Source organism: Parambassis ranga, chromosome 5, assembly GCF_900634625.1.
Source record: "Parambassis ranga chromosome 5, fParRan2.1, whole genome shotgun sequence".
In the NCBI taxonomy this organism is placed as follows: Eukaryota; Metazoa; Chordata; class Actinopteri; family Ambassidae; genus Parambassis; species Parambassis ranga.
The window spans coordinates 8,307,388-8,378,051 of NC_041026.1; the positions used below are offsets into that span (position 1 = coordinate 8,307,388).

Here is a 70,664-nt window from a genome sequence, read left to right on the forward strand (position 1 = left end):
TTACATAGCTTCCATCCATGGCGCCATGGATTCCACAACCTCATGATGGTTAGAGGATGGATTAAGTGCCTGGCAAGATTCATTTTCCTGGGAATAAGGGTCATCTGAAGGATTCGTTTCTTCAGTCACAAACCATGAGGCAAACTAAATGAGGCAATCCGAGCTGTGTTTGTCCATTGGACACTACACTTTGAGTGAATTTTGTTGTGCAAACTTCTCTGTGTTCTGCCACGCACAGCCTCCTTTGAATGCCTACCAGCGGGCAGGCTGACAGGAGAGTGGTGCATGGTGACATCCATCCAGAGCATCTGTTTATAATGATAAGATAACAGAGGCAGGGCGATGAGTTGATGGGGCCATGGGGGTACACTGTATCTGGGGATCAACACTTTGACAAATTTACTTGTGAGGCTCAGGTCGGCAGAGAGGTCAAAGTTCCAGAGTGCGCCGACAAGGTGATCAAGGAGATTGGCATATGGCAGTGATTATGACATAACTAGTGCAGGGTAGAAGTTATGGAACATACGTTTAAAGCAAGTATAAACACACACATCACACAAAGAGTTCCTAGTAACCATTGACCAGTCAAATACTGCCGTACTTGTTGCACTGCTTCACTAGTTTTAACAGACAATGATACCTGTTAACCTATTGGCTCCAAGTATGCAGAAAGTAGGGCAGCACATACAGTAGGTCACAGTCTTCAGCTGTATCTCTGATCACTCAGAGGTCAGATGTCTTTCTTCTTTTAAGGTGCGTCTGCACTCAAAACAAATAACATTGCAGACAATCAGCCATTCACAGTTAAAGCTGCTCTCAGTGTGCTCATGGCCCACTTACCCTCTGAACCCACTGACAAGCACACAGCAATCCTTACGTGTCTGAAGACAGATCGACATGTAAACATGTGAAATCTCTTATTAAAAGGATTGACTCATCATTGCACAGTCTAGGGATAGCTACCTGCAGTATCTTGACCCATGTAGTAAATACATTTCTTCCCTAAAACTGCAAATATATTCCAAGTTTTGGTTATTATTTCAGGTCATAAAGTCTATCTATGAAATGACTTCTTTGTTAAGTGGCAGTTTTGTGACACCCCAGGCTGTCTGCGACTCTCTGTGACTCTAATATTATCAGTGTGCTGTACCCAGTAAAACCTACATCAGCAGCTTTTTGGCAGATAACGCAGGTTTCATTTAATTACCCTGATTGGCTTTTCAGTTTTGTAAACCTGTGCACAAAAACATATACATACATATACATTATACTGTAGTTATGGTGGCCGACTTGACAACAAATGCCCCCCCACCTTGACTATGTCCTCCCAGGAAAATAAATCTGCCCCATCCATGCATGCAGACAGTTAAATATTGCCACATCGGGGCTGCAGCTGTATTGTTCTACATACCGTACATTTAATTCCTGCTTCTAACCAACAACTCACCACTAACATGCACACAACCTCTCTCTCGGTCTCCGTACATAAACTCTCGTGCACACTCACCCCCTCCCAGGTGCAAGCACACACAGACACACTGCCCAGTTTCTTAAAGACATGCCACTCTAATAACATCTGTTTCATTAACATAGACTATATCAATGACCAAAGCGCAAAACCTCTCATCTGAAAAATGCACTTTCTTAAGAGAAAGTACAAAATCTTTTTTTGCAGAATACTATATATTAAGTATAGCCAATACTTGTCCAACCTGGACAATGTACAGCCTGCTGTCAAGGACCAGACCCCCTGGCCTTTTAATGGAGCCCACAAAGGAAAATACAAGAACCTCTCTCTCTCCATGTGCAGTCAGCACATTTCCCTCCTGTGCCTTCAGGTCAAGTTCTGTTAAAATGCACATTTGTGGCCTGCCTTTCAGATATTTTGGGATCTTTGTTTTTCATTAGTTTTAACACTAATAATTGTCAGTAGTAAAGTTATTACATCACATGTCCCGTCCGCTCTCTGTACTGAGTGTACTGCACTGAGTGGGGATGTGCACGTGCCCATGGCAGGGAGAGGAGAGAAGTAAAAGTGGATAAGATACCTTAGTATTGGTAGTATCCAATTTATAGGAAAGATGATAGGAAACAAATGAAAAATCAGTGACTCTTTGCTTTTGTTATGGAAGTCAAAGTGACCCCCGTGAAAGTAATAACTGCAATCCTCACCACGAAAATGTAACATGATTTCAATATTTCAGTTCTTGAGAGCAGAAGCTATATTTCATTGGCCGGATCTCTACTTGTTAATAGGGTTGCGATGGTACCCAAAAATGGCAGCTGAGCTATGGGAGCTATGTGTGTATACAATACATCCATATGCTCCGTTTGTACAAACGTAACCACCTGTCACATCTGGCAGATGTAATATCAACCTAACGGGGCATTTTTTTGGCCTGCAGTGAGGTCTAGAGCTGTTGAGAGTCCACAACATTTGTAATATATAAATTGAAGTTAAGAGTAAATAAATAGACATAGAAAATACAGAACACAGAAATATAAGGATCAACAACAGCCAGAAAAGCTCAAAACGTTTGGTGATCTTTAACAATTTATATATAAATGTAGTGGAGAAAATGTCTCATGAGTGAATGTTACAAAAGAAATCTTGTTATACTTTTTGCACCGTTTACTCTGACTAAGAGAAGGCAGTTTTATTAGAAGAATTACACACTTCAGAAGGAACATTGAGTGTGAACCATTAACCACAACAAAGATGTGCATCGTGGTGCTGAACTGTTAAAACTCTTTTACCACTCAACCTTGCACCCAGCGCTATCAAAAACAAAACACAATTGCCACAATAATGAACAAAATGACATCAAACTGGCACAGTCATGTCACTCTCAAGCACTTGCTCTGCATTATTGGCTTTTATAGTGTTAAAGTGTGAGAGCTGCCTTGATACTCTCTTTAGAACTGTAGTCCAGAGTTGAGTACCTGCTTGATGGTTTTTGTCCTTTAAGCCGGTGATGACATTTATCAACACTACACAATATTTTTTCATTACAGAGATTGAGTCAGACATGCTGTTCTGTGGAGTGTAAGCACGAGTTTCCCAGGACGTTGTCTTGACAGAGGTTTGCCGACTGTACGCTCTCGGTGACCTCTGCATCTCTGGATCACTAGCAGCAGTTCACCTCACTCACCCCCCTGCCTCAACGGCCTTGTTTCAAGATGAGTGATACAGTAGTAAAAATCACGCACTGCTCTTCCCATGAGCATTTTGCAGAAAACATTTAACTGTAGTAGTTCTTTGACCCCACACATGGCTTTTGTTGTTGCGCAACTGACATTTCAGTCTGAGCTTCACTTGTAGCCTCACTTTTCATTCCTTGTTGGTGTCGGAGAGCATAGGGAGGTGGGTCCTCCTCCATCCAGGGAATCCTGACCCAGATTCTATAAGACTGAACGCAGCTAGGAGGCAACAGCAGCCTCGATGTAGGTCAGTAAGTTCACGGAGAGCTCCAGCCCTTCCCCATCATCTCTATCAATAGGAATGACCTACTTTCTGGATGAAGCCAATAATCTATAGACCTGTGTGATAAAATGGAACAAAGAGTCTGTCACTCTCACACATCTGGCAGTTCCATGACGAGTATTGGAATGCTAAATCAAAGCCACAGATGCATCACAAACTTAACAACACAATCTTTTTACGCCATTTAGGAACATCTCTGTGAGCTTGATGTGGAGCAAAACACACTGCCCATAGGGAGGAGGATGTAAATATTTTCAGTCTTAGTGTACGGGTGGGCTTTGAGTAAGGGGGCACCTCACATTCTAGGTCACTGCTGTTACATGACCACTTATGCCATTGATGTGACTGTATGAAGCATTTCCATCTCCAGCATGGATCCCAGCTAATCTCCTCAACTCTGGAATTATTTTTTTTTTCCAAGGCAGTCACACGTGAACGTGTCATTTGATGCATCTTTGTGTTGCATGCATAACTGCATGTCCCTCTTTTGCATGATGTGTCTGCACCCCACGTTAACAGTAGCCTCCATTTCTAAACCCACTCACTGAACTCACTGACCTGTCAGTCAATCTGGACATGAGCAACTTTTTGAGTCATCAGGTTTGCCTGCCCTGAGTGCTGATGACTCCACTGCTGCCTCAGAAGGTCAGCTGCCCCCTATCTCAGTTCATCACTTATCTCTATCTGCCTGCTGATGTCCCTGCTACAAAGACCTCGCTGATTTCACTGTAAGAAACAGGGGAGATTGAGTCGGATTGTATTCAAAGTGATATCTAATCTTAAAGGTGAGCGCTGAGTGGACAGTGGGTTAAATCAAGACTTCAACAGAAAATACATTGACACTACAGATGTGAAACTAACCAGCACTTCCCTTGATTGCTGTTGGTTGTGCTTGATACTCTCTTTTCTGTAAAGCACAAAAAAGCCGATCGATTTTTTTGTTCCTGTATTACACGGGTCAATTCAATAGAAAAAAAAAAGTGACAAAAACAAAATAAATGAGCTAAAACACCCTGATTCACACATAACGTTTTCTGAAGAATCACAGAAGCATTCAAGTGGTGCCTTCATTTCAGCTGATAGACTATAATGGTCCTCAGTGGTACAGAAACAAACTCTCTATGACAGATTTATTGCAACAAAAACTTCAGTCTCTAGGGTCACAGAGGAGGGTGTTGCGTAGTTCTGTTTGCCTACACAGGACACCACTAGAAAACATGTTTTTTTTCCTCTATAACTGGCAAGTGCGCAGTGCCAGCTGTCTGCCAGTACACCAGTACCGACAAGAGCACTGTGAGGTTGAAGTTCTTGCTCAACAGTCGGTAAAATGCTTTTTTGCAGGTTGGGTAATAATGGCATCACAGTTTTATATTTCTAAAATATTTTAAGTCAGACATTTTAACATGGTTGTCTATGAGGATTGGATGGTGTCCAAACTTTTATTAGATGTTTCTTTTTGTCCTATAATGTTGAGCTAAGCACAAAAGATACACGCAAGATAGATGCATCTATCTTGATGTTAATAATACATTTACAACATAAACAAATGATCTGATATCATGTGACAACATGCCAGCCAGCTTGAATCTGAATCTGACAGAGCAAATGAACACCGTGTGCATGCAGGTGCGTGGGTGGTAGAGGTTTTTTCCCCTTGTTTTTTGGGAGGGGGGGGGGGGTGATTGATGTGCGTGTGCTACACCTGGAGAGACTTTGGTTCGCTCACCCAGTATGCTGCAAACATCAGATGGAGTTCAAGGTTGTTCTGATGCCACCTGAGAGTCTGTGAATGAGCACTTTTACAGGGTAACAACACGGGGCCCCAGCACATGTTATTTAAGTCATGCCAGCTCCAAGGGGCCGATGTGTGTGTGTGTGTGTGTAGTTGTACTTGGTTAGTCTATCTTTATGAGGACCAATTTGAGTTATAGATCTTGAAAGGGGAGGACTATTTAAGCCAATCCTCATTTTGGGGCTTGTGTCTAAAAGGGCTGTTTGAAGGTTAAGACTTGGTTTTAATGTCAAGGTGATTGGGTGAGACAGTGGGGTTACTGCACTATCCGTGATGGTTCTCACAAAGTTAGAAATACAAATGTGTGTAAAGGGATGAAAGAAAGATTTTCTAAATTTCACATTTAGTTCAAACTGACCTAGAACTCAGTGAATTAATGAAAACATCAAGTATTCAACACTCAATTTCAAATGTTTAAAGATATAATAAGTGTTAAAAAAGGGGGACACACACACACAGCCTACACACGCACGCACACAAAAACACAAAAAAGCAAACAGACAAACTGCAATCGGTCAAATATTTGCCCGGTGCAGAAGTGTCGCAGTAGTATTTGCTTTGCCAGAGTTTCGGTTCCCTCCAATCGCGGGTCGCTGTGAAACACGGTTCAAGCGAACCGCGTCACCTCCGCTGCGGCTTGTGTGTTTATTTATAAAGGGGAGGGGGGGGGGCAAGGGCACTTCCTCCGTCTATCTGAGGTCATACGATCCTCTCAACGTGGATCCATAAATGAATGGTGGGCCACACCATGCAGGGCTGGCCCCTGATTGGCTCGGTGCACCGCAGGAATAAACACTCTCAGGGTATATATATTGTGGTAAGGTGTGACACTTCCAAGAAACGAATCCCAAGAACCACTATAAACACATCAGATCATTGTGATCACTACTGGAAAGAAAGAAAGAGAAAAAAAAAGCTGAAGATGAGAGCGCAGATCCAAAAAGTTCCTCAGATTGTTGAGCTGCTGAAGAAGAAGTCTGTGGGGCTGCAGCACTTCAAGCCAACATCCTCAGTGTGCGTCCTGGAGGAGAAGGATGCTGTGGAGGCTGCGCGCTGCCCTCACGCTGCCTCCAGAGCGCACAGTTTAGACGCGATCCCAGGACCCACCAACTGGCCTCTGGTCGGCAGTTTGATCGAACTCCTGCGGAAAGGAGGTCTGACCAGACAACACGAGGCTCTGGTAGGCATAAAAACTACTTCTACACATTTTAGATTTTAGTTAGTTTAGTTTTTAAAGGAAAACACAAGCTACCAATGTATTTAGATTTTTTTTTTTTGTAATTTATCCAGACAAATTAATAACCATTTACTCATTTTTAGGTTGATTATCACAAGAAATTCGGGAAGATTTTCCGGATGAAGCTGGGCTCTTTTGAGTCGGTGCACATTGGCGCACCTTGCTTACTGGAGGCGCTCTATAGGAAGGAGGGAAATTACCCTCAGAGGCTGGAGATCAAACCCTGGAAAGCTTACAGAGACCTGAGGGACGAGGCTTACGGGCTGCTTATCCTGTAAGTAAAGTCTTTCGATCCTCCCTATAACTCGAAGCAAGCAAGTAAAAAAAAAATGTGTACAATATTTTTATTGTAAAGCGCGCTGAATTGAAAGCGTTGGTTCGCAGGGAAGGGAAAGACTGGCAGAGAGTGAGGAGCGCGTTCCAGCAGAAACTTATGAAACCCACAGAGGTGGTGAAACTTGACGGCAAAATAAACGAGGTAAGGCTGTGAGAAGTGAAACATGTGCGATGTTTTTGTGTGTCCGTTTTGGTGCTCAGTGACACCTTGTGTTTGTGAAAACAGGTGTTGCTGGATTTTGTTGGCAGAATTGGAAACATTAACGTCAATGGGAAGATTGAGGACTTGTACTTCGAACTGAACAAATGGTCCTTTGAGAGTAAGTACATCTGTTTTTTAAAGCGGTTCATAAAGATATTTATCTTTAAAGTCAAATTATTTTTCATCCACATTAGTTTTATTATCTGTCAGGATGAATACATGAATTATTCAATATTCTGTAATGATGCTTATATGCTTTTTTTGTGGCCCTAAGTTAAAAAGAAAATTATAAAATACATAAACAATAGGGTTCGACTCTTAATCTTTGCACTTTTTTGTCCCTTAGCCATCTGTCTTGTTCTTTATGACAAGAGGTTTGGTCTGCTGCAAGAGAAAGTCAATGAGGAAGCCATGAACTTCATCACAGCAGTTAAAACAGTGAGTACACTTGTTACGGTTTCTCTCATGGCAGTAGTGTGAACTGTAAGAGAGGACACTTGTGATGATGTGTAAGACAGCAAGGCCGACTTTTACTGAAACATAACAGTTCATCTAGGTTCACTTCAGCCAGAGTCAGCTGAGCTGCTGCAGTCACTGATGCAGCAGCTCAGACACTCTCACTGCATTTGCTGGGATTTCCTGGGGCAAACTAATATCATCCACAGTCAGGAGATAATAAGGAGGTGGAGGCTCACAAAGGTCTCACAGTGCAGCGGGTGCAAGAGAAAGAGAGTGATGGTGGTGGCAATGAGTACATCTAACTCCTAATTCTTTTTGTTTCTCTGCAGATGATGAGCACATTTGGCATGATGATGGTCACACCGGTGGAGCTCCACAAGAGTCTCAACACTAAAACATGGCAGGACCACACCGCAGCATGGGATCGCATTTTCAGCACAGGTAAAAAACAAAAAAATTAAGCTTCCCCCCTGCCTGCACTGATTCATTCTCATTCCACAAAGCTCGGGTACAGTTTGTCTCCACTCCCCTCTGTGACGTAAACTATTTTGAACTCATTTCCAGTCAGATCATAGACAGCACAGAGGGAGGGCGGGAGTCCGAACCGGGTGCCTCAGTGATTTGTGTACTTGGCACTCCGAGTAGGAGAGTTATAGTAAACCACATGACCCAAGAGTGGGAGTAAGAGGCTGATGCTACTTACAACCTGAATTAGATGATGCACATCAACAATGGGAATCAGGGGTCAAACAAGTGCAGTTGTGGAACTGTAAGACATTTTTCAATCTAACAAATCAGATCAGGAAGGAATCAAGAAAGAATAAAACACTGTACCTGCACATAGTACAGCATTTAGATTTCATTACACACATTGTGTGCATGGAGTGCTACACAAAAGACAATGAGGATGATGAAGAAAGGGAAAGGGTTAAAAAAGCACATTCTTCTTTATATTCTTTACAGTGGTGTAAAGCAGAGTAGCTATATTTGTGTTAATCACTGTGTGTAAATCAATCAATCAATATTTCTTTTGCCTCAGCTCAACTTTTAAAGGAGGTCTTACAGCCTTTGATAACATCCACAGCAGACGTTCTGTGGCTGGACATACACTGACAGTTATTGATTTATCAATCAAGCAAACTAAAAAAAATAAACAGCACAGATCTTAGAATAGTCAACTTTTATGGACCTATATGTATATAAACTGTGTGTTGTGTTTTCACAGCCAAAGTGTACATTGACAAGAAGCTAAAGGGGACCGCTGTCAGAGCTCCTGATGATTTAATCGGTGACATCTTGGACCACAGCTGCCTCTCCAAAAAGGAGCTGTATGCAGCCATCACCGAGCTGCAGATCGGAGGAGTTGAGACAGTGAGTAGCATTTTGTAATGTGTAATTGTCTAATATATCTTTACCCAAGAAAGCAAAGAAACATCCAACATGTTTTAGCTTTTTGTTTCTTTGCTCTTAGAGAAAAAAAATCATGTGGTTGCGTCCCATTTGTGCACAAGTTAACTTTAAATGTTTTACCTTTCGCCTATTTTCCTTCAAATGGGAGAGAAAAAAAAACTGTCCAACCTCTAAAACAAACAGGTGCTGCACTTACAGTGCTTCAAAAGTGGAAAATGAATGTGGTGTGGATGTAACTGAGGAGCCTTTGAGGAACCCCAAACATTCCTGAGCTCCTTTCAGAACCCCACAGAGGAATGTACTTAGAGTAGCTGCCTCACTAAGTGACATTTCCTCTCTGCCTCCTTCCTTCTGTTTCTCACTCTCTCTCTCTCTCTTTCTCAACGTGTTTATGTTTCTTAGACCGCCAATAGTATGCTGTGGTTTATTTTCAACCTGTCACGTAACCCTGACGCCCAGAGGAGACTGCTGCAGGAGATCAGAGAAGTGGTGCCTACCGACCAGGACCCATGTGGAGAGCATATCAAGAGCATGCCCTACCTCAAGGCCTGCCTCAAGGAGTCTATGAGGTACAGTACAACAGAGGCATTATCACAAAGCTACACTATGAGCAAAACTCACTACTCTTACTGTCCCTACTACTAGGACAGTAATGAGCTACTCCTGGGTGCATCACAGGCGCCACACAGGCTGCCCTACCTTATTGCTAAAGCCTGGTGTGGCTGTTTACAGCGTGAAAGGAAAGCTTGCAGACAGTATGGTTAATATTTTTCCAAAAAGACGCCAGAACTGAACACAAGTCAGAGATAACACAGTAAAGCACAATAGTCATTGCAGTTCAGATCAAAACACACGTAAAGATTCCACCAAAATAAACAAGTACTTCACGAGAATGAGCATTTTTACACTAGTAAAAGCACAAAGTTAAAAATAGCTGTTCATGACATAACATCAAAAGAGGAACATGGATTATCTAAACAGTCATCAGCTTCAAATCAGACTCACTGGCTGCATAATGATTTTACCCAGTACCACGGAGATTAAGAGGGAAAACACACACATGACTGACTCAAAAACAAGCTTCATGAGATGTGGTGGCATGACCAGTTACAACCAGTAGTCCCACTTTAAATTCAGCATGGGGATCACGTTCAAATCATTTCCTAACCTTTACACGGTCCACTTTCTCCCGCCTTTCATGTAGTCACAAGTTGTCCAACATGTTACTTAAGGCCAGCATACCCATAACCACATCACTCATGGAATGCACGTACAGTGACCTCTAACTTGAGATTATATCTCACCTCATCTGGTACTTTGGAAAACACTGGAGTATGTTTAGCTCCTGTTAAACTGCTTACACGTGCCTGTCACTATAGCTTCAATTAGGCCATATTCTCAAGTGTTTTCTTTTTCTAATTCCCACAGGTTATCACCATCAGTCCCATTCACCAGCAGGACCCTGGACAAAGACACTGTGTTGGGAGATTATGCCATTCCCAAAGGAGTAAGTGGATTAGTTCTTAGTTAACATACACCTGACATGAGCAGACTACATTCTTGTGTTAATGTACATTAGACGGACATGTAAGAACTCATACAAACTACTACTCGTAGCCACTCCAGTTACATGTATAATTGAGCAACATAATAATCTACAGCACTGGTATATATTCATGTTATTTTCCTCCACTCCATAGACAGTGCTGATGATTAACAGCCATGCACTGGGATCCAATGAGGAATACTTCGATGACGGCAAACAGTTCAAACCTGAGCGCTGGCTGAGGGAGAAGAGCACCATCAATCCCTTTGCCCACGTTCCCTTTGGTATCGGAAAGAGGATGTGCATCGGCCGGCGACTGGCGGAGCTGCAGCTGCAGTTGGCCATGTGCTGGGTATGTTCACTACCAAGTCACATCCAACCACAGTTAAACTGCCTGGACCTCAACTGGCGCCCTGTACTGAACTAAAATTGATGTTTATTTGTCTTTCTTACAGTTGGTCAGAGACTATGAAATTGTGGCAACAGATAATGAGCCACTTGACGTGATCCACTCAGGGCTTTTGGTTCCCAACAGAGAACTGCCAGTCGCCTTCATCAAGAGATAAGGTGAGAAGATAACGAACATCATAACTCTCTAACTTGTATGGTAAATATGAAGCTGCAGAAAATGTGCATAGTGCTAGTTAGCTCAGCATAACTGCTAAAAAGTGGGGTCCAGCTCTCCTGCTATGTATGCCGCTACAGATATATCTTGTGTAGTTAGCATACTAATCAGTTAGTGCCATCCTGTGTCATATTGTAATTCCTTACCTGCTGTCAGAAGGTTTATTAATAATTCCGTCTTCTTTCCTCTCAGGCTCTGTACACTTTCGAACGTAGTGAGAGGAAGATGATACCTCTGTTTCCATGGTCCCAATGGCCCAGTGACTCCCTGCATTGCTGCTCTGTAAATAAAAAAATATTATACATATAATCATGACATAAATACCTCATGTTTATTTAAAACTATTACTTATGTTAATGACTGACCAAACTACCAGTTGTTATGTACAAATTGAATGTTGTACCGAGGCAGCTGTTCTCAAATCTTCAATCTCTGATGTGTTTATGTAGAACTATAACTTTATGTTTGTTTAATAACCTGTACATATGTCGTGGATATGTTTATTTTTCATTATGTATATAAAGTGCAATTATAATACTGTATTATTGTACATTGTTTTATGTAGAGACATATTTTATTCACTCATACTATGTGTTAATAAATGTATCAAAAGTCAACAACCCATGTTTGTTTGTACTCAAACTGTATAATTTAAATTATTAAGTACAATATGTAAGCATTAGAGGGAAAATAAAAAACCACTTGTATGTTTAGGAAAATACATTAAACTTTAATACAATACTTTAATTGCTTATAAGTCTGTTATTTGACTCATTTATGAATCATTATTTTGTTTATTAAAAAAGGCTCAGTGTGCAACTAAAGGAAAAGAACTTATTGAAGGCACCAGCAATCACACTTTATCTAATCTGTTACTCTTTGGCAAAAATGAGTATGTGTTTAACAATACTCACCTAGTTCTACTAGTCTTAAAACCATGTTACACAAAAATCAAGTTTTGGATGTTGTTTCAGAAATGTAGTCTAAACATGATAATAATCAAACGAATGTCTCCCTGTTACCATTGTGATTTAATTCCTAACCTTGTGTAAATGACCAAACTTCATCTTTAACTGCCGCTCAGCAGTGACCTTAGCATAAGGACAACCAATGCTCCTTCAAAGACAAAATTTGGACAGAGCTGATGTCAATGATTTCAACTTCTCTGCTTTGCTGTCCTATCACCCTTCCCATGCCACTTAATCATCAGGTGACTGCTTGATTCATGTAACTCTGACATCTCCCACATGACTGCCATGTGACCTAAATGCTCACATGTGACCTCACGTGAACCAAAAGAGGTTAAATGCCTTCGCTTAAGTAGCTGTAAGTACAATGAACTGCGATACTCTCTTAAAAATAAATACTCAGCTAGAACAGACAACATTACTGGAAAGACCTGGGCTGTTATAAAATCTATGAGCCCCAAATTCAAATGTAAAATAGTAAGTGTTCTGTATTTATATAGCAATGGTACAACCACTGTGAACAACTTGGGGTTAAGGGTCTAGGAGTAGGGACCACGAACCACCAACCTTACAGTTAGTGGACAACCTCTCTACCGCCTTAGTCACAGCTGCCCATGTGATATAACTACTTTAGGTGAAGGATTCGGCATGTCTCATCATGTTCTTCCACACTTTCTATTTTGAGTGTTTAAAACAACTTGCGACCTCCAGGGAGAGAAACAAAACCAATGCAAAAGCTTTATAAAACTCCCGTTCCCATTGAAGCCCAGTGGCCTCTGGAAAGCCTCTGGCAACAGTTTATGCCTCCAACATGGACTTAAAACAGCTCTTCAGATGCATTACAGAAGGTTTGTCTATATTCTGAAGACCATTTTTGACACTTCTGGGCTTAATTTCTCAGCTATGGAGGCTGTCGCTTGGCTGTGGGAGTAACCCCCTTTTTGAAAGGGCTAAGAAAATCAATCAATTTCCATACCTTTGGGAGACCCTGTATCAATGACATATTCACGGAAGGAATATCTAGTACATCACCACAAATACAGCACAAGTGCACAAATTTAATGTAAACAATATCCAAAAAACAACAACTATATGGGCATGTCAAGATACCAGAAGAGGGACAATAGGTTTTCCAAAGGTAAGTGAAATGGCCCTTTAAATTAGTACTTGGTTTAGGGCTGCAGTTGTACAATACTGCCACCCAGTGTCTAAATGCTGCATGCATGAGCTACAAAAACAAAGTGTTTGTATAAACTCTATAAGCACATTATGGGACACTATTACAAAATCCTATACAACATTACCGCCACACGGGTCACAAGGTATAGTAGACTTAAAACCTTTTTGTTCAGTAAAGTGTACAGTTATCCTCAAACAAAGTGTGTAGGGCTGATAGGTATAGTAGGTATAGTTACAGTCACTTATTGACATACAGCCACAGGTAGAACAGGCTGACTAACAGTCTTTAATCTTTATCATAGCGATGCTGCTATAGGCCTACGCTGCCAGGGGGGGACAAACATCATCCACCGAGCAGTTCCCCGACCTCCTCTTCTCTTCTTCCTGTCCCCTGGCCGACTTATGATCCATTATTTTACGTCTTCCTCGTAGTTTTGCATTTCTCTCTCTCTCTCTTTCTCCTTCATCCTCGCTGTCCTGTCTACCTCTTCTTCTCTTCTTTTACCCAGCCAACTATGAGCAGGAAGGTCCTCCCTTGTAAGACGGTTCCTGCTCAAGGTTTCTGAAAAGGGAGTTTTTACTGACACTGTCTGTTGGGTTGTGGGTTCAGGCTCTGGGTTTCTTAAAAGCACCTAGAGACAATGTTGATTCTAAAAAGTGCTATATAAAACATTTAATTGAAAACTGAATTAAATTAAATAAGCTTCTAAAAACATATTAATACTAATATTGACATCTTTTTTCGTTGACATATACACACACACACACACACACACACACACATATTTATGTGTGTGTGTGTGTGTGTATCATGTAACAATCAGCCTTCAAACACAAACAGGAAGAGAGGGCCTGTGTGTGGCGGTAATGTAAATTGCGTGCGCATACACACACACGCAAGCGGCAGGTCCGCACCTCCTGTCTGCTTGTCATCATCAGCAGTGACAGGAAGCGTCTGACGCCGCTCGCTTTTTCATGTTGCGTCGTTGAAGGGTTTATTTGAGCAGCTGCCAATGTATTAAACGCAACTAAGAAAAGCTGAAACTTCCGTCCGTCTCTGTGGCAAATTATTCAGCATATATGCGTACAAGTTAATTAAGTTTGAAGGCTTTAACAGAAGATACGCCCATCGAGAGAAAATCTAGATATTGAGAGCTGGAAATGACATCTGGAGGTTTGGGGCTTCCCGAGGGCCTGGGGCACGATATCAGCCAGGCAGAGCTGGACTTTACAGACCTGTTTCTGTACAATACACCTGGGGAAGATTTCCCTGTTGGCTCTGATAATGGTAGGTAGTTTTCTCCTCAATATATCTCCCAAACTAAATATATAACCTGTGATGTTTTTATGAAGCGTTACATCAATTGTCATTTTTCTCATACTGAGCTGAGAATTTGGCTGTAATGAAGACGAGCGGGAGATATGTCATCATCCTTTTATTGTTACTGAGGAAAAGAAATTCACTGGCCTTTTTTAGTAACTAAACAGTGTTTAGATGTTTTTGCTACAATGATCTGGTGAACTGTACTCAACTCTCATACTTTTGAGGAAAGTTCATAGGCGTTTCAACATGTAACTTAAATCAGAGGAAGTGGAAACATCTTACACACCATACGTGCATCGACCATTTGAATAATCTGGCATATCTCCATGTATTCTCCATAGTAGTGCGTTTAAATTTAAGAATTTAGAGCTGAGAGTAAGGCAATTACAGTGTGTGCTCATATAAATGCTTTCTTTGCTCAGTGACAGATGACCCTGGTTCTCTCCTTCACAATGGCCACCCGCCTCCAGTGCTGGTGGTCGATCGACACACTGCGTACATCTCCACCTCAAACCAACCACCTCCCAGCCAGAACGTCTCCTCTCACAGCCCCACCACAGACAACCTGTCAGTGGGTGTGTTTGAATCCCTGGGGCTGACATCAAGACCAGGCAACATCCCTGCTCCCAGTCCCCGGATTGAGATCACTCCATCAGGCGACTCTCTCAGCTCTCAGACCCTGGAGCCGAGCCCTGGCTCCAAAGCTCTGGGGGCCTACAGGGAATGTGTCAGCCCTGCCAGCAGTAACTCCTCTACAGGTTGGACAGCAGAGGGATACTCCCCCTCTGGTTCGCCGTGTGTCTCCCCTTCTAATGTAGTGGGATGTGGCATGGGGTTGTCTGCCCTGGACCTCTGCCCAAGTTTGCAGGCCATCCACACTTCTTCTACCCACTCCTCTCCAGGAGCCTCCCCGCGCAACAGCATTCCTGATGAAACCTTTCTCCTGCCAAAAGATCAGCGGGCTACATCACCCCTTCCCCATCAGCGTTCCCGCTCCCCCTCACCGCACGGAAAGCGTTCCTATGACCAGGCCCACTCCTATCAAGGTAGTACTCCTGTGAAGCAGCGATCTCGGAGCCCCAGCCCTATCCCATCACCTCATGATCATCAGGGTTCTTACTACCTTCACCAATACCAAGCTGAGTACCAGACCCAAACTCAGACCTCAACCATGGGCCTGGAGGAGATGCTGAGCAGCCTCAGCTCAGGGCTGCCCAGAGCAGTGCCCTCTGCAGGGGTGGGAGGTGCACACAGGCAGGCCCAGAGGCAGGACTGTGGGTATGGAGAGGGGTACAACAATGCCACTGAGCTGGAGAGGTTGAGCAGGGTTGGACCTGAGGTCAAACCTGAAGCCTTCTACATGTTCCCAAGTGTGTGGCCTGTCACTCATTCAGTCGTTCATGGTGGACAGGCCAGAATCAGGTGCTTTGTTTGTCTCAATTTGTGTCATTCTAATAAGCTAAACTGTAAGAAACAATAAGCTAATTATTTGGAAACTTGTCCTCTCCATTTTTCTTTCAGTGTGGCTCCCGTTCCTTCTTTAGAGTGGTCTTTACCCAGTCAGTCTGGCCATTACAAACTACTGATCCAACAACAGCCCAAATCTTACCACAGAGCTCACTATGAGACTGAAGGCAGCAGAGGAGCTGTCAAGACGCCTAACGGAGGGCATCCGGAGGTTCAGGTGTGAGAACTTACATGTTAAAAACAAAAGGGAAAAAGCCAGATAGGGTTCCTGAATAATGTCATATTTATATAAAGCACTACTCATAGCACTACTCCCACATTGATAATTACTGAGGAGTGCATTGTTTTAATCTGCAAAAACACACTGCTGGTTTTCCTGAAAACGGACTATGCAAAGCAGGATTCTTGCTTTACCAGTTATGAAATCATCCCCACAGTGAAAGGAAATGGATTTATTGTACAGTGTGTGAGTCATGATCTTCATTGGTCCTATGTGTCCTCACCAGCTCATTGGGTACCAGGGCACAACTCCACTGGGACTACAGGTGTTCATCGGGACAGCCGATGAGAGGCTCTTGAAACCCCATGCCTTCTACCAGGTTCATCGCATCACTGGGAAGACTGTTACCACACCCAGCATGGAGACGATGATCAGCGGGACTAAAGTGTTGGAGATCCCTCTTGAACCAAAGAACCACATGAGCGTGGTGTGAGTAGAGACTGTAGAGATACACACTAACCAAAAAACACAAAAATCACAAATGTTCACACACATAATCACTGGCAAGTCGTCTGTGATCTCATGCTTATTAAGCAATCTTTAAACACCACTGTGGTTGTTTTGTACTTCATTCGCTGCACATGACAGCCACACGCTTTTCATCTTTTTACACTTCCAACAAGTTTTTGTTGCTGCTGAAAAAAAAACAAAGAATGTATCACTTCCTGTGTGCCAGGGAGTTTTTCCAACTAAGACCTATCAGACACTGGGTTTTTGCAGCTGCAGCAGAATTGCTCTAATTTATGTTTCACACTGTATGATAAGTGAGACATGAGTGATGGTTTTGTCTATAAATGTCAAAGACCTCTACTTTGACTGAACAAAACCAGGTTATAACCTACTAAACATTTGACTGAGTCTGTGTGAGAACAGCTTTAAAAAGTCACAGCAGACAATTTGCCCTCCTTTCTGAAGCCTTTTCATTTTTTCTGTCTTCTCTTATGCTGCACAGGATTGACTGCGTGGGAATCTTGAAGTTGAGAAACGCTGACATTGAACTAAGGAACGGCGAGACGGACATTGGACGAAAAAACACACGTGTGCGTTTGGTTTTCCGAGTCCACATTCCTCAACCCGGAGGCCAACTTGTGTCTCTTCAAGTGGCCTCTCATCCTATAGAATGCTGTAAGAAGTCATTTCTGAATTTAATTCTTTCCACTAGGCTGTGACATTTAGTGAAGTTTTATTGTGACAGTTGCTTACAGTATACCAAACAAAAATGGAGTACATTCCAAATAAGGATTTTACAACTCCAAAATGGCCAGCCAACTACCATTAAAATGTTTCTGCATGATATGTTCTTATGTTCTCTTGTGTGGTTGGTCATATATCTGTGTCATTATGTTTCTACAGCTCAGCGCTCAGCTCAAGAACGCCCTGCAGTCGAGAGGCAGGACCTGGATCGATGCTCTGTACTTGGAGGTCAACAAATGGTCCTTACTGGACAGAATTTCACATCTGACTCCAAGGTTATATTCTCAGAGAAGACACAAGGTGAGGATCATGTTCATTTCCATGCCAACAAGATGTAAATGTAGGCTTTAAGTCACAGTACATAGTACACAATTTGCTCATTCAATCATCAAAATAACTAAAAAACAACAGAAAATAGCCTGCATTTGTCCAAAGAGGCTACCTCAATAGTTATAATTGAAGTCAACTGGCCACTTGAGGATGGCTCCAAAAGTCAGTCTATCTCCATACACCTCCCTGACGACATGCCACACTTTACAGCAGAAATAATTATGTTTACAACCTGGTATTAGGCTCTACCAAGATGGCAACAACCAGAACTACAACACTGAGCTTTCAAACTACTCCTCAGGAAACATACGAGTGAATGCACTGTTTGTGCACCAGCACCAAGCCAAGAAATAGTTAACATAAAACCACCATAAACATAAACGTTCATCAGTGAGTTGTAAAGATGATAGTAGACCAGTTTTGCTGCCATTAGTCAGAGCAAGGTTAGGTAATAATGTATACCTATCAATGCATCTATAGCACTCTCAAAATCATCTTGAAGTTCTCTGATGGCACACTTGATCTTTGTGTTAAGCTTTGTGCAGTGGATTTATACAGTATTTGTTGTCAAAAGATGAAGGGACTATTCATCTTCTAAACTCCAATTAGGACCAAAAACAAGAACTTTTTTCCAACACACAGATCTATTTCTTTAATACAACATGTTTGTGTTGTTATTATAAAGATTGTTGGTGTGGGTGGTTTATATTACACCAACATATTTCTGTGTGTATTTTTGGACACTAAATTACTTTCATGATTAAAATAGACTTTGATGCTCTCCAAATATCCTGTTTGAATGTGACCACCTACACACAGTATTTGTATTTTTAGAATATTTGCATATCACCCAGGAAACATTGACTTTCAGTGACGCACTTTTAACCCCCACCTTTGACTTTGATCAGACGAACCACTGGTTTAAACTTCTACTGTTTTGCTTAGAGTGACAACTTTTATTTATTCTAAATGGAATTTTCTCACTTCATTACTGCTCCTTCAGCCCACACAAAATTGTTGGGTTACATGGTTTGAGAGGAGGATGGGTATAATTGACTGCATGTTAAGCCTCCCCGTTGCTTGGCATGGGGTTTTATGCAACAGGATGTGGTTAGAAAGACTGATAAAGATTCAGACTCAGAGCAGAGGCTTTGTTTTTTTTTCACTGCGTGGGTAGAAAACAGAAACAGCAGGTAAGAGGTGACATGGGAACACTTAAACCATGCAGACATAAAAGAATGTAATTTTCCACTGTCTGAACACATGGGCCTATATACTGTAATCTAAAACAAAAACAAAAATGATATCTGATTTCCTTTGAAACAAAACTTTTGGAAAATATGAGATGGAAACCTCAAATTACCGCTTGGTTAAAATGCGTCTAACTAACCTGGCTTAGCATAAAAACTGAGAGTGAGACCGCCAACCTGGACATGTCAGCTAAAACCTCTAAATCCAAAAATACTATCTGCCCATATTAGTTTTAACATGTTAACTACTGAGCTTTAGAGGACTTTGTAAATGTTTTCAGCCTTAAACAGAGCTTGGCTAGCTGTTCAGCTAATGCTGTTTAAGCCCTGTGAAAGGCTACTTATTGTACAGAAGCAACAGCCCGAAAGAATGAGAAGCAGTAAAACGCTCAGAAACATTTTTACAAAGTAGTCAAGCTATGGATTCAAACCTTGCATTAACACCTGCACACTGCTTTCCTCTGCTTTAAGAGGGTCAACAGATCTGGGAGGTGGAGGCCACTGTGGACAGGGACAAAACCCAAGCTGTAAGTGAATTCTCTCTATTCTGTAGAGCATTGTTATTTTTACATAGTCCACTGTGGTATATACTGCATATTATGCCAATATTGTCTGGTCCTGTCACACACTCACATTTATGTAAATGCATTTAAAGAAATTCGTTTTGTGTTGAACTGTTGCTCTGCTGTGTCACTAGAACATGCTGTTTGTGGAGGTCCCTCCCTATAGACACCAGACTATTTGCCAGCCAGCCAAAGTCAACTTCTACGTCATCAATGGAAAGAAGAAATGCAGTCAGCCTCAGCACTTCATCTACACTCCTGTGAAAGGTAAATCTCTTAGTTCTCAGTGTACCTGGGTGACAAGAGAGGGTTGACAGAGATAGCCAGGGCTGTAAGGAAGGACTGTTCTGACTTCTGTCAGCATAAACCTAAAACCTACAGTTGCCATTAAAAACAAACGTAACCCTGCATCTGGATTATTGTTGACTTCACAAGAAATCTATACACATCCTAAGAAATGATCAGTTTTTTGTCGTTAAGAGCAAACTACACCCACAACACTGGCTGCGTAGGGAGGGCGCAAACCTCAGTTTGTCTCAACGGGGAAATTTGTCACTCAATTGTTTTCACTTACGCTGTAAACACCTACATACGTGTGAAGCTGGCCAAAGCTGAAAAGCACACTTCAAACAATCTTCCAGGAATCAAAGCACATCACTACTAGTAAAGTAGCTAGACAGACATCTGCATCTAATTTTGCTTATTATTTAGTAAAATGGACCACTAAATATGCCTAAATACATTCTTACTGAGATGTTTGTGTGTTTAGTGATGTTTAAATCCTCTGATAATAGACCTGTATTATTCTCCTAATGTCAAATGATCTTTGTTTTATATTTCAGCCATTAAAGCAGAGCCACTGGATGACTATCAGTTGAATTCATATGGCTACTCGGATAATCAGTCCCTGCCCGGCATGCCAATGAAGTCATTCTACCAACAGGACAGCAGCCTGCAAGCCTTGAATGTTTCCCCAACACTGTACCACCTAACCACTGTAGACCCCCGAGCCCCGGTGTTAACTCCTGATCCACTGGATGACCAGCCGGTCTATTACCAGCCCATAGCTGGTACTCTGATCAACAGCCCAGTGCTTTACCACACTGCAAGCCAGCGCTACAGCAACTGTGGTACTGCACTGCTCGGTGGTTCTCCAATGGGCTCCCATTTTGCCTCCACTCCCAGCCAATGTGTCAGTGCTAGGACCCCTGCGGCCAAACTGGCCGAAGGTCCACAGGTTGGTGATGCATTTGAGGCTTGTTTGGCCTCAAGACATCAGGGTTTTGTGCAGACAGCACTGCCTCTAGGAAAGTCTCCACCTTCAAGATACATTCAAGCTCATGCTCAGGGAAAGGCTGGATGCCAGGTGGAGTCTCTGACACACATAGGCTCTGTTCGAGGACACCATGAGGAACAAGTTCCGGAGAGGATCACAATCAAACAAGAGAACCTCAGCTATTCCTACCTGGAGGACGGTGAGTAAAATACTCATGATCAGTATTACTCAAAAGAAAGGTGTTATGGATTAATCAATGTGTCGATGGCAGAAAAACCTTATGAGAAGCAGAACAGGGAAGCTGACGATTGTTCTAACGTCCTGAACACAACAATCCACTTAAACGAGGCCCACTTAAACCAGAGACAAACAAGAAAGAAGCTAGAGTTGAAACTTCTTCTTTGGCCAACCTCTTTTTGAGTTGACCACACTGGCAAAAGACTAATCAAAAAGATTTGTAGTGTTATATGTATCTCAGCCCCTTCCAGGGTTTTTATCCAACTTGTGACAACAACCATTTTAATATAATTCAGACCGTTCAAGTATTATGCAAACTTTAGATAGCTTTAAAATGTTTTTAGTGTTGGGACTGACTTTAGGGAGGGATCTATTATTGGACATTACAAGTGACTACTAAAGAACTATTCTTTTATCTGTGAATCATCATGTTTAGTGTTTGACAGCGCCGTGCATTGTGTAAATATACAAAAGGGAATGATCTACAGTCTGTATGTAATTGTTCAGTTTCTTTCTCTGGGTCAGTTGCTCCGTGTTTTAAAAGCCTTTAAAATAGAATTATACGTAGCATTGCCAAAAAGGACAGATGACACCATTAAAATGACTGAGGTGAAGCACTGAAGCCAGGAGGTTGGGTGCTTGTAGTCCAGTCTGCAGTGCATACAAGCACATTGCAACTGTATGCTTGCAAATCCTGCCTTGTGGTTTTGTGTGTGTGTGTGTTGGGTCTTTCTATCCACTTTCCTGTCTTTGTTTCAGTCTGACTCTCGCTTTCACACACTCATACTGACACACACTTTCAATTCATTTGACAAAAAAAAAATCAAATGCAGCTAGCGTATAGTTTCTTAAGTGTTTGAGAATAATAAGTGAGTTAGAAGCAACACTACTATGATTTACTCTGACCTTGTTTGCTGTGGGGGAAGGTTTTCTGTTTACACCTCTATGATGGAGGACAGAAACAGGAAGTATTGTATAGGCAAATACAGGCACACCTGTGGTAACCAAGCAGCTACCTCCTTTGTTCTTGACTCTAACACATGCTAGGCAAATTGTAAAAGTTTATGTAACTACTGATAAATGACATACACATATTAACTAAAACACAGCACTGTGTTTCTGTTACTTTAAATTAATACTGTATTTTGAGATTCAATATATAGTAACTGTATTCTTTCAGTCGTAACAGCTGTGCTTAGTTACAAAAGATGCCCTTGATCCACAAAGAAACCACTACAGTAGAATTGTGTACAATAAAAGGAAGACCTCTACTGCCATTCATATTAATGCAATCCATAGTAGTAGTCATGACTGAACAGATTTATTTTTGAAAATAGAACTTTTCACAGTTGAGGTCTCTAAAGCGCTAACCACAAACCTCAGCTCCCCTGGTTCATAATCTAAGAGATGACCTTCTCATGTGCCACCTTCCCACCTCATTTCCTGCCAGTTCTACAGTTAAACTTTAAAATAGAACTATATTATGCCCTGCAAAAGGTTTGCCCTGGCGACCTCTACTGGAAGAATTAAATAAATAATTTTCCATTGATGTGAACTCAAGCCTGAGGTTCTTTGTGGAGAAAACAAAACATCAGTTGTGACTGGTGTTAGGAATAAGATACTTTGCTTTAAAATGTTACATTAGATAGGCTCTTCATCTTGCTTTGTCAGATGTTAACTGGAAGTTACTCATCCCTGTTTTTTTTTTTATGTTTTCAGTGAACGACATCATAAAACGAGACATGACAGGACACAATGGAGAGTGATCCTGTTGCCCTGCAGCTGCCATGATGTTCTTCACTCATTACTTAAAATTTTTAAAGTGTAATCTGCAGACATTAAGCATCAAATACCGATCGACTTACATAGAGCTTGTAGGAATTAGATGCAGGCATTTAAAGGAATCAAAATAAACTGCGAGTATTGAGGTTTACACCCTGTTTCTCACTCTACCAATTTTTTCCAGAATGTACTTAAAAAAAACAGTCAGCTCTGTGTTAGCCTTCAGTGCTGCAATACATTTAACCCTTAGCAAAGACAGTAAAACCTGTATCTTTTTTAACCTGTTTAATTTCTCTCTGTTCATATATTTGTACAATGGATCTGCTCTTTGTAAGCATATAAAAATATTTTATAATAAATAAATGATAAATCAATCTGTTTGAGTGTGATAATGTAAACTACTGTTTATGCATCATATTTTATTTAAATAAAAAAATATTATCAATATTATAAATATTATTATTATTATTATCCTTAGGCTTAACTAGTACCAAGGTAGATACCAAGAATTTATAATGGTACTACTATAAACTATAGCATTATTCACTGAGAATTACAAACAGCTGTAGTTTAGTTAAACACTTGTTGGATGAGCTGCACCCATCGAGCTACCTGCTTAGCAATTAGCCTGTTAGCATTGTAGCTAGTTCGCTAAGCAGGTGTAGCTAAGAGACAAACTACCGACTACAGTCCAACAACATACCTTCTGTGTAGTATGTTTTTGCCCAGTTGTGTTAATTTAACAGGTTTTTAACTACTTCATTCTAACGTAACTTTTGAAAAACGTGTGAGAATAATAGCATTTTGGTGACCTGTTATGTGTTTGGTTATATTACCTTTCATCCGTGGTAGGTACCATCACAGGTCGGCTGGTTGACTTGCATTAACTTCTTTATCTTTACACTTGTACATTAAACGGCAGCGAAAGGGAGCTGATTGTTGCACTTTTATTTGCTAATTGTAACTGAAAGAAAACATTTTTAGGGGGTTTTATGTCTAAAAACACCATTTTATGATGAACGTTAGAGGGCGACATTTTCCAACCCATCATTCATCGGAGCGGAAGAAGGGCCCATGTTTTATACGTCACTTCCTGTAGACGATTTATTTTCCTCGCCCTTTGTAAACTAAATTAGCATTTTCCTCTTCCTTTTAGTAATGTTTTAGTTCATTTTTGCTCAGACTTTCTGAGCTGTGCAGGAAGGTTAACGTACTTCTCTTTGTGGTAAGTGTTGGCTGTTTAATGTATGTGTAGTCACAGTGCTTTCCTACGTTGTAACGGATTTGTAGCTGCGGTGTTAAAAGTGTTCTAGCTCCGATTTCAGCAAGTATGGTGTTAAAATGGGGGAGAACAAAATGCGTTCCATTTGATAAACATGATCTGAAATAACATGCAACGATCTCGGTGACAAACTGCCGATTTTACTGCTTCCCGTGCTCCTGTGTTGATTACAGGAGGAACAAGGAAACGTAACGGGCTAAACAGAGGACCACCATGTCTGCAGAGTTGGACCTTTCCCCTCCAGAAGTGCCCGAACCCACATTTCTAGAGAGCATTCTGCGCTATGGGTTGTTCCTGGGTGCCATCTTCCAGCTTATCTGCATCATGGCTGTCATCTTCCCCACATCCAAGGGCCATGAACAGGTAGGTACACACAGAGGGAGGAAGAGGAGGAAGAAACTGTTAGGGCCAGCTGTACTAGAAACATCTAGCAGTCACATACATACACAGTAGCCTCTGTAGGAATGCTCAAGGTCTTTTCAGAGCCACTCCCTTCTTAAACCCTCTGTTATCGAACAGACACCGCTTCTTAGAATAGGCACAAGCATAATCATATATGACAGTAACATATCATGTATGAGATCATAGGAGTAACGTCACATATATTTCCATAGTAAGACATATGGATAGACTGTCTCCACAAAGTCCAGCAGGCCATGCTGCTGACACAGGTTAGGTTATTTCCAGAATTCTTCCAACATAAGCCTCCTGTTTATACAAAGTATAACAATAATGAAAGGAAGAATTAAATCAAACACATGCTTTGGATATAATGCATGTTAAAATACACCTGAGTGATTAGACAATAAAATAAGCAGTTAAGCTTCAAAATATAGATTCGGAATAATTAAGGACTCTAATAAAAGAAAAGAATAATAGAAACAAAATCATGACTCTGTGATTTATTATTTTTACCAACCAGGTAAAAATAGGTATTGGTATCTATCTATCTATCTATCTATCTATCTATTAAATCCAACAATACAGAGAGAGCAGTTGAATGTGTAGTGGTGAATCTGAAGATAGAGATTCCAGAGGCTACTTTCACTGTCTTCACACTGACAACTGTCAGGAGAGAGTATTTATAGACAAGCAATTAAATCCACACTCTAATTATCCTATTTTCAGGCATTGTTATCAGATCCAGTGATTACGCTCCACAGTATGTCGCCATTTCATCTTCTACAGCAGCCTTCTCTGCCAGAACAATAGAAACAATTGCACTCTGTGCTGACAGGAAAAAAAAAAGTGCTGAAACATGTCAGAGTTTCTGTCGTTTGATTTGGATGAGTTTCTTGTGTTTTCTCTCCACAGGAGGAGTCTGAGTCCGCTGATGGTAAAGCCACTGAACAGATGAAAAAATCGAAAGGACCAGCTCCTCAGATTCGACAGAAGCCGAAGAAAGAGAGCAAGAAGAAGCGATAGATTACTCTCTGTGTGAGCCAATACTAAAAACATCACTACAGGGACATGAAAGACTAATATTACATCATATGACTTCACAAAAAAAATGTCCTTTGACCCCATTGATTGATTCAGCTCAGTATTACTGAGGAGAAATGTGTCATGGCATTTTCAGACTGTATATGCAGTTACAGTTTTTTATTATATAAGTATGTTTTGCATTTATTTTGTTTTATTATTGAACCTGATTTGGATGTTTTGGATTAAAACAGATGAATAAATACCTTGTGTAATCATCTCTGCTGGTCACATGTTTATGTTTAATGTCAGAATAAATCTTGACCTCATTATACAATTCAATTTTGGGACACTACAATAATGTAATTTAGATTCAAACTTATGACCAAATTATTAAAATTTAAAATGGTGAATGAATAATGTGATAAACAAATATTATTATTTTGATAACACAGTCTTCAGGCTCTGGTTTGAACCCGGAAGTGTCTTTAAAAAGTTCTGGCATCTGATCAGCGTAATTCTTTGGAATGTTAGCTTAAGTAATCAATGATGTTAAACATTGAAAAATAAATCAGTGAATATATTGACTGCTAAATCCAGGTCTTCGTCGTGAGGACACTGTTTTAATCCGTGTCCAAAGTTACCCATCGTTTAAGTGAACTATGCGTCGCCTAGCAACCATTGTCCCTTGCTAGCAAAGAAGCTAACTGGATTCTCTGGGGAATTTATGTACTAAAGATGCGTGTCGAGTGATAGAGAAGTTTTTATTTACTACACGAGCAGCACAAGGTTTAATAAAAGCATAACGGAGGTGTAGCCATGCCTGTCAACGTCGACTTTTACGCAACACGACGTGAATCCCGCCGGCGCCGCCGTTGCTCCGTAAGCAGCGTAAATTCCAGCCTCATCATATTTGCACTCTGGTGTTTCGTCAGTGATGCACTCTCCCGTGCCTTCCCCTCTTCAGAGGCATGTCTTCTCCACACTGCTCCACGCCTGCTCCGTCGCGTGAATCCACGGTTCCATCGACTCTTCCTCCCAGCTGATCAGGTTTGGTGTTTGTCCGGCCCACCACCACCACCTCCACCACCACCTCCTCCGCCGCCGCCGCCACCCCAGCAGCAGCAGCAGCAGCCGCCCCCAGCAGCTGTGCCCTCTGCTCCTGAAGGCAGTCCCCCGTCATGACCTCCTCCTTCTGCGCTTCTGTTGAATTTCGCTAAATGGGATTCGTGGCCGGGCCGAGGTTTCCACAGCAACTGGCCATCCGCTTCCATTATTTCTCTAATGAGGACAGACGCACGGATCTAACACGGTTCCTCGCTGCGCGTCTCTGATTTTTTTGGGGGGATCTCAAGACGCGTCAAAGGTACGTTCATTAAATGTAAATGTTATTGGGACGGACTGAGATTTATTTCCAGGGCTTTATATTTGCTGCTGCTGCGCATTTTCTCTCTCTCTCCACGCACACTCGCACCCAGCGTAGACCCACGATACCTCACACCGACGTGTATTTCATTGTTGCACACGCAGGCCATTCAGTCGCACATATGGCCAGCGTGCCACTCAGTCTGTGCCAGGGCCAGGCTGCTGTTGACTGATTTTTTTTAAGCTATGATACACCCCACAAAATGTAAAAGCGTGTCTTTGTCACGACCACGGACGCGCAGTGAAGACGCAGTTCCATCGACTGCGCGCAGAAAATAAAGCCAACAAACCATCGAAATTCAAAATGGAGCTGTAACAGCACCTGTTTTCATTCATCAGGCCGCATATGCGCTGCATGGAAGCCGAAGCCTGCAGCAGCCACAGGAGCATTGTCCCTCTTTTTCTTTTTTTATCCCTGTTCCCATTCATAAGTCCATGTTTACGTGCCCAAGTGTGTGAAAACACTGACTGGAGATGTGTGTGTGTGTGTGTGTGTTTCCATTCCATCTCATAGCAAAGACATTATCATTCTGACAGCTGCTATACTCCTGTAGGCAGCTACTACCCCACCCCGTGTTTCTTTGAAAGCAGCTTTGCTGACAACTGGTGTTTTAAATCCCGTGGAAATAGAATGTTAATTACGTGGATAATCTATTTACAGTTGGTTTTGCTCTCTGGACAAGTTCCAGCTAATTTCCATCAGGCGTGTGGATTCAGAGAGAATCAAACACTCAGGAGTGGATTTCTTTCACCACAGAGGAGGAACCTTAGGAGATGCATCACAGAGCAGACATGAGGGAGGACATCAACGTATATTTACAAAAGCTTTACAAGCAGAATAATCACAGAAAGTAGGTCAAAATGTACACATTTAAAGAGACAGTGAAGCTTTATGTTGTAGTGCTGCATTATAACAGACTGTTTCTATATAAAATTAGAAGTTAACACAACAAACAACCTTCATTTTCATCATAGTGTGTATTTAACCCGATGGCTGCAGCTAATTGGCTCTTTTATTCCAGCATCTGTCAGAAAGCATTATGTAGATGACACGTAATTTGTTTAATTTTTAATCACCGACATAGGCTGTTTGCAAATAAATTCAAATGACAGAGGTACGAAATAATCGCTTGCTAAGAGTGCGGACGTCTCTGACAAGAAGCATCCTTCACATCCTGTAAAATTAATCATGCTGTAGCAGCCCCTTTCCTCGTGGCCTGGATGACTGGCTGCCGGAGCCACCAGATAAAGATGGACGGAAGTGGGTTTTATCAGCTGAGTGCCTCCTCCTCCTCCTTCCCTTCTTCGTCTTGCCTTTCTGCCTGGAGGAGAGGAGTTGAGACAGCTCACACTTTCTTTAGCCTGTTGGTTTAATACTAAGCAGTGTTGGGGAAAGATGTGATTCTAGGATTCACTGGTCTAAAATTAGGCAGGACCTGATATTTCTGTGACTGCAGAGATCAGCGGTCCATTCTTTCTGTATTTCTCTCTAACACTGGCTAAATATAGAACATCTCTGTATGTATGTGAGCCACACTGTTTAATGTCATCATGCAGGAAGCACAGGCGCAGGCTAAGACAGTGACGCTAATGTGCACATTTCCTCTTGTCTTGATCTTCAGGAACCATCACCACCCACCCACCCACCCACCCACCCACCCTCTCCCCTCCCAAGGGCATTCAGCTGAAACATTGGCTGGAGCTTCTCCTTCACTCTTTGCAGCGCAGTAGCAACTGTTACCGTCTGTTGTGACTCGGTGAGGTTTGTCGTGGCCAAATGTGCTTGTGTGCCTGACCAGAAACGTACAGGCCTTAGTGTGCTCAGCTTCAGATGGAGGATTACAAATGTTGATCAGGCTGTTGGAAGCATTTCAATCTGCACTTTAATGCAGCACTTTGAAAATGAATTAATAAATTGCCTTCATTGGACTTTTGCATCACACATGGAAACCGGCAATTTTACCCACATGATTACAGTAAATCTGCAGATAATTGGAAGGCCTGATGTAAAGGCGTGACGGCCCAGACACAGAGATGACAGTAGATCATCCAGGATTTAAAGAATAGGTTCATAGGTTTACCAGTTTGTCCAAAATTCCGTACCGACATTTAGTGCAGCAAGATTTTGACAATGCAATGCAGCTGATTGCTAAGGTTACAAGCGTCTAAATGGCTCTCAGAAAGACACAAACGGCTGATTTTTCACATAATTTTAAGAAAATATAACACATAGGCCCCCAAGATATTTCTTCCTACAACAAAAAACAAAGGCTGTGTCCTATCTATGGACGCGCTTTCCTCATAGACCATGAAGGACCAATGACTGGTAAATGATACAGTCTGGAAGACTTCCTGTTTTGTTTTTTTTCCAGCATGCTGCTCCTGTTGCTTAGCAACCTCAAGTTGTTACCAACACTTAAAGTTTTCTCTTTGCATCCATACACAACAGTAACTCTTAATTGTATGCTGGGCCACAAAGAATCTGCCCCCTGCAGCCTTTGCTACTGGGATAAAGAAGCACACATTTGGCCTTTACATACATCCTAAGATGGATCTATGGGCTGCATAAGAGCCAGTTGTATCAAAGCAGCATGATAAAGGTGTCCCTATTCCAAAGGTTTCTTCAAATGCGACTTTTAAATGCGATTTATCCACCAGTCCTGCTTCTGATAGCTGTGTATCCTTCACCAACACCATGTGGTCACATCCTTCGAAGGATGGTGTCCTAGAACTGAGACACAGCTAAATCAACACCTCCAAAGCTAACCTCTAACTGGAAGACAAGTGCATCATCACAAGGTTCAGCGTGCAAGCACGCAAGTTTGCAGACAGAAGAGTTGGTACATAGCTCGGCTGTTCACCAAAGACGTGCATACTGTTGTGCATACCAATGGAGGTCGAGCAGGAGAGCTCTGCTGTTGTTACTTTCTTGTCCCATCTGTGCTCTCTCGGTGTCTGAGTAATGTGACATTTTGTTTGGCTGTGCAGATGATTGTGGGTCAGAGTAGCCAGAAAAGCATACTGTGAAATGTGACATGTAGGACATGCTGGTAGTGTTGGCATCTCAAATATTTGGACATACGGTAGGTTTGAACGAAGGAATGCTCCCTCAGTGTCATGAGGTCCTTCGAAGTCCTTGTACTACCAGATTTCTTCATTATTTCTTTCATTGTTTCCTCAAACAATAGTTCCTTATTGAGCTGTGGTTGACTGACAGTAAGAGAATGTGGAGCTGAGACTGTGGACATAAATGTATTAAAATAACTTAGCACTTTGCATTTGAAGGCACTTGTTGTGTTTAGATTGGATAATAAAATACAATCCAGGAAGTCCAGATTAACAAGCAGAGGAAGAAGTCAGGGCATCACCAGACTGAGACAGGGATAACAAAGGCTTATATGAAATGTCATGCAGGTTTGTAGAGGTACGTGAATTATTTGAGTGGATAAAGAAAACCTTTAAAGTACTTAAAAGGGATTATGAGCTCCATAACTTACACTGGAATCACATTATGGCCGGTATAAAGAGTGATAGCAGTGGAAGTGACACACAGTTTGATGAAGTATTGGCCTGATCAGATGCAGTTTCAGTACTTGAAAGGTGTTGGGACTTGCCTGCTTTATTAACCCGCATTCCTCCCAGGCTTCCTCCCTCTTTTCCCCTGCAGTGTTTATCTTTCTCACATCCAATATTCAGTTTATGTGCAGAGAGACCTCATAGATTTTATAACACTCAGGCAGAACTGCAACTGTGAGAAAGACGCGGGTTAGTGATTAAATGTAATGTCAATATTGAAGTGCTCTTGAAGCTCCTTTGTGGCTCTGAGGTAAGTAGCACTCTGGATGTAGCCTGTGTTTGTCCTGATTCATATCTAATCCTTAAAATCTCTCGTAGGACAAACACAAAAAGTGTATTCGCAGAGTCAGCATGTATTGTGTGACATTTATACCAGGAAAAATAAACAAGCATGCATCCAGAAAGCATTTTAATGACTCATCCACACACTTAAGTGGAAATATGTTAAATGTGATTTATAAAAGAAGATAGATCATTATGATGTAATTCAAGGTGAAAGCAACAAGAGTTTCCTGTCCTGGGAAATCACTAAAATAGACCTTACACACACACACACACACACACCTTAATCTCCCTCCTCACTTCCTTCCTCCCATCCTGCCCTCCCACTGCTCAGGTGCCTGTTCTCATTGCTGTAGCTGGCAGTGGAAGAAGCAGTGTGCTGCAGTCTGGTTCTCTCACAGTCCAAACTCACAAGGACTTGCTCTTGTCCTCTGGCTTACTTTGGTTCCTCGTATATATGTACATTTGTCTCAGTTTATGACTCATTAAAACTCCATTTTCTATCTCAGTGTTGGATAGAGTCACATGTGAGCACCTACTGATATTATGGCACTCCAACGCCATATTAGGAAAAGGCGTGAGGCTCTGCTCTGTTGTTTACATACGCAGGCTCTGAGGCGTTCTGCTGTGTGCAGAGAGTCCGAGCAGCTCTCACAGGGCCCGGTTGTAGGATGGATCATTACCTCTCCTCATCAGCGTGAGATTAATGCTAATCATCAGCCAGTTTTCCTGATCAATCCGAGGCCAGATCAAAGCCAAAAGCACAGCATCGGGGTTAAATGTGTGCTGTTCTGCCAAGTGCTGCCGCATTGACCACAAGGAAGATAGTGCTGTGCAGTGTCTTAGTTCACTATGGTCTGCCAGGGTGTTGCCTTTATCATCTGTGCCTTGTCTGTAGTCTCTGTAGTCCAGACATTGGGCTTAGAGAGTTAGGTTTTGATGAAAAGAGAAGTGATGATGAGGACTTTGTGCTGTAGTTTAGAGGCTAAAGCTGGAGGCTGAGTCAGTGATGACAGGTCAGGACTGAAATCCCCATTCAGACCTTGACAAAAGTCTGCAGCTGGGAAAATCCTTTACTTCACTTGTTGTTGTGGGTGAAGCTGAAGTGACCTGACATTCAGAAAAAAAACACCAATCAAAAATATCTCAATTTTTCATGCAGTGTTTTATCAATTTTTTTCTGGTTGTTTGCACATATTGACTGTCTGGACTGCTATTAAACCCAATGACAGCGGTAATCTGCGCTACAGCCCCTGCTCCTGCAGGGTTTTGATCATGAGACATCTGTTCCACGATCACTGATATCTGCACAAGCCGAACACATCACACAGTCCTGTCCATCATTGTCTGCAGGCCCTACAAGCCCATGTGACTCAGTGTTGCACCTTGGGATGCTCGCCCCCTCCACCGGCAAGTCAAAGCTTGCACGACTATGCGTGCGTGCTTGAAACTGCTGGCAATTGACGTGCACACACACACACACACACACACACGCCAGCTTACACACCCACACATCTCCACAGTGGGATCCTACTGTGTCTTTGAGAATTCCCATACCTGTGTAATTATGTTATGCTCACACATCACACTTAAAACACCCACTAAGCCTCAGCTGTCCTTGCAGCATACAACAACCACCTACGTGTTCTTTTTACAGCCACTGGCAGTTCCTTCCTCCTTGTCTGTTAATAACCCTCTCTGTCACGTCTGCAGACTCATACAAGTGTGTTGGAAACGCTCGCAAACATGCACGCATGTGTTGGAAAAAGGATGTGACACACAACTGCACATTTTGTGTGCGATTGAGCATCGTTTCCCAGAGACCACAGAACAGCTGCTAATGCACATAAACGCACACACACATGCATAGACTTTGTCTGGAACTGAGAGTGCCTCTCTGTTCACAAAGGAACAAGGCTGTTTCATGTGTGTGTGACTGTCTCTGTTTCAGCTGGCCTGAAATAGCCGGTCTCACAGTGAGTCACTCTACAATGCCTGGAGGGGTGGATTGGACTTGGTGTGTGTGTGTGTGTGTGTACAAGGCACTCCAACTTTCTGTGGGTGCACTTGACTGTCTGAGCATGTTTGTCTTTGTCTGCGCTCACGATGACAACGCGCTCTTGACTTGTTGCATTTATCGGGCAATACAAAGTGTATTCAACATCAGAATGGAGGAGAGAGAAGCAGCTGTGTAATTAAACCGTGTCCTTGTCCACTCATGTGTATGAACACAATCAGCAGCGGAGGTGCCCACAGCTCCAAATTGTTTGAAGCTTTATGTTCCTTGTAGATGTTTATTGATTCAGATTCGATTGAATCAGATAGAAACGACCTTGAGCTTGTGTGTATGTGTGTGTTTTATGTGAGTTCCGCTCTCAGAGTATTTGTATGCTAAATGGTTCTAACTGAAGCTGGACCATCTCCAAGGATGCACCATGGCAGATCAGGGGAGGGAAATGAATGTGACACTAAGCAGAGCTCACTGCTAAGAGGAGTTTTTGTCTGAGAGGCTGAATGAAGAGAAACTGAAACAGGGTCAGTTCCTGTTTCTGAATGGATTGTAGGTGGGGGATGAGTTAAAAGCAGCCTGACGTACAGTCAGAGCAGCTAGGCTTCTGCCAGCACATCCTTTCAGATAAACAACACATCTAGTCAATAATAACACACACCAGAAATGACATCAGGTCATTAGGCTGATGTCACCTGACCACGGGGCTGTACTTATATGGTTGTTGTTGTTTCCTGGCAACATTGACCTGTTTTTGTGATTTCCTGGTTCCTGCAGCCTGTGGTGGACATAGACCTCAGTGAAGGTGCCCCAGAATTTGTAACCACACTTGACACGTGAAGTTGAAAGTACAAAAAGCATCCTTAACGTAAATAGTTTAATTTTAACATCTTTTCCTGTTCAGTGAGTGAGTAGAGACCATCCTGCAAGAGAGGCATTTTTCATCTCTGCTGCATTCTTACTCATCATTGGCTCTCCTCCCAGGTCTGCACATGGGGGCGGGCAAGAGCAAGCCCAAGGAGCCGGGCCAGCAGCGCTCCATGAGCGTGGACGGTACCATCGGCTCAGGATCGGATAGCGGGCACCTGCAATACCTGGGCCCCGCCCAGCAGACCCAAACCCCGAACCGGAGCCCAGCCGTTGGGACCACAAGGCGGGGGCACCAAGGGGGGCACCAGCAAGCCCCAACAAATACTCCAGAGTTGAATCTCTTCGGAGGCGTGGACCACACAGGAACCGTCACGTCACCTCACAGAGGTAAGGGAATCAAGTCTAAACTTTGATTCACTGATAATTCCTGCTACAACAATGACAAGCAAACAGCCATGACTGAAACAGCATGTTGACTTATCTCTGAGTCAGCCTGCAGGCTTCATTTTGACAAAAGTACAACAAATATCTGAAAACTGATTCAGAATGAGTCACTCAGAAACATATTTGAAAGCTTCCCATACCCTGACTTCAGTTTGACTCCAAGCATGCCGCGCTGTCCAGATTTTTATTTGACATTTAGACTATAATGTGCCCAGACTGGCCAGATGGTTAGGTTAATGTTGCAGCATCCGCAGAGCAGAGGCCTGCTGTTGTATTGGTAGCGGTTCTGCCGGGCCGATTCCTCCTGCGGTGCCTCTAATGAGCCGATCGATGATTGGATGTAAAATTCCCTCGGTTTAGATCACAGGTTCATTAAAGAGGAGGAATGGAAGGCTACACAGAAAATAGAAAACCATTAATATGATGGCTTTGTCCTTCAAGGATGGATCAGTCACAGGCTGGCTGAACGTCAATATTTTTCATTAGGCTTTAGCAAATAGTTTGCTACAGACACAGAGCAGGGGCAAAGCAACCTAAGATGTAAAGCTGGAGTGGAACAGCAGAGTCAAGGGCTTGCTGGATGATGAAAGTTAAAACAAGCAGGCTTTTTAAATGTTGTGTGTTTCTGTTCCTGTGTGTGTGTGTTTTCTGGCAGCAGGTGTCACTACGTTTGTGGCGCTCTATGATTATGAGTCACGGACGGCGTCTGATCTGACCTTTAGGAAAGGCGACCGGCTGCAGATTGTCAACAACACGTAAGAATTACACAGCCCCCGCCTACTCATCTTTCAATGATCATCCCGATGCCATAAACTTCACAAATATATTGACGCACACGTGAGTAGTGGGCGCGAATTGTGTGCGTGAATGAACACAGGCAAACACAGTGCGAGTCAGAGCTGCTAACTGTGGAGCGATCCAGACAGCAGAGTCTGATCCTTCCCATCTGTGTGCTCGTACGGAGCAGGGCGGCACTTTGCTGATGCATTCATACAGAGACGTACGCTCACATTCCTTTCATTGCACTGATGTCACCAGGATAAGTTTCTCTGTTACACATCCCCACATGCTGTCTATGTCTTGGAACAGGACACGTATTTCAGCAAGGATTTCTGTGTTTGTTTAAAAGCTGCTGTTTCTGGATCCTAACGCTCATGCAGGTGTTTAAAAGTCTTAACAATGCTAGTGTTGTTGTTGTTTTCATCCCTTTGAGCTCTTTCCATAACTTCCTGCTGTAAGTCTGCTCTGCTGTTCTTTACAGCCTGGCACTACATCGTGGGGCTGAGTAAAGTAGACTAACTCTGGATTTACACCGGATGCGAAAGCGTAGCGTAACTACAGCGCAGCGTCAAGCGCTGTGAAGCACTTCCATTATAGTCAATGAGAGTATTTACACCGGCTTAGAAGCATCCCAGAAGCGTTGCTGCGCGCTGCTCCGTGAGTGATACGCGGCAGTTCAGTTTTGGAGATGTGTCGCGCCCAACACGCGTCTATTAGCACCAACTTCATCGAGCAGACAGGAAGTCAAGCACCAGAATAAAAGAGTTTCTGGTGGATTTTCAAAATAAAAAGCTGTCAGACTGAACTCTCGCTGATTTAACATCACTACCAACAGAGAAACAGCCACAGCCATGTACGAGGAGAGATTCAGTTTGAAAAGTAGAGAAACAGAATTTTATATGATAGAACTTGCTTTTTATAAGGACGACATCAGAAAGGAAAAGGCGGGGAAGGTGAGGAGCTGCCCTGTGTGTTGAGGGAGTAAACTGAGTTTTCAGTAACTTCTCTGTAACCCTGCCTGACACATAGAGAGGACATTAACATCAGAGAAACAGGCAGATTACTACCTGACTTTGTGAATCTCACAAGAGTGCGGAGGCAGCGCTACACAACACTACGCTTCTGAAACGCTCCTGGTGTAAATTGATGTTGTGAGACAGACGGGCGTATTACGTCCGTAAAGCGCCACGCTGCGCTTTCGCGTCCGGTGTAAATCTGGGGGTTAAGCAGTGCAAAAAAAAAAAAAAATCTGCAACTTGTCCTTCGTGGAAAAGAAATGACATCTGTGTAGGAGCCCCACTGTGTGGTCCCACAGTCTGTCTGTCTGTGCCATGCTGCTGGCCTTGCTGTGTCTCTTTGCTGTGTTTTGATGTGTCTGCTGTGTCTGTTATCTCTCACTCTCTCTTCCTTTCTCATGCTTCATGGTTTCTCCTAGGAAAAAGTACAGCTTCAGGTCAGTAATATTTAATGCAATAAAAAAAAAAACACTCAAGCAACCTTTTGTTAACAATCCCATATTGATCATCATCGTCTGATCATAACTGTAACTCATTAATAAATCTCTAAAGTCTAAAACTGAATAAGCACAAAAAAGGTTGCCTGTGTCTGTTTTCCTCTGTGATCAGTGTGTTTTTCCTCACTTCATTCTGTGAACTCGTGCGTGGGATGAGGTTTTTGCTTTTGCTTTGTAAAGGGCACTGTGGGTTTTAGTCCAATGATATGGATGTTTCAGCCTAAATGAGAAATATGAGGGCTCAGTTGGAAATAATGCCATATTTCAAAGATTATTCAGCTAATGTTTGGAAACAAAATCCCACGAAAAGAACCCAACATACATAAACCAGCAGTGTATTGTAGCTCACAGTGTTTGTTGATCCCAAAAAAACAAAGTTCAAGAACTTTGTTTTGATGGTGAAGTTTGTATTGATGCTTAATGTAAACAGATTCAGATATTTATGTGGAGTACCGAGTCAGGGGACTAGGGTCGGTGCTGGATCAATTTCAGATCCACATTCCTAGGTAGCATCGTAGGCCACAAATATATTGATAATATATCAATCACGTCATGCACAGGGGAGCAAACCTGCTTGGATAGTGTGGTTGTTTTCATGGGATTGAAATATGATCAATCATAATATTCATCACTCTACACCAGGAAACGTCTTCTTGTTTTTCCGTTCAGCTCACCCTGTCTCTTTCACTGTGTCTTCCCCTCACAGAGAAGGGGACTGGTGGCTCGCTCGCTCCCTGACGACAGGAGAGAGTGGTTACATCCCCAGCAACTATGTGGCTCCGTCCGACTCCATCCAAGCAGAAGAGTACATTAATCCTCTCACTGTTTCACGCTCACAGTTTACTTAGACTACACTACATTGGTTAACTCACAGTGCACTTACTTACAGAACAAAGGCTGAATGTGTTCTGTGTGAATGTTTCAGGCATGTTTCTAATGTAATGACACATGATGATGTAGCTCTGCCTGCTGCAGCTCTGTAGCAGCGTCTCACTGATCTTGCTCCCTGTGGCCCACTTTGGCAGGTGGTATTTTGGGAAGATCACTCGGCGTGACTCTGAGAGGCTCCTTTTGAATCTGCAGAACAGACGAGGAACCTTCTTGGTGAGGGAGAGCGAGACCACTAAAGGTGAGAGAGAGAGAGAGAGAGAGAGCAGACGTTCTCGCATCACTCCAGAAACGGCAGTCATTACCACTTATCAAGGACAATTAGCCTGTCTGTGTTTCTCTGCGCCGGCTCACAGCGACGCATTAAATTAGCCACTTTAAATAGTTAATGGAGGAAAAACAACTGAAACATCTAAACAACATGTAATGTTCCAAATATACGATCAAGATGTGAGGATACAGTATGAATTAATCTGGTGTTCTTCTGAGAAATATGTGTTTCGGTTCCACAGTTCGTGACATGCGGCCTCCTGCCAGCTCTGTTTTGTCCACAGATGCATAGCTTGCGGTTTGTGAGTCTGGGTAGAGACGAGAAAAGTCAGAAGAAAACACACACTTCCACCACAAACTGTGAAAAAGTTTGGCGAACAAATGAAAAGGAATAATATACTTTTCCGAGGAAGAAGATGTTTGCGTCCTCATATTAAAGTAGGCAGGGATTGTTACTGAGTTTTTTTTTCCCTGGCCGTGCACATGAAAGAAATTTCTTTCTATGAAACATGTTCAATAAAAATCTGAGCTTTTTTATTTTTCTCACATTAAAGAAAATGTGTGGAGAAAAAAAAGGAAGTGATGACATTTTTATGCATCCCTGGAGCTCACACCACGCAGCGGATGTGATTTACTTTGAAATAAGCAGATCTTTAGGGATTTAATTTGAAAGAGACAGAACCTTGTAATTAAGTCATTTGTTAACTTTCGCATGGGCCTGTGGCGCCGTAGCTTTGTTCTCCGAGCGTGCGGTAAGAGTTTTGCATGTTTCCCTGAAAAGTCTGCAGTCAGAACTGGTCCCTGTGACGTTGGTGGACTCTTTAGGGGGTTGTTTTGGAGGAAGTGTGGGGGGGAGAGAAGAAAGAGTGGGAGTGGGTTGTGCTTGTGAATGGATAGGGGTGAATCACTCTGCCAGAACTAGGTCAACCTAGGAGGGTGCTGGATTTCCCCGTTGGCTATACGTCTCTGTTCTCACACACACACACAGTGGGAGGGTAGAACTGTAGAGGGGGAGACTTGTAGGGAAAGAGGAGGAGCTCTGGCAGGAGTCGCCTTGGCCCCTGGGTGCGTTCTGTATTAGATGTCCAATGTGAGGCTCACAGTGTGACAGAGATGAGCAGAAACATGCTGCTCACATGTTGTATTATAAAGCTCATGTTGAACTGCGTGAGACGAATCGGATCATTTGTAGGGCAAGATGTGACCCATTTCAAATCCTGAAAACACACAAGGTGAAGATTCATAATCTGAGCATGGAGGACGAGCCGAAACAGTCAGTGAAATGGGTAAAAATGTCACCTTTTAGCCTTCATAGACAAGCACAGGAAATGGTTGGATTAAGGGTTAATCTGCGGGAATACTACAGCAATAAATTAGAATATTATACACCACCATTCCAGATTAAAGCCAACAAATTTGACTTTTCTTTTCTTTTAATTACCTCAATTCTGTCACAATTGAAAGTATAGTTAGACTTTAAACATGTGGGTGTAGGCTGCACACAGTAGCGGGTTGTGGAGGAGGACGTGTTGGGGATCCATTTAAGGCACAGCTGTCGGGAAACTCAGAGCAGCTGTCACACAGGCCTGCTGCTGCCTGCTTTTATTGCTCTAACCTGCCTCTGTCTGTTGTTTTTTTTTTGTGTGTCTTGTTCACAGGGGCATATTGCCTGTCAGTGCTGGATTACGATAACACCAAAGGCCTGAATGTTAAGCATTACAAGATCAGGAAGCTGGATAGCGGAGGTTTCTACATCACCTCCCGCACCCAGTTCACCAGCCTACAGCAGCTAGTCTTCCACTACCGCAGTGAGTGGTCGGACACATTCGTAGCACTTGTTTTACCCCGCTGCCCTCTTTCACACCTTCCTGTCCTCCTTCTTTCAGAACACTCCGATGGACTGTGCCACGCTCTGACGGACGTGTGCCCCGTGGCCAAACCTCAGACCCAAGGACTGGCCAGGGATGCCTGGGAGATTCCTCGAGAGTCCCTCCGCCTGGACTTGAAACTGGGACAGGGCTGCTTTGGAGAAGTCTGGATGGGTAAGAATCGCTCTCATGTCACGTCAGCACCTATGGAAGTATGGAGTAATATATATCAGGAGTAAGATGAGGTGATCCCTGTTTTCAGGTACATGGAACGGTACAACACGAGTAGCCATTAAGACCCTGAAGCCTGGCACCATGTCTCCTGAGGCCTTTCTTCAGGAAGCACAGGTCATGAAGAAGCTGAGGCACGAGAAGCTGGTCCAGCTCAACGCTGTGGTGTCTGAGGAGCCCATCTACATCGTGACAGAGTATATGAGCCAAGGTAATAACTGTGCCGGGCCTGGTTTTCAATCGTAATGCACAGATTCACTGCTCACTTTAGTTCTGTAGCTGTAGTTCCTATAAAAACCAATAATGTTTGTCTTGCATTCGCAGGTAGTTTACTGGACTTCCTGAAAGGAGAAGCAGGGAAGATGCTTCGTCTGCCTCAGCTGGTAGACATGGCAGCTCAGGTAAAGCTCTCTGACAGATTATGTCTGCTCAGAACTTTAGTTTGAGTGACCTAAATAACGTGATATCCCTGCCCTCACTTTCTCCAGATCGCAGCAGGCATGGCCTACGTGGAGAGGATGAACTACGTCCACAGAGACCTGCGTGCTGCTAATATCCTCGTGGGCGACAACCTGGTTTGTAAGGTGGCTGACTTCGGTCTGGCAAGACTCATTGAAGACAATGAGTACACTGCAAGACAGGGTACGTCTGCATATTATTGATACTGAGTCTTAAATAAGCCACAGGGAAGAGCAGGTTCAGGAACTAGAAAGATGTCTTCATGTTCCAATTCCAATGTTCTGACAGGAGCCAAGTTCCCAATTAAATGGACGGCTCCGGAGGCTGCTCTGTATGGCCGCTTCACCATCAAGTCAGACGTCTGGTCCTTCGGTGTGCTGCTCACAGAGCTGGCTACTAAAGGCAGAGTCCCTTATCCAGGTGAAATATTTACATATTTCTAAATCCTGGTGTTCGTGTCCACATACAGTATTAAAGGACTTCCTGTCTCTGCAGGTATGGTTAACCGCGAGGTGCTGGACCAGGTGGAGCGCGGCTACAGGATGCCTTGCCCGGCAGAGTGCCCCAGCTCCTTGCATGAGCTCATGCTCTCCTGCTGGAGGCAGGACCCAGAAGAGAGGCCTACGTTTGAGTACCTGCAGGGCTTCCTAGAGGACTACTTCACCTCCACAGAACCCCAGTATCAGCCTGGGGAGAACCTATAGAACCACACACTGAAATGAACCGAACCAGAGGGTGGGGTTAGGGGTGGTGGTGGTGGTGGTGGTGGGGAAGGGCTCAGCACAGAACGACCTGCACTAACAAACCTCAGAGGGGGGGGGCACCTGTGGGAGGGTCTGAGCCCGTAAAACTCATCTGTGAGGAACCGAACTGAAACAGTAACCTGCAGAAGAACCTGGAGAACCTCTCTGTTCACTGACGTTCTCCTGCAGAAGAGAAGAAGGGAGAACTCTTGCCGCACAGACTCTGGCTGTGATTGAATCAAATCCTGCGGGTAAATGTTTCTGAGAGGTGCGACTGATGTGGGAGGACCCAAATCAGGATCTACAGACACAGCGAGAGGGAAAAGATGAAACCTCCAGAGAAGAGAGAAAGTCAAGGGAGGGTATTTCAATCAGACGTGAGCTGTTGAGTGAAGCCTCCCTCTTCTCTTTTACCCTCGCCTGGTACCTTCTTTCCGCCCACAGAAGAGCACTGCCACTGTGGCTCAGGTGCCAAAGGAAAGGCCTGTCCCCCTCGCTCTCTCTCTCTCTTACTCTCTTAGCGTCCTTTATCTACTCTCTTCCTCTATTTCTGTCTTATTTTCAGTATCTCTCTCTCCTGTTCTCTCAAGTGCTGCTTCTTCAATCTGTCTCCGAATAACTCAGATCTACTTTTCTCTTTATGTTTACTCGGACAGACGTGTCCTCTGGTTTAAGGTTTTTGTTCAGTGGCAGACGAAGGTTTCTGATTTATTTTGATTTTCTGTAAATCTTTAAATAGGCAACGTCGTCGAAATCGCTGGTGATCATGGTAGTGCCAGGGTAAATGTACTCCACAGGCAGGTTCTGTAACACTCAACGTTTGGTCCTTTAAAGGGACAGTTCACTCAAAAGTCATTTCTTTCTCTTTTTCCCTGCTGTGCCGTTTGCTCATTCAGATTTTTTTTTTTCGTTGAGGTTTAGAGATGATGCATAAAGCAAGAAAACACATGATGATGTGAAGGTTTCCTCCTCAGCTGACATTCAAGCCCCAGAAAAATACGAATGAAGAGTGAATTGTCCTTTTTTAATACCTGAGGCCTTTCTCTCTCTCTCTCTCTCTCTCTCTCCATCTTTTCTGTTTTCTAGCTGTATTTCCTCGACACACACTGAACAGCCTGCTGCCGGAACCCGACCTCGATTACAAATTATTTTGACGCAGGTAACGTCTGAATGATTGATTTAAACCGAGGGCAGTTTTAACGAATATCAGCTTAAAACAATTTGGGTTAACATCCATCAAACATTGATGTGACCTACTAAGAGGCTGATACAGCTGCCAGATCAATCAAATATCTGATGAATATCCAACTAAACCCTGAGTGTAAAAGCCTCTTGTGTTGTGTGCCAAACAAATCACATTACTTTATTACTGTGTGTGTGTGTGTACTGCTTTATTATGGAGGGACTTTTACTGATTCAATGAAATGAAACTCCACAGTCACATAAAATATGCAACCAGGCAGCCCTAATAATAATAATAATAATAATAATAATAAAAACCACTCTGATCAGGTAACCCTAATAAAACTGTGTTTATGACTTTGCTCTGAGGTGATTTTGAAGCCAGTTAGCATGCTTTTTTTTGTGCCGTTCTGCTCTTGACCATTGGCTTGAGTTTTGTGTTTATGCTGTACTGTACATCATACACGTGTATGTTTACTCCAAGGTTCAGGTGAAGCGACAGATTTCCGATCATCGGTGCCATCATATCATTTATTTTTATTTTCTTTTGTAGTTTTTTTTTATTTTAATTCCAACCCACCGCTGCCAGCTCTCACTCTCTCATACTGTACATAACTGTAGCTCTTTTGTGCCATGCACGCCACTTTTATAAATGGCAGGTGTTTACGTTGGGTGTCACCACACTTCACAGTAGTTTGGTTTAGTCGATACAAAAATGGTGATTATAAAAAAAAAATAATAAAAAGAGCCATGCAGCAATAAGAGAGACGGCAGCCCACGCTCACAAACATCGTAAAACCTATCATCCGGTGACGTTTGATGCTGATGATGATGATGCTGATGATGATGATGGTGGCTGATTAAATCACTATCACATGGGTTGCGATATGAATAATGAGGTCAAAGATGTAAATAGTATCTTAAACAAATGACTGTGACTATCATGTAACTTGTTTTTTTGTATAGTTTTTCTTTCAGTGCACCTCCATGTCGGGGTTTTTACAGTGACACGCCTGCTCCCAAAATTATGAGATGCTACTGTAAATGGGGCTTAAGGGAATGATTTTTTTTTTTTTGCATCTGCAAAAGACAATTGGGCTTGACATTTCTTTATCTCTTTATATTTTTTTTTTCCGAGAACATATATGCTCATTGCTACCGGTGCTTTCCACTTTTTAAAATGGGAATTGCGCCGTTTGTTCTGACACACTGAACCGCCTGTAAGTCACTGGGACAATGTGGAGGAAGTCAGTGGACTCATGACAAGTATGAGTAACGCCAAGGTCGGGTTTGGATTTTTTTTTGTGCCATATTATTAAAGAAGTGTCTCTTTTTTTATTATTTCTGTTTTAATGCTTTTATTTTATAAATCTATGCAGTTTTGCATTCCTGCAACTTTACGGCCATTTTGTTCTCAAAAACAACGATCGTGACCCGGAAGGTGTGAGCATTTTGTAAGGACTTCTTTTATCTTCTTCTTTTTTTTTTTTTGTTCCACTGTAACAGGATTGAAATAGATATCGTGCCACTTTATGTTGATCTTTAAATGTGCAATAAATTATATTTCAAATGTGTTTTGATAAGTGTGTGTGCTGGTGTGTGTGCTGTCTCTAGGTGATGAGCGTGCTTCACCGCAAGCTTGAACGTGAAGGGAAGCGAGCGTGTCACATGACCATCAGTCCATTCTTACAGTACAAGTAAAAAAAGTGTTTCGGCGAAGTGAGGTCTGTAGGGAGAGGAAATGTCAAAGCGTAGGGGATGATTGAAGCAGAAGTCCCTAAAGAAAGCACCACTGGGAGTGTATTAACTGGTGTCAGCAGGGAGGAGAGGAGGTAGGAGGAAAATGGTGTTTGATGAGTGGGAGTCTGCGGCAGAGTGTGAGGAAGTGAGACCCGAAGCTTCAGTTGAAGCGGCGGGTCAACATTTTATAAATGTGAGGGAATGTCTTCAAAGAGGTCAAAGGTCACTGCAGTCTCAGCCATATGCTACTTATAACGTGATTTCTCACAGTTTCAGGTGATGGCATGAGAAGTTTAACTTCACTGTGACAGTAACGCTCACATCAATCTGAACCTGACAGGTCGGTGGAGGCGGACAAGACGAGTAGTTTCTATAGTTTGCTTTTAAACATAATGGTATAGCCACGTGTGTATAAACATAATAAGAATCACCTGACTGGGGTGTCAGCAATAGGAAAACTTCAGATGAATGACCTTTTTTTGTCATTATTTATTTCGCAAAAACGGTCGCACCAACTGGCGCGCAGATTTCCGAAAACTCAGTTTTTCTCCGTTTCTGTCAGTTCACATTGAAACGTGAATATGGCGTTTTCCAAAATCTCCACTTTTGCCGAATTTTGTAGAAAGATTCGTTTTTCAGAGGCAAAAACTCCTTTTATGTGCAAATGAAAGGCACAACCCAAGGAAAAATCTTTGTTTTTCAAAATACCCTTTAAAAGTCCCCTTACTGCTTCCATAAGATGGTGAGCTGCAGCAGGTGCTGCTGATCAGCAGGTGTGCAGGTATTTGGAGTTCAATGTTCTACAGTGAGTAGAAAGCATTCAAGACAGCCGTCAATCTTTCCAGGAGTGGACGTCTCAGCTAATTCACCCGAAGATCAGACCATGCAATGTTCAGACACACAGAAAAAACCCATCTCAGAGCCCACAGGCCTGAGCATGCTCAGTGTTAATGTCGTTCCATCCATCATCTGCAGGATCACGGGGGGCTGGAGCCTATTCCAGCTATCTACGGGTGAGAGGTGGGGTAAACCCTGGGAAGGTCACCTGTCCATCACATGACAACATACAGATAAACAACCATTAACACTCACACTCACACCAACTGAACTAACAAGGACGTCTTTAAAGCACCCGCAGAAAGGCCCCAGTCAGAATCGAACCAGTAACCTTCTTGCTCACAGGCCAGCGGAGTGAGAAGCATTTTTAGATCCTCCTGTCTCTGAGCTGCTGTGTTGTTTCCGTCCACACGGGGGCAGTATTTATCAGGTGTTTCAAGGACAATAAGCAGCAGCAGATTGTAACCCACCTGCTGTGAGGTAGCCTCCACTAAACACTAACCTTTGCTTCCATTTAAAGACAACTTGATGGATAACAGTCAACTACACACAAAAATCTGACTTATGGCTCCATACTGTAATTTAAAATTCATGACACATGATCAGACCTCTGCCCCAGTGTTCACTTTGTCTCTCTCTCTCTCTCTCTCTCTCTCTCTCTCCTTTTGCTTTATGTCAAAGCCCCCTGAAAGTAACTGCAGCTGGTAATTGATCACAGATGAGCTTCCCCTCTATTGGCTTGAATCAGCAGCCATATTGAGCCAATCGGCAGCTGACGTACCCCACCACCCCACCCCACCCCAACTAATGAGTAGCTACTCTTTCCTGCGGTTTTCTGCTCTGCTGTGATTAGGAGCAAAAATGTATCAGTTGATAAAGTGCTTCATTTCTAACAAGACACAGTCTGTTCTAGAGTGTGTGTGTGTGTGTGTGTGTGTGTGTGTGGGGGGGGGGGGTGTTGATGTAGTATCTCTGCCAAATAGACTCAAAAAGATCAGTTATTAACTTTTATTAATTTACTGTGTGTTTGCTTTTCAGGCCATTCACATGAAGCCATAGGCATGCACAAGCACATAGCTACAGTATGTCTGTGTGTGCACAGTGTGTGTGTGTGTGTGTGTGTGTGTGTGAGGACTGGCTGTTGTTTTTCCCATCTGCTGAGCTGCAGTGCGAGTCATTTATCTCAGTTATCCAGACAGTGTCAGAGCTCCATCTGCGAAAACAGTAAACACACTGACTCACACTCTCTAAGTGACTGCCATTGATACCAGACAGGAGAGCACACAAGAATATAGAATGACTGCACACACACACACACACACACACACACACACACACACACACACGGCTATACTGTTTGTTTTCATCTCATTACAGTGACAGGAGCATGGCAACCCCTCCAGAGGAGCTGGATAATAGTGGTGCTTAGTTTTAGTTTTTTGTTTTCTGTCCAGGTTGTCGCTCTTCTTTTTTTTTTTTTTGGTGTTTCTGTGTGCAGTCGGGAGGGTAGAGGAAGATGTCAGAGCTGCTGGGGTGGATACTTCAATTACTTTAATTAGATCAGTGAATTTGCATTAACAGCGCATGCAAAAGAAATCAATGAAAATGTTGAGCACACTTACACACAAAGATCTCAGGTGCCCTCATCCTGTCTTCTTTATTATCTCATTACTTCAATGTCGTGATGAAGATGCAGAGCACTGGATGAATCAGAAGGCGTCACCTGCTCAGATTGGAATATTGTTCTTCCTCCTCCAGCGAGCGCCTCCACCCTGCAGAAACAGACCCACATGTTCTCCTTCAACACCAAACTTCAAATGGCAGGAACACCAGTCCTTCAGTTTCCCCCTTCATGGCTCTGGAGGAGATACACTGTACGGCCTGTGAGTAGTAACAAGAGATCCTTTTTGATATCAGAGGATGAACAGGTGTGCAGACGGCCCCGAACTTTAATCAGTCTTCCTTTGTTGTGAAGCGCCGTGCTGTGCGTTGACAGAGCTGTTTGGAGCCCAACCTGCATGACTGCCTCACAGGTTGCCTGCCAAGCTGCCACGGGTTATGGAGCTCTTTGTGGCATGAAGTTGCACCCTGTAGCTATTACTGATATCAGTCACCTTGGCAGCAGAAGCTTTTTTTATCTTCGGGTGCGGCTCTGGCGTGCCAGCAGAGAACTATCGTAGGACAGTTTTGACACGCATGAAGAGCTGTGCACACATCATCAAGAGGCCTGAAAAACATGCCCCGCATTCTCCACAGTTCGGATGCTGGAAAAGGGTTTAATCTTACTTCAGCAGGGGCTCAAAGGAGGCTTTTATGGAGTTATCTCACTCATATTTTGGAGCCCAGGAGGAACAAAAACTATTTTTGTTTGGTATAATCTGTTTGCAGGGTTGCCAGGCAAATTAGTCTGTTTTTAGCCTGTGTTATGTTGTGCAGCATGTTTGTGGTACTTCAGCGATAACACAATGATGTGTTTAATGGTGCGTCTCATTGCTAAGCACTCCTCGTACTTCCTCCTCTTTGTAAAGCGGTGTATCGTATCTGCTTCATGCCAACGACAGGAAAAACATCCTGCAAACTGTTTAAACATGTACAACTCCAGACAATAAATCCTCATCACTGGATCTGCAGACGTTCCATCTAGCATGAGGCTTGTAGTTTTCAGAAGCTTCTTCTTATTTTCCATGTTACGCTCAGGGTTAATGCTAGCATTGATGCTAGCATTTAGCTTGAAGCATCACAGGTCAATCATGTGGCCCTGATCTGAGGCCATGTAAAGGGGTTGTGTCCCCCGTCAGTGTCAAAACACCGAACCTTTATTTATCACATGTAGCAACACTTAAGCACCAGACTATTTGCTTAGGGTTAAAAAAAGATTATGGAACTCCCATCTGCAACAAACATGTTATGTCATGGTAACAAAAACATGCTAACATCCAGCTAAATATCAAGAAAACCGTCACACTACCCACTGACACTCATGAGGTGGTAGTAACGTGCTTCATTTACTCCATTACATTTACTTGAGTAACTTTTTGAAAAAAAAGTACATATTTACACATATGCTGATAACCAGCAACACGGAGACAGTCGGAGGAGTCAGATTCAAAATGGTCCTCGTCCATTACATACAGTCTATTGCATTGTGGGCATAGCAGTCTCGTCGTGGGTAATTGTTGCCTGACTGGTGATTTTGTTACTGTGGTGCATGCTGCTCCTTAGACTCTTTCTTCTTTTGTGTTTGTGCCCTAGTTTCTTTCCACTTTTGGTCGAATTGAATCTCCTCCTTGTGCTCTCCTCCTCACTTTGACTGTGTCACACTGTTCTCTCTCCCACACACTCCTTTTCCCCACTCACTTATCACTCTCATCTGCCTTCCTTCCTCTCTTTCTCTCTGATTCGGACATTTTGTGCTGTTACAATTATGGTCCAGGTCTCACTGAGACCGCAATCCACTCCTCAGCCGCCGGCTCCCTCCACTGTTATCCATCATCCTCTATTGGTCCATTCATCACCTCACCAGGATGCTATTGGTTCATTCATCAACCAGCCCGCAGTCCCACAGCTGCAGACAACAACCAGCACACAGGCCCTGGAATGTACAGACTCAGGGTTCGATACCTAATGTCGCACGGCACTTGAAACTGTGCAGGAAGTATTTTGGAAAACTTTCCTGAAGGCAAGACTCCTTTGAAGGACACAGTTATAAAGTGCTGAATAGTCCGATGAAGTGTACATACTAACTCACAAAACAAAGCTCCACATCTGGCTGATAATACATCCGCCTGGTACGACACATCGCTGTGTTCAAGTCATCCGTCATGCTACCAGTACAGCCACAAAAATCCATGTTAGGAGGTTGTAGATAGAAACAGAGTCTGAGGTTTAGGTCCCCCTCACACCTCAAGCTGTTTTGTTTCCCCCTGCTGTTAGGTTTAGTTTGTAATTGCAGCCACAGATTTGGAACAAAACAATACTGGTTAAGGTTAAGTATGACAAATAGGATAAAGGATCAAATAAAGATCATTGTGCAGTGACTTCCTGCCCTTGTGAACACACAGAGATGTGACAAGAAATACACAAAAGTGTCCTTTAAAGTCAGTGAATACACACTGAACAGCAACAAATGTCAAAGTTTTAACTCAGCAGCTCTGAACATCCTGTGCCGAATCATCCACCCTGAAGTCCCGGCTTATAACATACAGAGTCGTGCAGGTTTGTGGCAGCTGCTGGTTCAAGAGAGACTCATCCTCGCTGTCTGCACACACACACACACAGTCGTGACATGGACAGAAAGGCGCCGCTGCATTCCTTTGGTTACACATAAATGTTTGCACGTGCTCAGACCAAACAAAAAGGCACACACATTCTGACTGGCATACAGGAGTTCAGGGCCTCACACACACACACACCCAGACTGTTGAACAAGGCACATTCTACACCCATTTCCTCACACAAACACACAATGTAAACTACGCCAATATCTCCACCTGATGTTAATTACAGTGTGGACATTTTTTTATGTATCTATTAACACCTTTACTCCCAGAGGACAAATCAGCTCATTTGCCAGCGGCTGTCTTCGTCTTTTTCTCACCAGCTACACCTCCTGCTCCCCTCGAGAGCACATGGATGAAAGACGGACAGAGAAACATTCACACACGTAAACGAACATTTTAGCTATTCGTCAGTAGAAAAGTGTCATTTTGGAAAGTGGGTTTATATCACCACCACCACCACCACCACCAGCAGCTGAACAGTTCATAACCTCCCCCTGACCTCACTGTGGTGATTTTTTATTGCTTACCTTCAGGTTAAAGCTGTTGCTTAATGGTCCTCCCTGACGACTGCTGAAATTATTTAAACCCACAGATTGTTCAAACTTTTCACAGCCAATTAGAGCAGAATAAATGTGTGGACGTCAAGCTGGAAACAAGGTGCTTTTTCTCTGTTTCTGACATCGTTCCCAATGACAGTGATATGTGTACCCATTACCAAATGGAGCCAGCGTCAATATTCAAAACTCCTGGTGATGTACTCCAATTACAAAACTCATACATAGCAGGAGTGCCGTGGCCGCCCGGCGGAGATTTCAGTCACCACCTTGATAGAATTAAACGGACAGTGAATGGAATTTCAGCTTGTGGTTCGGACCACACTTGAAAAATTATCCAAGCAGATGTCAGCAGCAGTGCCAGATGGGGGGGTTTCTATCCACTTGGGCCACTTTGTATTTAATTTGGCAGGTAAAATATGATGGGAGAGGCAGTTTGTTCTTGGCACGCAGCGACTTCGAAGCGATCACTGTCAGCTGAGCTGAAACTCATTTTCCTTAATTATATTTTTTCTGTCTCTGTGACAAAGGCTGTAAGAAAAACTGTTTAAGTTTAATTCTTTTCATTTTATATTAAATAATTACCATTAAATTAGGCTACCTAAGTGAGCCAACGCTGATGCTTATCATTCTGTGAGGCTGTATTTTGGTGCTTTGATGTAAAAATGCTAACATCAGCATGCTATAAACGGTGATAGAATAAAAAAAAAAGACAGAACAAAAACCAAACTATTACGTCCAAAGGGTCCAATGACACCAACAAAGTACCAACAAAAGACGAACAAACCAGGGCTGACCACACAGGAGGACCATGGTAAGCAACCAGGCGGCAACCTTCGGGGCTTAGACTTGAAGCCAGCTGGCTCCAGACGCGAGTCACTTCCCATAGACTCCCATGTTAAAATGGACGACTTCACAGCAGAAATGAACATGTTTACAGCCTGGTACAAAAAACCATTCTGGTCTCAAATGATAGGTTCCCTTCTAGTGTCAATTGTAATTGCAATTGCAATATTGCGGCGGTCAAAGCGTCTCGGAGCCTCCCACCGAGCCTCAAAACGGCCCTTCAGAAAAAAACAGGTGACATCACGGAAGCTCTGTCCATAGTTTTTGCTGTCAACGGTTGCAACTCAAGAACATCAAGAAACAAATAGGTAACGAAAGGGTGGGGAAGGCGATCACCAAGGAGGGAAACACAACAAGAAGTAAAACATCACTTACAAAATAAAACAGGAAATTTATTCAGAAAGCAATAAACTACTAAATAAACCTCAACAGACAACAAAGCTAACCAGACAAACCAGAGCAAGCAGGTGAAAACAAAACAGCTCGTGGTGTCAGGAGGACTTAACCCCTGGACTTCTAACCCAAAGCATAAACATAACCACGTGTTGTACCTGGGTGATGTATTATCAACCAAATGTGTGTGTGTTTTGAGATGTAAAGAGCAGCCATGTCTTTAATCTAACTACTTATTCTAACATACATGATTTGAGCCTGGACTGAGAATGGTGGACAGACGTCTCTTTTCTATAAATTTGGGTCTGGTTATTTAATCCTTGCTGTGAACAGTTTTTATTGGAACTACTCTGGACTGTAGAAACAGTCCCTCTGAAAATTGTTGACGCAATTGTTCACTGCAATAAAAATGTTAATCAGCAGCAATATTTCATTCCAGAGTCCCCCGTTACGTCTGATAATCCACACAGGGCAGAGCGCAGAAAGCTGTGAGTGATGACTGGAAACACTTTAACATCTGCACAGCGACACACAACCGTTAAATAAAATGAACATGTGTCTTTGATTAATAAAGAGGCTGAATATTGTGAGCGTATTTTTGCTGCTGACAGAACACAGAGCATGTGCGTGTGTGTGTGTGTGGAATGTGATGGCATGTCTGCTCTCATGCAGGCGGTCATATATCAGCCTGTGACCACACAGCCTCCAGTGGTGCGACAGGGCACAGCCGAGAGTCTGGTGCCAACGTTAACGAGAACCCCTTCAGTGCCATGTCCTGTCCTGCAGCGCTGCACCTGTCGTCATGTGTGTGTGCATGTGTGTGTGTGTAAAAAGACATGGTGCTTGTACACGCTCCTTCCGCCCAGCTCATGAATCACTCTGCAGCCACTGACCGGCGATCCTCAGAGACTAACAGGGGAAGGAGGGACGGGAAGGTGAGTGTGTGTTCTCTCCTATCAGCTTATCTGGAAGTATGTTCGCTGTTTTGATGCAGGGCAGCTTTTATTAAAAGAATGGTTCATCTGTGAGCGGTCCAATCTGATCAGGGACATGTAAGAAAACATGCTTGCATACCTTCCAGTGTGTTTGAAGCTCTTTTTTGTGTGCTTATTGTTGAAAACAGATAAACTCCAGCTGGCCGTGATGCTGTCTGAGAAGCTCATACAAACAGATAAGGCTGCGATATGCATACACTGCTTCTTATATTTCATCTTCCTTCTAAGGAAGCTTCAGGTTTGTCACTCTCAGCCTCACAGAGCTCCATGGAGATAAAACCACTCTGACAGATCTGGTATTTTTGAAGAGTTGCTGTTGAGATCTACAAGTGTCTGAGTGGAGTTTTTGTGGGGTTTGGCTGCACAGAACGAGCTGTGTGTTAACAGATTGCAAGCATTTATTTGAAGTTGTTGGCAGCACTTCAAACTACGAGGCCAACACTGTTAAATCACGCTGTTCATTTCTATTATCCGCCCCCGAGTGGAGTCATATCTGTGGATCATTTCTGAGCGTGCAGCGCAGTGTTTGGAGAGACAATATTACTTAAAGCATTGTTTCATCATAAATTTAATAAACTGACAGCAAATGAATCACTGTTGTCTGCTTTTGTGTACAACAATGGACACGACAACTAAAACAAGCCACCGAATACGCAACACAAGGTCATAGACTACACACTAAATCTGTTTTTATGTGGTATGTGATGATGAGGAGGTTAAAAAACTATACATCTTCCCACACACACACACACACACACACTGTGTGGCTGTGTCCCGTCCACTCACACTCTCCCACAGGGGGCCCAACTTGACCTGGGACACAATGTTAAATTCCACATGGCTGAGCTACCTGGCTGGGTTATTACTGGACCACATGCCTGACAGGACTGGAGGCGCATGAAGTCTGAGAGGAAGACAAAGAGCAACTGTGGAGCCGATTAGTAAAAGTGCTGGAGACAGACAGGAGGACCCCCCGCCCCCCCCCCCGCCCCCCCCGCCTGTCAGACACGAGATGGTTAACATCACACAAGCAGAGAGACATATTTAAAAGACAACACTGAAGCTTTTCTGTACTCTAGATCAACACAATGTGGATACATGTTGGTTATTGTAGTCTATGAAGAAGGAGAGTAACACAGTGTGAGTAAACAGTGAGTGGAACGTGGGGAGGGTGGAGGCGCCAAAGTCATCAGCTGTTCTGTGTTCACCCAGTGTTAAATTTAATTTTTAATCATGTTGGATTTGGCATCCATCCATCCATCCCTCCCTCCATCCATCCATCCATCCATCCACTGAACCTGCTTTGGTTTTATTTATTTTTTTTAAACAGTCAGGTAAATAATAAAAATAAATAATCTAAAACATGTTTTATAGAGGGGAACTGCACCCATCTGTTGGAGTTTAGCACAAGGTGGAAGGAGGTGGACACAAATGCAGCGAGCCTAATAAAATCCCCAAAAATCCAAAAGCAAAAGTCAAAAGAAAAACAAAAGATACAAGAAACTCGGGAAGAAGCTCCAGGAACAAAACATGTATGAACTGACAAAGACAAAGGTGGAGCACACGGTTCACATGCAAAGGGAGTGGGTGACAATAAGGAAACAATGAGGGCGGGGCATGCAATCACAAGTTTAAGGAATGTGAGATAAAGGCCTAGCAGGGAGCTGCAGTTTGTGACTCCTGGCTTGAATTAAATGATCGTTTCAGCTACAATTAGCTCCGAGATATTGTAAAATAAATCAAGCACGAACAAAATCAATAATATTGAATTTATAGAATAAAAAGAGAAAAACTATTAGAAGTACTCAAAGCATCGCAAAGACCTTTTTAAGAAGAAAAGCTTAATGAAAGTGAATCAAAAGCTTTAATAAATCCATAATGAATCATTTGATATTCCACAAATATTCCTCTTTTTTTGGCACTTTCAAGGTGTTTTGACTGGACTTTAATTTCTGTCCAGAAAAACCAGAATCAGAGCTGCTGCGGGACGATAACGTGCGGCCAGAGGAGCGTGAGATCATCCCTGAATCACATAATAACCACATTACAGCCGGACGCTGTTGTGTTTGGAGAAATACGCGAGCGCTCTGCTTTTCATGGGGCAGACTCTTCTCACAGAGGAGCTTGTATATTTGTAAGCTACTCTTGGTGTTCAGCCCCACATGGCCTCCTCCTCTTCCTCTCCTCCTCCTCCTCCTCCTCCTGGGTCAGGAGTCTACTATATGGAAGAGACATATAAAACTTTTTTTCGTGGGAGGGAGAGAGGAGCGGTTAAGTCAGAGGAGAGGAGGTTAGAGGAGGCGGCCATGGCCAAACACAACAGATGTTGGGCTGTGGACGTTTGCTTCCAGCTGCAGCGGCTGTGAAACAAAGACCTGAATGTGATTTATATCCAGATTTTCTCTGAAGCCTCCTCTGCTCCCCCTCATTCTCTCCACGTTCATCCTTTTCTCACCTTTCCTCCTCCTCTCCTCTTCCTCTTCTCTCTCCTCTTTCCTTCTTTCATCATTTTCATTCCCACCCCTCCGCCTCATCCCTCCCTTTGCCTTCTTCCTCACATCCCCTCCTCATTCTTCCTCTCCCACCACCTTCCTCCTCTTCCTCTTCCTCTTCTGTCTCCCCTCTCCTCAAATGTCACGTGCATGAAACAGAAGATTAAATGAAGTGCCTGCTTCTCCTTCCTCCTCCTCCTCCTCCTCCTCTTCTTCCTCCACTCCTCACAGCTAATCTTATTTATGACACAAAATCCTCTGTTGCGGGTAAAATTTCTTTTTTTTGTGTTATTTTTCTGGACATGTTATTTTGTTTATTGCTACAGAAGGAAAGTTTGAGGCTGCTTATCTTTCACTTATCTCCGAGACTCACAGTTATTTCTGCTCCGGTCTGATTTGGGTTGAGATAAAACTAAAATTCTCCCTCTGCCTGCAGCTACCAAATGGAAATCATTATGTGTGATTGGAGGGTTTGGCTGCCAGAGAAAAAGCCCGGCTGTGGACTACCCACCGGCTCTCAGATGGTATTTGTGATAAAGCAATCAGCCCTGAGGATTATAAAGGCCTCCCTATACGCTGTCTATCAATCCGAATTGCCGTGTCTGTGCGTGTGGCTCAGATTTATCCGTCCCCGTCTTCACGCCAAAGATTCTCATCGTGCAGACGGCGATGTCTACACGCCAGACTCTGATAAGGCTTACAACAAGATAGTTCGCTCAGACCTGTTGTTTCCACAGAGCTCTGCTCCTGACCTATACTTTCTCTTCCATCACTCTAATCTCTTTCTCTCCCCCCTCCTCCTCCCCCTCTCCTCCCCCCTTCCTCTCTTTTGCTTTGATGTTCCTTGTCAGCATCACTTCTCCCTCTCCAACACCAGACACCCTGGTTAGCCCAGATTACAGGGTGGAGGCTGAGAAGAAAAGACAAGTCACACACAAAACAGTCATTTTTTTTTTTTTTTCGACTGTTGCAATTCGAGAAAAAGTCAGACGTATCCAGAGGTCGAACGGGCGTTGCTCCCATGAGTGAAAAACTAAATTCACGATTTAACTTTTGGAACACGTCGCATCCTGCAAATTCTTCCAAAATCTCTTAAAGGTAGGGTAGGAGACTTTGAAAACTCAGTGAGAGTCAGCCAGATTTGAAAGTAAACACACGCCCCTTTCTCTCGGAGCTCACCCCGAAGCCACGCCTCCCAATCACATGGACGCGCATTACCTGAAGACGAGCTGCGGTCTGTGACTTCGGCCATCATGCACGTACCTCTCTGGTGCGCGCAGAGCAGGAAGAGAGTGACAACCAGCCAATACCGGGCGCAGGGTCCCCCCGGAGGATTGGCTGATGTTTTTAGTGTTTTATAGCTTCCACAGATGATTCATATTCTTCGTTTTAAAGCGAACCTGCCGAACTAATCAGTTGCTATCGGATTGTAAAGAGAAGTTACACTAATTTAACAAAAAGTGCATCAGAATGAAATCTCCTACCCTACCTTTAACTAGAAATATAGTGTGTGCCTGCTTTAAATGTAATATTGAAATTTGTGGATCATTTTGTGTAGTTGTGTAACAAGGTGGTCAAATATGTGTCTCAATTCAGAGGCATTGTTCTTCGAAGGACTTGGTGGATAAGGGCATGGCCTTCATAGTCCGAAGATTTCCATCATAAATCATGACAGCTACAGCTGATATAACCTCCCCTGCACAGAAGGTACAGTAGCAAAATATCTAACCGTCATCAGCATGCACTCAAACATGGAATATGGTGAGCTGGATCAAAACCTGTGGACAAAGAGTCTGCGACATCACCAGCAGGTCTCTGAGGAGCTGTTTCAAATGACTAGCAAACAAATGGCTGATTTGTGTGTTTGTGCACGAAACAATCGATTCAGTTATGTGACAGGATGAGGCTTACATACAGAGACTGACCTTTTAAGCAATCCGTGTTAATTAAATTCCTAAAAATGTGGCCTCCTGCATCATCCACACAAAGAATGCTTCCCACAAATCTCCTGCTAATAATGCAAAGACTTAAAAAGCACAAGTGAGATTTCTTCAGTAGCTAGACTGCTGCCATGGAGCCTTATCCGCCTGAAAATGCACAAAAATCTCCTTATCCTGAACCCATCCCCCCGCTCCGTCACGTCTACGTGATCCACTCAACCTCGACACCCTAATCTTGACCCCGGTCCACTCTGCCCCACTCCCATAATCCTGACCTCCCTCTCTCCTCTCCACCCACCCCCTTCCCTCCTCCTAGCCGTGTCAGTATAACGAATGCACCCCCATCCTGGAACCCAGCATGCCGTCGGGCAGTGATGGATGTGCACATCACATCCGCAGTTTACAAAGCCTCCTTGAATACAGTGCAGCCACCCCAGATGCTGTCAGCTGAATCCCTGCGCTCGGCCCTTAACGCTGCACGCAGAGGGGCTGCCTGCTAGGAACAACTCTTAAAACTTGATAGCAGAGTTGGTGGAAAGCCTCATCCATAAATGTCAGCTCCTTCTGCTCTCTCTCTCTCTCTCTCTAGCCCCCACCGCTAACACCAACAGCAGCCGTGGAGAGTTTTAGTTCTCTCAAGTACCACATTATGGGGGTCTGACACGGGAAAGCTCTGGTGTGAAATCGAAGATGAATCGTTGTCACTGAGGAATGTGCTGCAGAGAGGGATTGCTGATGTTGTTTGTGCTTTAAAATTCATTTTCCCCCACTTCTTCTTCTTCTCTTCTCCTGCAACAGGTCGCTAGCTTTAACCCAGCAGGCGGTCAGACCCATCCCTCACACAACAAAGCCTCCATCAATAACCCCTCACCTCTCCACGAACTGGCAGAATATTACTTGACTGGTGTTTGTCTAGCTGTGTGTGTGTGTACATGTGTGCACAGGAGTAGGAAGTGGAGGATTGAGGGACAGCGTCAGACACTAAGCCCCAAGATCAACCACCTGTGTGTTATCAAGGGCAGCCTGGTAATCCTCCCTGCCCTGTGCATGCCCTCTGTGCCTCCACACACACACACACACACTCAGCTGAAGAAGATAAATCACAGCAGCGTTTGCAATCCATTCATATTACAGGGTGTCATTATCAAACACAATCATAATATTTCTCGTGTGTGAATTTGAAGTTCAAAAACCTTCAGCTCCTCCAGGCAGCAGTGAAAATAAACCCACTTCAAACTTCTGATGAGGGGGAATTTTTCCCACCGCATAATTCAAACGAGAGCAGGTGAGGACCTCAAGATGCAAATCAAGGGAATATGAGCTCGGCCGTGGACTATAATTTCCTCATCAAGAAGAAAGACACACTGTCATGAGAGCCGCTTCCATCCAAACCACATCTCAACAGGTAATTAGACGTCAGCCGTTCTGCCTTTAACTCAACCTACAGCAGGATCCCAGAACACAGGAGCCAACATGTCAGCCGCACGCTGCTCCCACAAACCACCTCCACACTTAATTTGAAGTTTTTCACTTGCTCCCGCTCCGACCTGTTTTTGCCATTTTTTTTTTTACTCCTGCAGACGTTTTCACCGAAGCGTTGGTAAGCCTATCCAACAAGGGAGCCCATTCTTTTGAAGGATCACTAAATTTCTGGTGTAATTTAATTCCCGCATGCCTCCGGTCCCGTATCACGGCTGCGTGTCTCTGAGGTACAACACCACAGTAAATAATGGCCGAGGCGAGGGGGGGAGCTTCGCCTTTTACTCGCCAGGCTGTTATTCCTTTACAGTAGAGAAATCATAAAGGGACTGCGATCGTAAATACACATTGTCCAACAGGTCTATAAAGACTCCACAGATGAGAATTATGGCCGTGCAGAGCCGTCTGCATAAATTAAACACCATAAAGCCTTGAAATAGGACGCCTATTGTTATAGTGAGGTTTATCATACTGTAATACAGTATGGCTGTAATAAATATGCATGCACCACACAAGGGAAAGAACAGAAAAACAGCCACAGTGGAAGAAATAGAAAGTTTTAGCACTTTTAGCTAAATGCTAACTTTTTAGCCGTTTGAGTGTTGGTGACGGAAATGACGACAATTCTGCAGATATTCTGAATATAAAGTGAAGTTTCAATAAAAAAAAATCTAAAAAAAATATCAGCCTCAAGAGGAAAAGTTAAGGGATGTTCAATAAACGAAATGCAAAAATTTGTATTACACATTTTTACTGTTTCACATGTAATCGCACAGGACATGCCAAGTGAAAACAAAAGTCAAAATAAAACTTAACTTCAAGCCAGAATGAACCCTTGCCGCTCTTTAGGTCTTTAGAGAAACAGTGATGTGGAGGACGTGAACCACAGACTCCTGGGTGAACTCAACGTTATGGTGTGTAATTGTTTCAGGCTTGAGTAACGTGCTGGGTGACACCAGCAAATACATCACCAGTGCTCTGTTTTGGTCATTACACTGTGGCATGATGGAGTAGAGGATCTTACTTGATTAATATGTAGTAGAGGGGAAGAGGCAGAGGAGGAGTAGGAAGAGGAAAACGTTTCATTTATCAGTACAATGATCTGCAAAGGGCATCGTCTGGAGAAATAATTCAGCTTCCTGTTTGTAGACATTGTTCATGGAGCACTGCGACCATCTCACACTGCTCTCTGGTCTTTGTTCCATCTCACATCCTCAGGCCCCACCCTGATAATCCGACACCACTTCCCCTCTTCGGGAATGAAATCTATCGTTTCCAGATCAGTGGAGGAGGGAGTGTGAGTGTGTGTGTGTGGGCAGAATAGCGCGACCTTCTTTGATCCCCTCTGAAGCTCTTGGTCACGCCCACCCTGCCTCTGCACGCCTCCTCCAGCATGCACACACACCTGTCTGCAGGTATGAAATTAGAGATTTTGGGGGGTTTGGGCAACTTGGAGTGGCACAAAATGGATGCAATGATGATTACAATCAGCCATGTATGTTTGAAAACATACTGCCTCGTCCTCCGTAATCGTTTAAAATGGTCACAGAAGGAGATCAGGCTGAAGCTCGGTGTGTTGACTGTTCTTCTACTGAGACCTTCTGGGTGGAAAATTCAACATGGCAATAAGACAGCAATCCTGCTTCTAGCTTTTTGTGTCCTGCTGAGTAAGAGGAAAAGGATGAAGAGGCTTTATTTAACTCAGGAACCTCACTCTAAAACAGTCAGGGCTGCAAAAAGTCTTGAGCACCCTCACCTTAGCTGTACTTGTACACCATAGCCAGCTCTTTGCACATATTGAGACGCTGCCAGTCTGAGCCTCCCACGGGGACTCAAAGATAGGTCTTGAAGCGCACATAGAAGGTGCCAAAACCTGAGTCCTGAGAGAAGAAAACAATCCTCTGCATTCATCTGCTAGATCCTATGTTCTTCTGTTCATTTGTGGTCATTAACAGATTATTACCAGAGAACAGAAATCTGCTGGAAGGAGACCCCCACAGGTGCTATCTGTGGTCGGGATCAGCTCTCACCTCTGCCGGCCTCTTCTGTTTTACTCTAATCTCTCATCCTGGGACCAGGAGCCCTTGCAGGGACCTCCAGTGGAATGTGACAAGTCATGAGACCGCCACTGCTGCATCCCTCCCTCCAGTCTCTCTCTCTCTCTCCCCCTTTTTCATGTCCTGCCTGGAAAACAGCTATAAAGTGGAGGATATGAGACACAATAGCAGCCGACCGGGGTCACCTGAAATACTAGAGGTGTGTTTGATTTACCACACAAAATACAATGACATCGCCGTAAAGCTCAAAGACCAAGACAAATGAAGAAACCCAGACTATAAATTGAAACACATGTTCAATCTTAGCAGGGGGGGACCTATTTTTAATTTTTCAAAATTTGCTGCACATGTTACATAATAATGCAGTAGTGCTGCTTCATGGGAGGATGTGGGTGTGGGTGTTACATCGCTCATAAATCATTGGCAGCAGTGAGTCGGGGGTGTCAACATCATCTCAACTCGGCCTGCAGATTTAATCCGAGTTGACTTTTGCATGTCAGGATCCCATTTGCAGTTCAGCACGGGGCGTCTTCTGTCAGCTGAGGTCAAGTAAAATAATATGTGGGCAGATTTGAAAGTCAACTGATATGGATCCAAATGGCAGATGACAGGGTAACTAGGAGGAGAGCGCTAATGTGTGCGTGTCCCAAAGAGAGAGTGTGTTTGTTCAAGTGTTTCCTTTCTATGTGTGTGTGTGTGTGGCAGGAGATCTATCATCTGGGTCATATTACAAAGCAGTGGGGATGCTCGGTCACTTCTGGCTGACGGATGAAAAGAATACCAAAGATGGCAGCTATGTCAATAACAGACACAGCCTCTCCGCTGACATCTGCCAGCCTCCAACCCTCACCCTCTCTCACCCTCTCTCACCCCATTAGCTCCATTTTACACACTATACCCAACCAGATGTGACTCCTGCGCCCACATCTGCCACAGCCCTGACCCCTCACCCTCATTTATTCACCTTAAAATTTAAGCTGTTTTCTTCATCATCAGCAAAACACCTTCACCCAAACAAGCCCTCAAAACAGCAGCAACACTGATCTGTGTATTACCATCATTACTCTTTCTAAATGACAGTTTGGCACAGTTCATGTGCAAAGTGTGTGCATAAATCATAAGTCACCTCACATTGCACAAATGTTGTGAAGTAATAAAAAGCAGAATGTTGCATACATGATCATGTATCTCGAGCTGCTTCACAGAAACTTAACGCTTAAGCTCAGATATGATGATTATCTGCTGAAAAACAACTGGAAAGTTTAGAAGGGGCGGCCACGTTTTTTTTAAGGTAGCACATTCTTGTACAAGAGGAGGGCTTAGCTGTCTATTATCTCTGCTGCAGCTCCACAGATATGAGGAGCAGAGATATGTCACATGCCATGAGATTATCCAACTCTTAAGATGGGCGATAGAGCAGGCAAAATGTTCTCAGCTCCTCCTTCATGTTCTTATGGATACAGTAAGCTGAGAGGAAGAATGTGTGACAGAGTGTTTTACAGCCGCGGTTTATGGGCTTGATTTTCACTGCAGCTGCCTGCGCCGTGTTGCATGTGTTGAAATAAGCCGTATATTCTTTCTTTCTACAAGTGTGGCTGTGGACTGCAGCTACTGCGTCCTTTCTTCTCAGGCAATTTACAGTGGACCTAAACTGTCATTAGATGGTGAACACGAGCAGATAACTCAACACAGATACAACACAGTCTCACCCCCCAGGGCCGGCTCAAGCCTTTATGGGGCCCTAAGAAAAATTTCACCTCAAACTAATCAATTTGCATTGATAAAGTTTCGGTCAAGTGGTATGTAACATTCAAAGAGTAACAGACATTATTGGAGTTATGGACACTTCATTTAAGTTTGCATTTTTTCAGAAACAAAGCTTAAAAGCCCATGCTAACCGGCCTATTCAAATCATTTGAGGTTTGACTAATACTGCTTGTCAATTGGCTCGATGCAGTCACATGACTTTGTTGTAATTGGCCCAGCGCAGCCACATGACATACAATGATCTGAGATTTTGCATTAGAAATACAGCGGAGGAGAGAAATTACTGATTTTTTTAAGCAGGTTACAGGCGCGCTTTGGGGCCCTAAGCCGCCGCATAGTTCACTTATGCCTTGGGTCGGGCCTGCATCCCCCAATTTAATGTAAAGTTTTGTGCACACCACCCCCAAGTCCACGTTAGCAGGACAAAGATGAGGTGTGTCACCAAATTCTCATACAAATAAAAATGCAAACACGCAGCATCAAGGTCATCTCGGTTGTTTTCTTTCCCATGAAAACCTAAATCTGATGGATGAGGCTGGCCTGCAGACACAGAAGAAGTTTTATACATTATGTTACAATATTAGAGATTATATATGAGATGAATGACGTGACAGCTGCCTAAAAGACTCAACTGCCACCTAGTGGCTGGCTGCCGTATAGTTCAAACCCCTACCTCCCCCCAGAGATGGCTAGTTTGATTATTTAATTGGTTAGAGTTGGCTAAAAAAGGAGGAAGTAATGTTGCAGTCATGGAGCGGCCAAACGTTGAGTGAGGGGTGAGCTCAGCGTGGCAGTGGGAAGGTGTTTGGCCAGAAGAGGGACAATGTAGTCTCACTTCTAGCCTCTAGGGTCAAAGATGGCAGACCAGTCTATGGTCTATACAAAAGACATGAAGAATTGAACGCACCACTGTTTTGGTAGTTCAAGTGTTAAAAGAAAACCCCAGGCAATGTGCAGACTGTGCAAATCCACCCTGATACGAATCATTACACTAATTAAGATGGAAGCGTTGCTGTCATTGGAGCGACAGCGGTGCAGCAGTTGTGGCAACCTGCAGCTCGGGGAATAAACAAGCCTGTGGCTGGTCGTCATCTGTCTGCGATCAGTGCTTCTGAATATTTGCTCAACTTTTCCCCAAGTGTTCATTTCTGCTAGAGACACTCCATCTGGATCACACTGTCAGCGTTTAACCGCCCTGTCTGTGACTCCGCTGCCAGCGCTCCTCTCTGAGCCGGTGTGTGGAACGGTCCTCGCTTTGAGCCTGAATGCCTTTTTGAGGACAAGTACTGCAGGCTGACCTCCAGCTCACCGCTAAGTAAGGCTGACTGTGACCTGCAGATCTGTGTGCTGACAGATCGGTGTGTAAAAACAACACCCAGCTCTCATGTACACCCTCTGCAGTCCCAGCAGTGTGTGTTTGTGTGGGTGACTGTTCGGCAAAGCAGCACAGCAGGACGAACGAGCAACAAGCAGCTGAATCGTAACAGTGAAGAGCTCAAAAATACAGTGGAGGTAAAAATGTTTTCGTTCCATAAACTCCAAACATTTTGCATATGGATCAAAGAGGCGCAAACCTCACTGCAAGAGTCTAAGATCAATTCACTTCCTCACTGTGATGCAACCATGACGTGTGGCAAAATGCGCGTTTTTTTTCTTGTTTACCTTTCGTGTTTTGAAAGAGATAACAGAGAGAAAAGCAAAGGTGTGGAGCCACGTCGATGCAAACAGCAGATTATTCCGTCACTATATGAAGGTTTTGTTTGAACAGGCACCAAAGCTGTTGGTCATTCTTGCACATAAAAACTCTCCAAAGAAGTGCGACAAACAAACACAAGCAGTCAGAGATTCTGAAAAAATGCTTTAAACGTGTATTCTCACTGATGTCCAGGAGGTAGAACAACTCTAACATACACAATAAAACAGAGCTGAGTCATGACTACCCTTCCAGTGTGGTCTGGCTCCAGAAACCAAGAGGGCATTTGCTAAAATGTAAAACTTGGACAAACAAATTGCAATGCAAATTAATTCCCCAAGGCAAAGGCAAAAACTGGAAATGTATACTTCTGTATCGAATCAACGACATACCCCCCGCAAACGCCCTGACGCTGCCGTGAACCCTTCAAACTTCTGCGTCACTCCACTGCGTTGGTTTCCTCATGGTGCTTCACCGCTAGAGAAGGGGCGAGTTTCTAGAATAAAATTGTAAACACTACCGAGTCTCTACCAAGAGAGCGTATCTGTTTTTTTTGTTTTGTTTTGCTTTGTTTTTTTTGGAATATCCTCATCGTCCATAATCATGTCTGTAGGGATCGGCAAGCTTTAAGTGTGGCGACTAGTCTGAAATAAGCCGAGCTACACGGCGACGCCGTCGACTCCACACAGTATAAGGTATAAATCTGCTTTTACACTTGTGCACAGCCTCTCAAACTCAAACCCTTCAAACTGCGTTTGTGCATCATCATCTAGCGACTGCAGACATTCCTCCCCCTGATTACACTGTGACATGTTTAGACGTCTGCAGCGGGGACGGGATTACAACATCGGACTCAAACATGGCGCCTATCTTCTCATCAGCACTTTCAGAATACATCACAGTATCTCAGACCTCACCTGGCTACACCAGCCAGCTCTGTCAGCAGGGTCTGTGAGTGAGCTGCACTGTTTAGCTCTGGGTGACAGCTCCACTGTGCTCTGATGCAAAGCTGCATGGACAAAAGGCGAAGAACAGGAGGAGATGTGGGTGTCTGTGTTTCTCTGGCACGATGTTTGGAGTTATGCTTCTTGCAGATAAGAGGACGGGATATGAATGTGTGATGATTAAAGAGCAGGGTCCTATCAGCAGTTCAGTTGAGTTGAGCATGTGTGTGGCTGTGAATCAAGTAGGCAGGCTGCACACACACACACACACACACACATTCACACACCAGACAGGCTGAACCACCATCCAACAGTAGAAGAAGTCATGGTTTGTGGGATTTTTAGGGCCAGAAAAAATGATGCAAGGCCTTTGCTGTAGCAAGAGGGGGGAGTAGAGACAACCAGACCGGCCAGTGAGTCCTGTGTCGGCCTTTAGGTCTCCCCCAAGTTGGCTGTGCCGTATACTTTATATTTTTCTAATAAAATGTGTCTAATGTTACGAATTTGTGTGTTTGAGGACGATTTTTTTACCCACAGTTAAAAAGGAAGGGTGAAAGCAAAGCAGCTTGTGGTGTCAGGGGGGCTTAAACCTCAGACTCCTAAGTGAAAGTCCATCAGGAGTGCAGGTACCCCCTACCCACATAAACCACCTTCTAACATGGACCTCTGCAGGCTCTTTCACCCAATGATCAGATGCCATTAGGCAATATGATCATGTGTTTCGTTAGCATAAACATAACCATGTGTCGTATCTGGGGGATGTTTTATCAACCAAATGTGAAGTTTTTTTTAATGAGGACATGTGAGATGAATTCAGAGGGTCACCTCTTCCCTTGACTGTAAAACAAGGACTTCACTTAGTGACAGTTTGCTGCTCTGTGGCTTTAAAAGTTAGTGAAGTCTGCAACTTATCACTATTATTATCCTACATAATATCATCATATATACAAATTTAAATAAGGCCATCTTCAATCTGCACAAGTAAACTCATATCCGTTCTTAATGTCAGACATTTTTGTAAAACTTTGACTTTAGATTTAGTTGAAGTTTAGTGTGAGCAAAGCTACAGTAAAAGTTCATCTTTTCTGGTTTAGGAAAGAGAGAAGTTCCTTTTTTTTTGTTGCACATTGACTTTGAGCCCTAATGAGGGCGCTGAGAGCCCGCTGAGGCACCAGAAACTGCTGGGGTCCGAACCAGAATACAGAATGACCAGCATGAATGAACTCAGTCTGAACATGTAGCCCATGTGAATATAGACGTGATCATTCAAGTGTGTGTGTGTGTGTGTATTGAGGTGCAGGATGTGAGCCTAAGCAAACACACACCACACACATGCTGCAGCCCACCGTAGTTGATAGCTCATGCTTGTGGAGAGGTATTAGTTACAAGATTGAGAAATGATTTGATTATAAAATAACGCAGATTGTGTGTTCATCTGCTGCTCGTGCCAGCTCGTGTGTTTGTGTGCCAGCAGGCCAGGCCCAGTAGTTAGTGTGTGTGTGTGTGGGAGTGTGTGTGTTAGAGACAGGAAAGAGGAAAAAAGGGAGTGAGAGCGAGACTGAAAAATGGTGAATGCATGCATTTAAATAAACATCACTGCCATCACTGCTGCTGTGTGTGTGTCTGTGTGTGTGTGTGTTGTGTGCGCGCATTCCTCAGAGGACCCTGAGTGGATCAAAGCTGCTGACACCCCAGGCAGTGTCCTCCTGAGGGAGCCGACTGTCAGATCTGGGATCAGAGATCAGCGGCGTCTGTCCTCCCTCCTCTTCACTCTCTGTGGGGTCTGTCACAGCAAGTTAGCACTTAGCCAGAGGCGCTGATCAACAATCAGATTAGGCTCTTCCAAAATAATAGCGGTGACGACTGGCTACTGGTTCATTACAACAGTTTTAATCTGATACGATCAGAGATATGAGGAACACACAAACACACAAACTGTAAACAAAACAACACTCTAACCAGACAACAACCTGGTGCAAGTCTTTCACTTTCTATCACAGTTCATGACTCCTCCACTTGAAATAACTCTGTATGATGAATTATTGCCCGTGCAAAATCAAAGGATGGTTCTCTGGTGCGCCCTCTAGTGAAATCCTCCAGTAAGTAGTACACAGTTAAGTATGTAAACAACAACATCCACACGCTGTTATTTACATGAATGTGTGAATTAAAAGTAAGCATGTCTCCAGCCTTAGACAATCACACGAGTGAATTGTTTCTTATTTCTTCTTTTACAAAGCAATTCGATTTAAAATCAAATCACCAAATTAAATATATTTAAAAGGTGTCAAAAAACTACCAGAAAAAAGACGGACTGATCCTTTAATACTGGCCTACGTGCTCGTTCTTGACCTCGGCGTAAAAAGACTGTGAGAAATGGTGCTTTTGCTTTGAAGAGAACAACTCAGGAAGAAAATGTTTAGGCGGACTGACAATTGGCACAAAAAGCTTAATATAAGCAAGAAGATGCATTACAAATCTGCCATATAAAACACTGCACCGGTGGTAAAATGACTCAGTCCAATAGCATTGGCCAGTGGCTCCGTGTGTGAGGGTTTTAGGAGTGTATGCAGCCCTGACTGTGTGCCAGGGCTCCGGTCAGCCCACCCGACGTAGATGTGCTGCCAGCTCCAGCTTGGCAGGCTCTTTGAAACCCTTCTTTACCTCTGCAGCGGTCAACAGTGTCAACAGCTCCGTCAGACCACATGTATCCACAGAGCCGATGAATCAGTGTGACTGGATCGTCTGTGTGTGTGTGTGCAGCCGCTGCCGACGTTTCTTTCAGTTTAAAGGGTCAATTCACCCAAACTACAAAAAAATGTGGTGCTCATTAAAAACTGTTCAGCAGCAGCAGCATCACCTCGCACAAACAGAGTTCTCATTGCTCACTGTGTTTTTAATTTTGTTCCTCATTTCTTTGGTAAAAACACTTACTCCAATAAAAACTGACCTCAGACACATTTTAAACACTTCACTTCCAAGACTAACTTCACACATTCACACCCATGAAACTTTGTTTCCGAACTACAGATCAATCATTTTTTGTGAAAACGTGTACACAAAGTTTCATAATATTGAGAATAACAGCCACTTATTTAACAGTATATTTCACTGAGGAGAGCATCTTTAAACAGTCGTAAACATATATCACACCGATAGACTCCCAACGTCAACACATTCCCCACACCAAGCTGTCCACATGTAAACCTCATCCATCACATATATGACTCTACAGGCTGAGTGATGTTGCCATATATGTTAACTATATATTGAGGTGGAGGTGGAAAGACAAATAAAACAACACCATCAGCACCACCCAACATCATGCTGGATGTGGTGCAGCAGTGTGGCTGTAGTGTTAACTCTTTTTCACCGCTGCCCTTTTGCACCTTGCTCTAAAAGCTCCTCAGAGCCTTCAATAGAGGAAGCTCACCCCCCCACCCCCGCACACACACACACACACTGAAACTTTCTATCTCTGCCCTCCCTCCATCTCTCTCTCTCTTTCTTTCTCCTCCCTCCTCTCTGCTCAAAACTATAAGAGCCAGACAGGAACACACACACACACAATCCTACACACACACACACACACACACACACGGCGCACACACTCGCTGCGCATGCATCGAGTGGAACTGATCCACAGGGCTGCACAGTAGTGAGGCAACGGTGTGTGTGAGTGTGTGTTTGAGAGAGAGAGAGAGAGAGAGAGAGAGAGAGAGCATTGACTCTCCCTCTCGTCAGTTAGAGGAGAGCACCAGTGTGGACAAGTTGCATGAACGAGTGGACTTTTCTTGTCAGACCATGGAAGCCAAGAAGTGGAGGTAGAAGAAGAAAAAGAAGAGAGGAAGAAAAGAAGAAGAAAAGAGTTTCATCTGAGGGATTAACTTCATACGTGGGGCTCTTGTCATGGTGCTTTCCTCTGGGAGCGTCCCTTGTTGACAGGAACCTCTCTGTGTTTTGGATTTCCCACGGATCAAAGTGTGTTTTGTGAGCGCGTCAAGTGTGTGAATGAAGTGCGTCCAAGCAGGAAACATGTCAACTGGACGTTTCAGTCACCTGTTGAGAGGCGCCTGGCTGCTGTGGCTCTGGCAAGGTGAGTCCACACAACAAGAACTCAAATCGTTCCCCATTTCCCTTTTGACACTTTAAGTCGTCGGTTCTTAAACTTGGGATTAAAGTCCCAGCAGTGTAAATCTCACGTTTAGAGTGGGATCTTGAAAATTTGCTGCAGCTTTGCCCTGATAATCCAACAGATTTTCACTGTGAACAAAACAATGAGATAAACGCTCTCTCGTGTGAGAACTCAGCTGAAGTGATTACAGCAGACAAACCTCATAATAACTACAAGGAAGTCATTATGTGATTTGTCACAATTAAATCAACTCCTTTTGAAAACCTTGGCTTGGTTATGAATAGCAGGTCTGTGCTGCCCGTCTCCTCCTCTGTGCGTCTTCAAAGCGTCAGTGGGATCTGTGGCCGCTGGAGGAGTCTGGTGCCTGCAAACAATGGCTCCCTAGGAGCAGGGAAGCGTGGCCCTGGAACTAATGTTGCCATCATGTTAATGGTTAGAATAACAGGAGACAGCCATTACTGACCTTACCTCAGGCTGCTGTGCAGAGCTGATGGTCCAGCCGGCGCGGCCTCCATCAGCATTTTGGCCATCATGGCTGGTTAGGGTGATGGACAGCAGGAGGCAGACAGGAGGAGGAGGAGGAGGAGGAGGCGTTTGTCCGGTTCTAATTATCATCCACGTCTCAGTGCCAGTCTTTCCCATCCACCACCACCAGCTCCACCACCACACCCTCTGCTATCTGCTGTGAGCTGTTTTCTTCTTCAGCACTCAGAGGAGACAGGCAGGGTTCTGGTCTCTGGCTCTAAACAGGCAGCACAAACAGTGAAGGAAACGTTGACCACAAAGTAAATATTCAAATGAATTTTGACAGCTGATGCCTCAAGTTCTTCCTCATTTGGTTCCAAAAAAAGATAAAAGCAGCCAGTGAGGGCTCCGACTGAACAGTCTGGTGGATTCTTAGATAAACACATTTATAGATCAGAACAGAGTCGGATGAGGACACTCTCTGCTCCAACAACCTGCTCTCCAGAACCATCTGCAAACCGAAATTATGATGAAAACGACGTCATCTCAGCTCCAAAACATCAACGGACCATCAACTTCTCGCGTCCACAGCTGATCACAGAGAGCAGCGAATGTCAGGTGTTGTTGTGTTTCAGTTCTCGCTTTATTATTGAGCAGAAGGAGAAAATGGTGTCGATATTATTCAGCAGGACACTGTGTGTGTGTGTGTGTGTGTGAACGGGAGCCAGAGTCCGCTAACCGCAGTGGAACTGGCAGCAGCGTCCACTAGGCAAACCCCTGTAGATCCCTTGTCTAAATAAACGAGGCCGCTGGATTAAGCAGCTTACACTGTGATGAAAAGACAACAGTAGTCGTCCTTGCGCTGCCCCGGGGACAGAGGGATACTCCTGGTCTGTAAAAAGGCCACAATGAGATGCCACGGGTTGAAGCCCAAATAAGTAAGAGGGACTCGGGGTTAGACAAACACGACGGACTTCGTGTTCTTTTGGAAAAACCTCTAAGTCAACCTGACCTTCGCCTGACTTTGGTGACAGGGAAGAAAGAGAGAGCAGTGAGAGGGAAGCAGGGGCCGACAGAACTTTACAGTGTTTGCTGTTCGCCTCTTCGTCCCTGACAGCAGAAAATAAACCTGGGTCAGAGTGTTCTGTATGAACGTAGCTCTGAATCAAAAAAAGACTCTTCACGGGACAATCTGAGCGAAAACAATACAAGGTTTGTGTCCTTGTTGGACTGCAGATCCTCGAACGTTCATCTATGTATTATAGACCAAATGTGGCATTTTCTGTAAAACTGTGTCGGTCAGCATGTTGACAGCGTCGCAGCCTGCTGAAAACTGAACTTCTCTAACACAAGAGATGATAAACCGTGCGAGAAACAGTTGGCGAAGTCCAGGGACTACAGAACCAGCACATGACAGACAGAACAGAAGTGACTGGTCAGATTTTATAGTAACTAAAACAGCAGAAATAAAAGTAAAGAAAAAAAAGTCCGAACTGGTGACAGAAAAGTAGAAAAACTAAAGACCCACAGCAAAGTAAGAAGCAGTTTAAGGTTTGCTGTCCTTTGCTAGTCAGATAATTCAGCATATTTCATGAAGGACTGCTGATAATACAAGTATTGTACAGCACAAAGTGCCTTCATTAGTGTGTGGGGAGGGGCAGTTTTGTGTAGTTTGAGTAAAGAGAAAAGTGTGGGGCTTAGAGACTCTGATAAAATGGAAATGTCACTCTTTGCTCCTCATTTCTATTCACTGAAAGGTGAATATTGGAAATCACTGACACCTATCCAAAGTCTGGAGGACAGCTCAGTGACTCCGAGAGCCTGAAAAAGCAGCTGTGATCAGTGAATAATGTGCAGCAGTCA

The 70,664-nt window shown here is 43.6% G+C and overlaps 5 protein-coding genes across 7 annotated transcripts in view; all 5 read left to right on the plus strand.

Moving 5' to 3' along the window:
- Positions 1-6,021: 6,021 nt before the first annotated feature.
- On the plus strand, positions 6,022-11,713 carry cyp24a1 (cytochrome P450, family 24, subfamily A, polypeptide 1). Its single transcript, XM_028406250.1, has 12 exons — positions 6,022-6,456; positions 6,597-6,787; positions 6,898-6,991; positions 7,076-7,169; positions 7,398-7,489; positions 7,840-7,951; positions 8,736-8,881; positions 9,323-9,489; positions 10,349-10,427; positions 10,621-10,818; positions 10,922-11,033; positions 11,284-11,713. The coding sequence occupies exons 1-11, from the start codon at positions 6,025-6,027 to the stop codon at positions 11,030-11,032; spliced, it is 1,716 nt and encodes a 571-aa protein (XP_028262051.1). The 5' UTR covers positions 6,022-6,024; the 3' UTR covers position 11,033; positions 11,284-11,713.
- A 2,466-nt stretch (positions 11,714-14,179) lies between these two features.
- On the plus strand, positions 14,180-23,315 carry nfatc2b (nuclear factor of activated T cells 2b). The gene is made up of 10 exons (XM_028406947.1): positions 14,180-14,526; positions 14,985-15,984; positions 16,084-16,246; positions 16,536-16,738; positions 17,262-17,434; positions 17,663-17,803; positions 19,555-19,610; positions 19,781-19,913; positions 20,489-21,121; positions 22,879-23,315. The coding sequence occupies exons 1-10, from the start codon at positions 14,400-14,402 to the stop codon at positions 22,923-22,925; spliced, it is 2,676 nt and encodes an 891-aa protein (XP_028262748.1). The 5' UTR covers positions 14,180-14,399; the 3' UTR covers positions 22,926-23,315.
- Positions 23,316-24,011: 696 nt separating this feature from the next.
- On the plus strand, positions 24,012-25,925 carry manbal (mannosidase beta like). The gene is made up of 3 exons (XM_028406413.1): positions 24,012-24,166; positions 24,397-24,586; positions 25,538-25,925. Exons 2-3 carry the CDS (start codon positions 24,437-24,439, stop codon positions 25,646-25,648), a joined length of 261 nt encoding a protein of 86 aa, XP_028262214.1. The 5' UTR covers positions 24,012-24,166; positions 24,397-24,436; the 3' UTR covers positions 25,649-25,925.
- Positions 25,926-26,552: 627 nt separating this feature from the next.
- LOC114435690 (proto-oncogene tyrosine-protein kinase Src-like) lies at positions 26,553-43,703 on the plus strand. 3 transcript variants are annotated; one of them, XM_028405585.1, is made up of 13 exons: positions 26,553-27,011; positions 28,693-28,827; positions 33,921-34,193; positions 34,906-35,005; positions 37,250-37,348; positions 37,569-37,672; positions 39,360-39,509; positions 39,588-39,743; positions 39,832-40,011; positions 40,125-40,201; positions 40,289-40,442; positions 40,548-40,679; positions 40,755-40,963. In XM_028405585.1, exons 3-13 carry the CDS (start codon positions 33,929-33,931, stop codon positions 40,961-40,963), a joined length of 1,626 nt encoding a protein of 541 aa, XP_028261386.1. In that variant the 5' UTR covers positions 26,553-27,011; positions 28,693-28,827; positions 33,921-33,928. The 3 variants fall into 3 exon arrangements, with proteins under 3 accessions (XP_028261386.1, XP_028261388.1, XP_028261387.1); XM_028405587.1 differs by lacking the exon at positions 28,693-28,827 and having other exon boundaries at positions 26,554-27,011; positions 34,909-35,005; XM_028405586.1 differs by lacking the exon at positions 28,693-28,827 and having other exon boundaries at positions 26,556-27,011; positions 40,755-43,703.
- Positions 43,704-67,784: 24,081 nt separating this feature from the next.
- The window catches only part of apcdd1l (adenomatosis polyposis coli down-regulated 1-like), an 11,577-nt gene continuing 8,697 nt past the window's right edge, over positions 67,785-70,664 (plus strand). The window contains exon 1 of the mRNA XM_028407298.1: positions 67,785-68,297. Coding sequence (XP_028263099.1) covers positions 68,213-68,297 — 85 coding nt within the window. The 5' untranslated portion in view covers positions 67,785-68,212. The remainder of the gene's footprint in view (positions 68,298-70,664) is intronic.

Excerpts from the sequence above, each read along its gene's own strand:
- cyp24a1 (XM_028406250.1), top strand. The coding sequence starts at position 6,025 with ATGCAGGGCTGGCCCCTGATTGGCTCGGTGCACCGCAGGAATAAACAC. Across the intron at positions 8,882-9,322 it reads AGATCGGAGGAGTTGAGACA|ACCGCCAATAGTATGCTGTG; the intron begins GTGAGTAGCATT and ends TATGTTTCTTAG. Across the intron at positions 10,819-10,921 it reads TGCAGTTGGCCATGTGCTGG|TTGGTCAGAGACTATGAAAT; the intron begins GTATGTTCACTA and ends TCTTTCTTACAG.
- nfatc2b (XM_028406947.1), top strand. The coding sequence starts at position 14,400 with ATGACATCTGGAGGTTTGGGGCTTCCCGAGGGCCTGGGGCACGATATC. Across the intron at positions 16,247-16,535 it reads GAGGGCATCCGGAGGTTCAG|CTCATTGGGTACCAGGGCAC; the intron begins GTGTGAGAACTT and ends TGTCCTCACCAG. Across the intron at positions 16,739-17,261 it reads AAGAACCACATGAGCGTGGT|GATTGACTGCGTGGGAATCT; the intron begins GTGAGTAGAGAC and ends TATGCTGCACAG.
- manbal (XM_028406413.1), top strand. The coding sequence starts at position 24,437 with ATGTCTGCAGAGTTGGACCTTTCCCCTCCAGAAGTGCCCGAACCCACA. Across the intron at positions 24,587-25,537 it reads CATCCAAGGGCCATGAACAG|GAGGAGTCTGAGTCCGCTGA; the intron begins GTAGGTACACAC and ends TTCTCTCCACAG.
- LOC114435690 (XM_028405585.1), top strand. The coding sequence starts at position 33,929 with ATGGGGGCGGGCAAGAGCAAGCCCAAGGAGCCGGGCCAGCAGCGCTCC. Across the intron at positions 40,202-40,288 it reads TGGTAGACATGGCAGCTCAG|ATCGCAGCAGGCATGGCCTA; the intron begins GTAAAGCTCTCT and ends CACTTTCTCCAG. Across the intron at positions 40,680-40,754 it reads AGGCAGAGTCCCTTATCCAG|GTATGGTTAACCGCGAGGTG; the intron begins GTGAAATATTTA and ends CTGTCTCTGCAG.